Source organism: Zingiber officinale, chromosome 4B (genome assembly GCF_018446385.1).
Source record: "Zingiber officinale cultivar Zhangliang chromosome 4B, Zo_v1.1, whole genome shotgun sequence".
Lineage (NCBI taxonomy): Eukaryota > Viridiplantae > Streptophyta > Magnoliopsida > Zingiberales > Zingiberaceae > Zingiber > Zingiber officinale.
This window is the reverse complement of record NC_055993.1, coordinates 84882539-84954627: the sequence shown is the minus strand read 5'-3', so window position 1 is coordinate 84954627 and position 72089 is coordinate 84882539. Positions and strand designations below refer to the sequence as shown.

At 38.3% G+C, this 72089-nt stretch overlaps 1 protein-coding gene and 1 non-coding gene across 8 annotated transcripts; one reads left to right on the top strand and one right to left on the bottom strand.

Moving 5' to 3' along the window:
* Positions 1 to 30000: 30000 nt before the first annotated feature.
* LOC121975368 (chromatin modification-related protein EAF1 B-like) lies at positions 30001 to 45992 on the bottom strand. Of its 7 annotated transcripts, XM_042526974.1 has the most exons (24): positions 45506 to 45992; positions 42375 to 42568; positions 42240 to 42294; positions 42049 to 42146; positions 40515 to 41940; positions 40315 to 40434; positions 39867 to 40118; positions 39459 to 39611; positions 38517 to 38597; positions 38291 to 38351; positions 37625 to 38211; positions 37484 to 37549; positions 37133 to 37184; positions 36849 to 37042; positions 36481 to 36534; positions 36298 to 36378; positions 35733 to 35870; positions 35535 to 35651; positions 35154 to 35254; positions 34817 to 35035; positions 34324 to 34711; positions 31613 to 33068; positions 30133 to 30293; positions 30001 to 30049 (listed from the first exon to the last, which is right to left on the bottom strand). In XM_042526974.1, exons 2-22 carry the CDS (start codon positions 42461 to 42463, stop codon positions 31680 to 31682), a joined length of 5721 nt encoding a protein of 1906 aa, XP_042382908.1. In that variant the 5' UTR covers positions 42464 to 42568; positions 45506 to 45992; the 3' UTR covers positions 30001 to 30049; positions 30133 to 30293; positions 31613 to 31679. The 7 variants fall into 7 exon arrangements, with proteins under 7 accessions (XP_042382908.1, XP_042382906.1, XP_042382910.1 ...); XM_042526972.1 differs by having other exon boundaries at positions 30001 to 30293; XM_042526976.1 differs by having other exon boundaries at positions 30001 to 30285.
* Positions 45993 to 60047: 14055 nt separating this feature from the next.
* LOC121978829 lies at positions 60048 to 60153 on the top strand. Its single transcript, XR_006111171.1, has one exon. It is a non-coding gene; the product is annotated as a small nucleolar RNA R71 (small nucleolar RNA).
* The last annotated feature ends 11936 nt before the right edge of the window (positions 60154 to 72089 follow it).

The following is a 72089-nucleotide window of genomic DNA, read 5'->3' as shown; positions in this document are numbered from 1 at the left end:
ATAGCCTCTTAAAAACTTAAACACAAATTTCTACAAAGAAACTTGTTAGCACAGCGGAATTAGGAAACTAAAACAAAGAAGAAACAAGCACACTAACACATGAATTTACGAGGTTCAGGGATAACTTGCCCCTACTCCTGGGCGTGTCCGTAAGGTGGACGACCCCTGATCTTCGGTAGATCGCACCCCGGATAAATTACGGCTAAAGATCCTCCTTCTCGGTGGAGTAACCTCTCCACAAAGTCTCAAGAAATATATATGTTAAAGCACAAGACTTACAGATCTCAGTGGCAAAGAAGAATGAACTAACGCTTACAACCACGCGAGGATCAGTGGAAACAGAGAACTCACAGATCGCAGTTTCTCACCCGAGAGCTCAAGAACTTAGCACACCTCAACGATCAACAGAACGTTTTTCTTTTTTTCACTTTCTTGCTTGTTGTTCTTCTTTCCTCTCGCTTTTTACTGCTTCTTAAGCCCCTGTTCTTTGCTGTCACGGATCGTGGTCAAACTGCACAGGATCATCGCTGCAGCCAATCCCTCTTCCTCCTTACCTGGTTCTCTGAACTCACACCAATGAAATCACAGTCTTCACTGGTGTCTTCTGAGCTCGAACCAATCACCAGGAGTCAAGCGGATCGCAGCCAGATCACACCAGTAGCCGTTGATGCTTCAAATGCACCATGCGCCGCGAATCACAGCAGAAAGGCCATTTGTCGTATTCCTCTTATGGACTTAATTTGAAATTAGGCTTGGAATGATATCTGTGATCCTGCAAACTCAAAAGCTAACAGCACAGAGGGTTATATCACATGAATCAGGCAGATCAAATGCAGTGGAGTAATCACAGAAACATCGAACAAATCTGATTGTGTGTGGATCGGTCACCAGACCGATCCATGGACCGATCAGGACCTATCCTGATCGGTCCACAGCTTGTCTGATCGGTCGTGGAGACCGATCAGAGTGCAGGTGGATCGGTCTCCACGACCGATCCCCTGCCTTCTTCTCTTCGCAATACATCTCCTGATCGGTCTCCAAGACCGATCAGATTGCACTCAGTGCGCTACTGAGTGTTTCCTGATCGGTCTACAGACCGATCAGATTACACTCAGTGTGCTACTGAGTGTTTCCTGATCGGTCACCAGACCGATCCATGGAAACTTAGTTTCACTGGATCAGTCTGCCGACCGATCCACTGTCTTATGTATCACTGGATCGGTCTGCCGATCGATCCAATGTACCATGGAATGTCCACTTAGGTCTCTCTCTGACCTAGTCCGGAGAACGAGCTACCGAGCCCTCTCCGACTTCGTCCGGTCCAGAGAACGAGTTACCGAGCCCTCTCTGACCTAGTCCGGAGAACGAGCTACCGAGCCCTCTCCGACTTCGCGTGCCAAGTTTCCAACTTGGACTTTTCCCTTCCACTTGATCAACCTTGATCATTAATCAAACCGAGTTTAATTAACATCTGATACAAACTTAAATCCGTGTCAACATCAAAACAACAGCATGGTCAGACTGTATCAACAATCTTCCCCTTTTTGTTGTTTGACAACACGATTTAAGTTTAGATCAGAAATGTTCTTATTTTCATAATTTTAGGGGAATCAAGATCCTCCCCCTAAGATGAATACACCACGATGTAAGGAAGTCAATAACGGGAATCAAGATCCTCCCCGTTATCTTCTCCCCTAAAATCAAACCTTCATACATCTCTAAACTTAGATATCCTCTCCCCCTTTGTCAAACACCGAAAAGGTGCGAATGGGGTGATAAGACTCAAAAGACTCCCCCTTAACCCATACTGTATTTTTCTTAATGCACCTAGAATTCCCTCTAAGTGTATTATGAGACAGTAATAAAGAAATAAGAGGCAGTCAAGACAAAGCATATGAACAGCATATCAATAGCCAATAGGAAATGACACATAAAGAAAAACAGGAAAGTGAGCAGCATAAATAGATGAAATAAGCAAATATCCAGGTCATACAAAAATATCCAACAAAATAGCATCCAAAACACAGACAGTCAAAGTGACAAACAGAATGTATCAATCAACGTCCTCACAACGAGGAACCTCATCATCATCTGCGGGAGGCACGTAATCCTGAGGCGGCATGCTGGAGCTCGAAGGTGGATGACCCGAGAAATGCTGCGGAGGTGGGTAGTTGGCCATCCATCCCAGAAGCAGCTGCTGCGTCACCAACTGCTGACTACGTAAGTCATCGTAGCGCTGGTCGATCCGAACACACAGTCCATGGAGCTCAGCAGACAGCAGCTCATCGTGCTGATCGAAGCGGCTCTCTAGCTCAGCGATCTGCCAGCGCAGATCAGGATCGACCTCATCAGCAGTAGGAGGAGGAGTAGCAACCTGTCGAGGAAGTGCCCGTGGTAACTCTCCCAGACCTCTCCCATCCTTCCATCGAACAGTCCCATTCTGTCCCAAGATACCGGACTTGGAAAATGCCCGTTTCCCAAGTCTACAATCCTGTTTGACCATCTTCACCATCCTACCCTTAGAGACATCAATCTGAAGGGTCTCGAGCCAATCTGTAATTATATGCCCATAAGGCATATAAACAGTGGAGCTGCTAGGCTGAGTATATGAGATGATCGAAGAATAGATGCTCGACATGATATCAAAATCGAGACGTCGACGCAAGCCATAAAGCATCAGGCAATGGTATGGTCGGATCTCTGCTAGAGGTTTGGATGTGATTGGAAGAAGACAATTTGTGACTATCTTATAAAGAATATAGTCAGGAGGAGATAGTCTCAGAGCTGCAAAAGTAGGAAACTCGACATCCAACTCATCCAGTCCATCCGGTCTAGGGTGTCCAAAGAAATACTCATAGATAGTGTCAGGTGATACATCAAGTGGAGGAGGTAATTGTTCTGGTAAATCAGGATAAATGGGAAAAGGATCTCCTGAACACCTTCGGCAACCTAGATACCCAAAGAATTCTATGATGGAGAAATCGATAGTTCGCTTAGCGACTCTGGTTTTATAAGTACCATCACTGGTCTGATGAAGATTGTTGTAGAATTCAGATACTAGGTCACAGTTGATGTCCCTTTCTAGGTAGACTAATGAGTCAAGTTTATAATATGCCAGGGTTTCGGATACAGAGGGACAAAACTCATCCATGTACTTTCGATCCACAGATCGACATGGGAGTAGCTTGAATGTCCTATGTTGAAACGCTTGTTCAAACTGTCGGTTCGGGAATCTCGAAGAAGAGGAAGGTTGAGGTCGGGAGGGTGCCTGGGACTTGGATTTCTCAGCAGATGACTTAGAAGTACCCTCACCGGCTGATTTCTTCCTACATAGGCCAAAAATGGGACATGATCGGGACAAGTGAGAGTGCACGTGAGCCCTAAACAATCAAGAACCGAGACAAGAGACAATATACAGAGATTCAGTGAGAAATGAAACCAAAATGCCAACAATGAACAGATTTCGGGAAGGAAAAAGGAGTTACCTAGGCGGCATTTGTAGCTTTCGGAGAAGGTGGAGAGAAGAAACGGGACTGAGGAGAGTGCTGAGGAGAATGTCGGCTAGGGTTCTTTGGCGTGAAATGAGAGGAGAAAGGGTTCGGGAAGTTAAAGAGGGTGATCAGATATGATCGGACGGTTGTCCGATCAGGAGAAATCCTGACCGATCAGGGAACGTCCTGATCGGTCAGGAAGTGTCCTGATCGGTCGTGGAGACCGATTAGGGAGCTTCCTGATCGGTCCCTGGACCGATCAGATGTGGATCAGTAAGGTCGATGCGTGCCAGTGTCTCCTGATCGATCCCTGGATCGATCAGTGAACCTTCTGTGGTCATGGAATGTCTTGATCGGTCGTGGAGACCGATCAGGTATCGAACAGAGGTCAAATGAGTCTGGAACTCTCCTGATCGGTCGTGGAGACCGATCAGGCATCATCCTGATCGGTCCCTGGACCGATCAGTGTCTGATAATCAGTGATTTCAGTCTCTGAAATTCATATCGAAAGCTTTGAAACTTGGTTCAACAACTTCCAAGTTCAGAACCTAGGATCTCAAGAGCCCACAGATTATATTCAGTGATACCAATGAATATTTCCTAATGATGAGCTCTAATGATTTGGAATTATTTAGGGCTCGAAAGTTTCAGACACTTCATAACAAATGTGTTGAATCTCAAAGTTTCAAAACCAGAGAAGTTTGTTTTGTTTGTTTGCTGAAACTATGATCTATAGTGAACCAAGGTAATAAATCTGACTCAGGCTATCAGTTCAAAATATATCCTTGCTATGAGTAGTTACAAGTTTGTCAAAATATATCCAAGTTGCTATTATTTCCTTTAACAACCTATCTTATTATCAATCAAAGTCATGAAATGAATCAAACAACAATATCAATCAACACATCAACCATCAACCATAATTAGATAATTTCTAGGCAAAAGTCCAACCAAGATTCCTTGGTTGGAATATATGAGTAAGATCTAGGAACCAAATACACATGAATTATGTAATGGTCTTCCCCATACTCAATTTATGTCCCTTCAACCTAATTATTCAAGGGATGCATGATACATTTTGAATAATTTGGTTGATCCTAGCATCTCACCCCATTTCTAGCAAACAAAAATATTTTGTTAAACCTTATAGTTTGTGTGAGATGTTCCCAAGTTGCCCAAATTAATTTCTCAATTTCTCTTGTCATTTTAATGGTCATTATTGATCATGATGTGGTCAAAATGACTTATTGAGCCAAACACATTCCCAATTCCCTCCTTAAATGACTAAATTCATTTTCCGGAAGGAGTTTGGTGAAAATGTCGGCTAAGTTTGACTTTGACTCAACATATGTGAGTGCAATGTCTCCCCTAGCTATGTGATCTCTAATGAAGTGATGACGCACTTCAATGTGTTTGGTCCTTGAATGATGGACTGGATTTTTCGTTAGGTTTATTGTGCTAATGTTGTCACACAACACTTGCACTCCTTTATACGAAAGTCCATAATCTTCTAGAGTGTGGATCATCCACAACAATTGTGATACACTCTCTCCCATGGCAATATATTCAGCCTCAGTCGTGGAGAGAGCAACACAATGTTGCTTCCGACTTGACCAACTAACCAATGATGATCCTAAGAATTGGCAACCCCCACTAGTGCTTTTCCGATCCAATTTGCACCCAGCATAATCGGAGTCGGTATAACCTATCAAGTCAAAAAACTCAGTACGAGGGTACCAAAGACCTACTCTAATTGTGCCCTTGAGATATCTTAGAATTCTCTTAACTGTAGTTAAATGAGATTCCTTGGCACAAACTTGATATCTAGCGCACATGGCCACAGCAAAAAGTATGTCCGGTCGACTAGCTGTGAGATATAGAAGACTACCGATCATGCTTCTATATTGCGTTAGATCAACTGGTTTCCCACTCTCATCATTGTCAAGACGAGTGTTTGTCGCCATTGGAGTGGATACTTCCTTAGAGTCACTCATGTTGAATTTTTTGAGCATCTCTTGAGTGTATTTCGTCTGATGGACATAAATTCCATCTCGAGTTTGTTTGATTTCAAGTCCAAGGAAGAATGTCAATTCTCCCACCAGACTCATCTCAAACTCACTCTCCATGTGAGTGATAAATTCATTCAAATAGCCCTTGTTATTTGAGCCACAAATTATGTCATCGACATACACTTGGGCTACAAAAATATTTTCACCATCTCTACGCAGAAATAGTGTTGGATCTATTTGACCTCTCACAAAACCCTTTTCTAGTAGGTAAGTTGACAACCTTTCGTACCAAGCTCGAGGTGCTTGTTTAAGCCCATAAAGAGCTTTCTTGAGCTTGTACACGTGGTTTGGAGCTTCGGTATTCACAAACCCTGGTGGTTGTTCAACATAGACCTCTTCTTTGATGAATCCGTTTAAGAAGGCCGATTTAACGTCCATTTGATAGAGCTTGAAACCTCTATGTGCAGCAAAAGCTAGCATTAAACAAATGGACTCTAATCGTGCCACGGGAGCATAAGTCTCATCATAATCGAGGCCTTCGACTTGACTATAGCCCTTGGCTACAAGTCTCGCCTTGTTCCTTACGACTTCTCCCTTTTGGTTTAACTTATTTTTGAAGACCCATTTAGTTCCAATAATGGTGGTCTTCTTAGGTCTAGGAACTAAGTCCCACACTTGGCTCCTTTCAAATTGACCCAACTCATCTTGCATAGCTATGATCCAGTCAGGATCGTGCAATGCCTCATCAACAATTGGTTCAATTTCTGAGATCAAGGCGACCTCATTAGACTCATTTCTAAAGAATGATCTAGTCCTAACCCCTTGTTGGATGTCTCCCACAATCTGGTCTTGGGGATGACTAGAGGCTATCTTAGATTGCCTTGGTGTTGGCGGTGCTTCATGAATGGTCTCACTAGGCAAAGGCAGAGACTCAGTATCAGGCAAATGATCAGTCTGAGCCCTTTGTTGCCTTTGCTCATCGTCATCAGAGTCAACCTCGACTCTTTCTTTATTTTGATCATTCAAACTTAGATTTCTAAGTTCAAGTTGAATTTCTCCTACATCCCTTGATTGATCATTCGATTTAGGGATTTCTTCAAATGCTACATCTGAGGACTCTTCAATCAATTTAGTCCTATTGTTGTAGACTCGATAGGCTTTGCTGAAGAGAGAGTACCCGACCAGTATCCCTTCATCAGCCTTAGCCGTGAACTTTCCAAGATGATCCTTGGTGTTCAAGACAAACACCTTACAACCAAACACCCTAAGATGTTTAATTGTAGGGGGTTTCCCAAACCAAAGTTCATGAGGAGTTTTTCCTAAAAACCTATGTATCAGGACTCGGTTTTGCACATAGCAAGCTGTATTCACAGCTTCAGCCCACAAGTAGCTCGGTAGTGAGTACTCATTGAGCATGCTTCGTGCAGCCTCTTGCAAAACTCGGTTCTTTCTCTCCACAACCCTATTTTGCTGTGGGGTCCTTGGAGTAGAGAACTCATGCCTATATCCTTTTTCTTGACAAAACTCGAAAAATCTATGGTTTTGAAATTCTCCACCATGATCACTTCTAATTGTTTTAATTGTTGTTGATTTTTCATTTTCAGTTCTTCTACAAAAAGAAATAAAAATATCTATGGTTTGATCCTTATTTTTCAAAAAGAAAGTCCATGTATATCTAGTAAAATCATCAATAATCACTAAGCAATATCTACTACCATTCAAAGAAATGACACTACTACAATCAAACAAGTCCATATGCAGTAAATCTAAAACAGTAGAGGTACTTACAGCGCTTTTACCTTTATGAGTTGCTTTTGTTTGCTTACCCTTTTGACATGCATCACATAGTTTTGTCTTTTGGTACTTGATGCTTGGTGCACCTCGCACTAATCCTTTGTTGGCCAGCTTTCTAATATTCTTCATGTTCACATGAGCCAACCTCCTATGCCAAAGCCATGATTCTTCTTCTTTTGACATGAAACACTTAGCAGAGGCATTAGTAGCACTTTTAAAAGAAACTTGATAAATGTTATCTACCCTTGTGCCTACTAGTACCGTGTCAAGTGTGTCAATGTTTTTGACTAGACATTGACTCGAATGAAACTCAATTGTGTAACCCGTATCACACAATTGACTAACACTTAGGAGATTAAAAGTCATCCCCTTGACTAGAAGGACATTCTTGATTTGGAGGCATTCGGATATATGAATGTCTCCAACTCCTATAACCTTAAGACTACCATTATTACCAAATGACACATTACCTCTATTTTTGTTTTGAATGGTAGAAAATAGTGACTTGTCCCCGGTCATGTGCTTGGAGCATCCACTATCAACAAACCAAGTTGATAGACGCTCCCCCTTTACCAATGCCTACAAGACACGAAAGATAGATGTTTTAGGTACCCAAATCTTGGGACCTAATGCATCTACAATGAAAGACTTAGGCACCCATGCCTTTGTTACCTTCTTCCTAGTCTCATGAACCCTAGAAACATGCGATCTATGAAATTGGGTTCTTGACACTAAAGAAATAAAGCTAGACTCCTTAGGTTGGTATCCTAATCCAGCCTTGTTGTAGACCGCCCTTTGGGCATTTAGAATCATGTCTAGGGTCTTAGAGCTAGTTGAGAATTTTTCAAGCATTTTCTTGAGTTTCTCAACCTCACCCTCCAAGGCCTTGTTCTCATCCTCAAGGACCTCTAGATGTAGGTCATCAACCTCATCTTCCCTAAGGGCCCTCAAGTTTTCTACTTATTCTTTTAATGATTTATTTTCTGTTTTTGATTTTTTAAGCAAAGTAGACAAATGTGTAATAGTCTTATAGCATTTTTCTAAGTGAGAAGAGGTTACCTCTTCATCATCCGAAGATGATGAAGCCGCGGCTGAAGTGCTTGAGTCATCACTCTCGGACTCGGACTCCTCCCTTGCCATGAGTGCCAATTGCCGAGTACTCTTCTCCTTCTTCTCTTCCTCCTCCGATGAGCTTGAGGAAGATTCATCCCAAGTGGCCTTGAGAGCTTTCTTCTTCTTGGCTCTTTCCTCCTTCTTTTTGGCCCGTTCCTCCTTCTTGAGTTTTGGACACTCACTTCGGTAGTGGCCTTTCTTGCTACACTCATAACATGTAACATTAGTCTTATCGATATTTTGATCATTAGGTTTACCTTTTCCTTTGTATCTTCGGCTTCTTCTCATAATTCTCCTCACGAAGTTGGCCATCTCTCTTGATGATGATCCGCCTTCATCATCAGACTCGGAGGAGGATGTAGATGAAGAAATCTCTTTCTCTTTCTTCTTTTCCTTCTTTCTTCTTCCATCCTTGTTCTTTGGTCCTGCAACTAAGGCAATACCTTTCTCTCTTTGACCTTTGTTAGCAAGTTCATGAAGTTCCATTTCACAAAAGAATTCGTCTAATTTAACAATGGAAAGATCCTTGGAAACCTTGTAGGCATCTACCATAGATGACCACAAGGCATTCCTTGGAAAGGCTTTAAGAGCGTACCTTACTAGATCGCGATTCTCCAAGCGTTCATCTACGGAATGTAGACCATTGATGATTTCCTTGAACCTCCCATGTAGTTCACTTACCGTTTCGTTTTCCTTCATGGTGAGATTTTGTAGTTGATTCAAGAATAGGTCCCTCTTGGCTATCCGAGAATCTCGAGTTCCTTCTTGGAGCTCGATAAGCTTATTCCATAAATCTTTTGCACTCGAGAATGGACCTACCTTGACGAGTTGGTCCTTGGCAATCCCACATTGTAAGGTGACTACCGCCTTGGCATCGGCTTGCCCTTAACAAGTTTGTTCGGTAGACCACCTTGATGAATCGAGTTCCTTACCTTCTTCGTCCTTCGGTGGTGTGAATCCTTCCTTGACCGAGAACCACATGGAGATATCAGTCTTGAGGTAATACTCCATGCGGCTCTTCCAATACTGGAAATCTGCTCCATCGAAGAAGGGTGGTCTGTTGGTGCTGAATCCTTCCTTCATGGCCATCTTCTTGCTCCTTAGGATGTTAGTCCAGATGAAGAGCACCAGGCTCTGATACCACTTGTTGGGATCTTAGATGGCTAGAGGGGGGTGAATAGCCTCTTAAAAACTTAAACACAAATTTCTACAAAGAAACTTGTTAGCACAGCGGAATTAGGAAACTAAAACAAAGAGGAAACAAGCACACTAACACACGAATTTACGAGATTCGGGGATAACTTGCCCCTACTCCTCGGCGTGTCCGTAAGGTGGACGACCCCTGATCTTCGGTAGATCACACCCCGGATAAATTCCGACTAAAGATCCTCCTTCTCGGTGGAGTAACCTCTCCACAAAGTCTCAAGAAATATATATGTTAAAGCACAAGACTTACATATCTCGGTGGCAAAGAAGAATGAACTAACGCTTACAACCACGCGAGGATCAGTGGAAACAGAGAACTCACAGATCGCAGTTTCTCACCCGAGAGCTCAAGAACTTAGCACACCTCAACGATCAACAGAACGTTTTTCTTTTTTTTCACTTTCTTGCTTGTTGTTCTTCTTTCCTCTCGCTTTTTACTGCTTCTTAAGCCCCTGTTCTCTGCTGTCACGGATCGTGGTCAAACTGCACAGGATCATCGCTGCAGCCAATCCCTCTTCCTCCTTACCTGGTTCTCTGAACTCACACCAATGAAATCACAGTCTTCACTGGTGTCTTCTGAGCTCGAACCAATCACCAGGAGTCAAGCGGATCGCAGCCAGATCACACCAGTAGCCGTTGATGCTTCAAATGCACCATGCGCCGCGAATCACAGCAGAAAGGCCATTTGTCGTATTCCTCTTATGGACTTAATTTGAAATTAGGCTTAGAATGATACCTGTGATCCTGCAAACTCAAAAGCTAATAGCACAGAGGGTTATATCATATGAATCAGGCAGATCAAATGCAGTGGAGGAATCACAGAAACATCGAACAAATCTGATTGTGTGTGGATCGGTCACCAGACCGATCCATGGACCGATCAGGACATATCCTGATCGGTCCACAGCTTGTCTGATCGGTCGTGGAGACCGATCAGAGTGCAGGTGGATCGGTCTCCACGACCGATCCCCTGCCTTCTTCTCTTCGCAATACATCTCCTGATCGGTCTCTAAGACCGATCAGATTGCACTCAGTGCGCTACTGAGTGTTTCCTGATCGGTCTACAGACCGATCAGATTACACTCAGTGTGCTACTGAGTGTTTCCTGATCGGTCACCAGACCGATCCATGGAAACTTAGTTTCACTGGATCGGTCGGCAGACCGATCCACTGTCTTATGTATCACTGGATCGGTCTGCCGACCGATCCAATGTACCATGGAATGTCCACTTAGGTTCCTTTCTGACCTAGTCCGGAGAACGAGCTACCGAGCCCTCTCCGACTTCGTCCGGTCCATAGAACGAGCTACCGAGCCCTCTTTGACCTAGCCCCGAGCTACCGAGCCCTCTCCGACTTCGTCCGGTCTAGAGAACGAGCTACCGAGCCCTCTCTGACCTAGTCCGGAGAACGAGCTACCGAGCCCTCTCCGACTTCGCGTGCCAAGTTTCCAACTTGGACTTTTCCCTTCCACTTGATCAACCTTGATCATTAATCAAACCGAGTTTAATTAACATCTGACACAAACTTAAATCCGTGTCAATATCAAAACAACAGCCAGGTCAGACTGTATCAACAAGGTTCAGGGGGAGGATTAGTTATTTTTTAAATTAATTATTGAAAAATATCTCTTTTTAAATTATTTTAATACAAACTAAGTGCTTTTAAAAATGTTGTTCGGAGTTTCCAAAGTTAATTTTTTAAAAAAGCTAAATCTCTTTAATTGGATTATTTTAAACTTAGGTTTGAAAATTGATTTTATTTTCAAACTCTAAACTTTTCAAATTCAATTTTGAAATTCATATTTTTTAAACTTAGTTTTGGCCTTCCAAACTTAGGTTTAAAAATTGATTTTGAAAAATAAACTTTATTCGGGTGTGTAACTTAATGTTTCATTTTGAAAATTATATTTTACTTGGTTTTAAAAACATATTTTTCTTGGAGATTTATTTTGGAGGTTACAAACTTAGGTTTGAAAACAGATTTCACTTAGTTATAGTTTACAAACTAAGTCTTGAGAAATAAAATCTTATTTAGTCTTGAAAACTTGATTTAAAAATTGGACTTAACCCAAATTTCTTTTTTGCTATATTTGAAAATTAGATTTTCAATTTGCAAAACTTATTTCAAAAAATTAAGTTAGAATTACAAATTTTAAAGATAACTATTTTAAGTCATCTTTCTAAAGTTAATTATTTCTGGTTTAAAACAAAAGTTATCTTTCTATATTTCTGATTTAAGTTATCTTGGTTTAAACTCCCCCAAGATTATCTGACTTATAGTTCTAGATTTCCTTGCATTTTTTATATTTGTGCTATGATAATTTTTGATGAATGCCAAACGGGGAGGGTTAGGTGGTTTAAGTTAATTAAACAATAAAATTTAAAACAAAACTAACTTAACAACCTGATAAATGCTTATTTTTTTCTTGCATATTTTTTCCACTAACTTAATCATGTTGTCATTGCATCAAAAAGAGGGAGATTATTGGTGCGCTTAGCACTAACGGTCTAACTCAAGTTTTGATGAATGACAAAATATGTTAAGTTAGTCTCGTTGTTATCTAACACTCTGATCGAGTGTACAGGAGAAGCACGGACAGGTCAACGAGCTGACTTGATGTCTGGCACGAAGCCTAGCTAGGTTGACGGGCCAACCGGATAACTAGCACAAAGTCCAAATGGGTCGATGGGCTGACCGGATGTTTGGCACGAAGTCCAGCTAGGTCGATGGGTTGACTGGATAGCTAGCACGAAGTCCAGACGGGTCGAAGGGCTGACCGGACGTCTGACAGATAAGTTAAGGTAAGTCACTGGAGGGGAGTGACTATGAGGACGCGTTCCTGGGAAGGGAACATTAGACATTGATCCGACTTATATCCATTTTGGATATCTAAGTCGAGATCGTGACTAGATTCCGGTCTCGAGGAGATGGAGTCTAATTACTATCCTGTTTTATTATAAACTATGCTAACACTCTGTGTTGCAGGAAATATAATTTACATTGCCTCGGACTAACATTTTCTTGCAGGAAGGAGAATGCTGGAAAATAAGGGTCCGGGCACCCGGAGGTAATTTTTATCCACAACGTCGTCTCGCCACGTGGAGATCCCTAGTTGGCTTGGCTACGTCATATTCAGGGCGCTCGAAGGGATCCAAGCGTCCCGAACCTCCTATATAAGGAGGGTAAAGGCTGGAGTCACCACACAACAACGAACGATATGCTCTTCTGTGCTCCTGCGACGCTGCGAAGGCTCTCCGACAAGTTCATTTTATGTCTTACTTTTATTGTCGGGGTTTCTTTTACTAATTAATTTCTATACTGCATTTGTAATATCTTTTCAAATTATTAGTGATTGCCCAACGAAAGCACTCAACGAGTGCAGGGCTTGGAGTAGGAGTCGACATAGGCTCCGAACCAAGTAAAAGATTACTTGTGTTAGCATTGCTCTCTTTTTGCTTTTCTTTTTCCGCTGCGTGCTTACTCTACGATATTTTTAATCACTATTCACCTCCCCTTTAGCGAAATCTCTATCTAACAATAGGAACTTCTCCCATAGCTCTTTGTCAGAGTCGTAGCTACTGATTCGATTGACTTCCTGGGGCAGAAGGACGCTGAGTTTATGGAATTCTGCTTTACCATTCTCCATGAAATCGGCTTACTTCTTCTTCATCCACTGGTATTCTTCTTTATCTTTTGGAACTACAAAATCATATTTTATAATTAACAAAATCTCAAAATTTGATTTAAAGAATACCTCCATTCGGCGTTTCCATTGCGTGAAGTTTCCCTCAAATTTTGGTGGGTGGATGTTTGCACCGACCATCATCTCATTGCTTTAATCGGTGGTTAGTCCTTCTGAGGCGGTCTAGCTCTGATACCACTTGTTGGACCAGTTAGGGCCAGCAAGAGGGGGTTGAGTTTATCTATTAAAAAGTGAAACAAACACCTTTCTCGGTCGTTCAACTCAGATTAGCAACAATAATATAATTAAAATAAATAACAAGAAAATGAAGGAAGAGACGCAGGGTTTACTTTGTTACAACCTAGGTGGTTGTTAATCCAAGGACAATGAAATCTCTAAAAATCTCCTTCGATAAAGGTGGAGAAGCCTCTTACACTCGTTAATTGCTCAAACTATTGCTAGGAAAAAAAATACAAGAATTGATTTCTATTTCCTAGGTCTAGAGGTCTTTTTATAACCCTTGGAAAATCTTATATGTGGCTTGAATGTGCCTTCCATAGGGCTGGAAGGCGCCTCCAGTGAGACGCCAAAGGTTAAAGATTTATCCTTTGGCAACGACTAAAATCAGCCTGGTCGAAGGTGCCTTCCATAGGGTTGGAAGGCACATTCGTACTGTTCATCAAAGGCGTCTTCTAGCCATGGAAGACGCCTTCCACAGTGAAGGTGCAAGGGCACCTTCAATTCACTTTGAAGGAGCCTCCAGCTGCAATTTCATCCTCCTTTCACTCTTCTGCTGCTCCGATCGCTTGGGTGATCGCGACTATCCGAATAGGGCTCACCCGAACCTATTTTTTGGCCTTCTCCGCGAGTAGGCTTCCGCTCCAGCTTCTCGTCCCTCGAAACGTCACGCATATTTTTCTTGTCTACCGGTGTACTCTTCCGTAGCACCTCATCCCTCGGATACACCGAGCCCGTCGGCTCCCTTCCTGTGCCATCCTTCTCGCTAGCTATGTTTTCTGGTCGATTTCTTGTGTTCCTAAGCTCCTGCACACTTAGACATAAAGTTCAAACATAACAGGACCTAACTTAACCTGGTTAATCACATCAAAACTATTACGGGGTTTCAACATACTATGCAAAAGAGATTGGTTTGAAAAACTCTTTTCTTTAAAAACCTTACTTTCAAAACTACTGGACAAAAATTGGTTTGAGATTTTTTTTTTCAAAATGTCTGTTTTGAAAGTAAAAGTATTTTAAAAAATACTTGAAAGTAAAAACTTCTTTGATAGAAAATGTGTTATAAAAATAATTTAAAAAATCTTTTGAAAGGGCATTTTATCCCTTTGAAAATTATTTTTAAAGTACTTTGAAAATTATTTTTGAAGCAATTATGTTGTTTACAAATTACTTTGAAAATATTTTGAAATTTTTTTTGACAAACTCTTTTCAAAAAGGTTTTATTGCAAAATCACACTTTACAAATTGCTTTTGGCAAATGTTTTGAAATATGTATTGAAAAATTTGTTTGCAAACGTATTTCAAACTTATTTTTGCTTGAATGCTATTTTTGAAGATGTTTTCAAACTTATTTTGCTTAGCCAAATTTCTTTGAAAAATCTTTAAATTTGTTAAAATCTTTTGAAAATTTCTTTCAAAATCCTTGACAAATTTTATTATCTCCTCCATCCAATAAACCTGCAGATTTTTGGGATTACTTTGAAAGGTTTATACTTACTAAAAGTTTCCTAATTTGCTACATTTACTTGTATTTTTTTTTATGAATGCCAAAGGAGGAGGATAAGAGTTAAATAAGAAAAAGCCAAATTAAATTTTGAAAATCTTAACCCTAAAATGATCAAGAGAATAAAACAGTAATTGATCTTACTTAAGTTTTTTCTCTTGAATCAATTGTTATTACTATTTTTTTTTACATATCTTTCCCTAATTTTAACCTAGGTTGTCATTTCATCAAAAAAAGGGAGGTTGTTGTGCGATTTGTACTAATTGTATAACTCAGATTTTGGTGAATGACAAGTGAGTTAAGTTAGGTGTTATCATGATCTATCCTTGTTACCGAGTGTGCAGGGTTGACTAACTTCACAGGTCAAGAGGATCTAACACTAGGCAAGAAGTCCAATCAAGATGTGTGATTCCTGAGTGGTGAAATCTGGATGTGTGATTCCGACCGAAGATCGGGATGTGCAATTCCTGAGTGGTGAAGTCCAGATGTGTGATTTCGGAAGGAAGACCCGGTGGGTCAGATTGACGTCAAGGAGGTAACTTGGCACACGGTAAGTGAAGGTAAGTCCCTGGAGGAGAGTGACTAAGTGAGGATGCGCTCCGGTCGAGGAACAATAAGCATCAGACCAATTTAGGTTCATTTTAAAAACTTAAATTAAGACCCTGATTAGATCTTGGTCGGGAGAACAAAGTCTAAGTCATAAGTTAATCTTATTATTGTTGTGCTAACTTTGTTTTGTAGGTTAGATATCGTCGTATTGGACTAACTTAACTTGTAAGGCGAAATGAGCAAAATGGCATCGGGTGAATAGTACTCGAAGCACCTTTAAGTGTTGGAAGGCGCCTTCGGTGCTATGGAAGACACTTTCCAATGGATAAAATTCAGATCTCATCGCAGATAAGGAGCAATAATTTCAAGATAGGATTTTGACTAGAGAAGGCGCATTCAAGGCAATGGAAGGCACCTTCTACACTCTTTATAAGGGTGTCTCAACCAAGCATTCATAATCAACTTCTATACAAGCTTTTACGCATCCGATTGGCTTTTTGACTGCTTCAACTTCCTGCTGCTGCCTTGCAATGACTCTGCTATACCCGACTACTGCCAAGAAGCCATCCAAACACCTAGCTCGAACTAACTATCTAATGAAAGTGTTTGGTAACGAAGTGTTAATTTCTGTTCTTAATTACTTTAAATGGAAAATGTAGCTTGTTACACTCTTCTAATTCTTTTTGTACTCGATCCCCTCTTCTAGTGATTCTGGAAGAAGTTTTTAATAGATTACCCATCGATAGGTCTATAAGACCTGGGTCTTGGAGTAGGAGTCGCCGAAGGCTCTGAATCAAGTAAAACTGAACTGTGTCTTTTACTTTTCTATTTTCTATTCTTATTTCTGCTGCGTTTACTTTATTTTTTAAAAGTAAAAGAAAAGTTTTAAAAAACCACATGATTCACCCCCTTCTCATGTGCGTCTCAATCCAACACTATGTAGGTCAACCACCTGAATTTGAAAATCTAGATATCCTAACCATGTCTTTAAGTTAAAGAAAGTCTTGTATGATCTTAAACAAGCACCTAGGGCCTGGTATAAAAGGTTAACCTCCTATCTAATTTTCAAAGGATTCGACCAAAGTCAAATTGATCTAACCTTATTTGTAAAATCACTTAAACAAAATATTTTCATAACCCAAGTATATGTAGATGACATAATTTTTAGTTTAACAAACTCAGAATTTTTACAAGAATTTGTAACCTTAATGGAACAAGAATTTGAAATGAGTCTAGTAGGTAAACTAACCTATTTCTTAGGATTATAAATTAAAAAATAATAATAGAAATTATGTTTACCAATAAAAATATACAAAAGAATTACTTAAAAAATTTAGAATAAAAATTACCAAAGAAATAAAAACACCAATGATAATCCAATAGAGCTAAAATATTATAGGAGCATCATAGGCAACCTTTTATACTTAACTGCAAGCCGATATGATATTTTATTTATAGTTAGTATGTGTGCTAGATATCAAACTTGTGCTAAGGAGTCCCACCTAACAAATGTTAAAAGAATTTTTAGATATTTAAAAGACACAACAAATGTGAGAATTTGGTATCCTAAAACACCTAATTTTAAACTAATAGGTTACTCTAACTCAAATTATGTCGGTTGTAAACTACATCGTAAAAGTACAAGTGGTGGATGTTAATTACTTAGACCATCACTTATCAGCTGGTTTAGTAGAAAATAACACTATGTTGCTTTATCTACTATTGAAGTCGAATACATAACAATGGGTGAATGTGTTGCACAATTACTATAGATGATGCACACGTAAAAGACTTTAACTTAGAATATAAAAATATAAAAAATTCATATTGATAATATGAGTTCAATCAACTTAACCAAAAATCTAGTGCATCATTTAAAAATCAAACACAATGAAATCAAATATCAGTTCATTAAAGATCATGTCGCCAAAGAAGACATTGAACTCAACTATGTTGAGTCCAAGTTAAATCTGGCTAACATATTCTCTAAACCATTACCAGAATCTGAATTCAATAACCTACAAAGACGACTTGGGATGTGCACGACGTCTAGGACTCCTATTATCAAATAAATTTTCAAGTAATTTTCAAATTCTAGGAAAATTCATTACTTATGTTTTCTAAAAATTTCCCATTTTTCTAGTATTGCAAAATTATTTTGGCCTTAGTCTAGATCGAACCCATAGAAAACATGATCCATAGATCTAGGGAACAAGCATCTCACAAATACACTATGTCTACCTTGATTGTGTATTTAAAAACATAGAATAACATGAGATGCATAGGCATTTTGTCTTGACTTCAAATGCTTATATCAGTACATCGATATAAGTCTGAGTGATAAATATAGCAGTACATTGATCAAGCTAAGTAGTCCTTTTTTTAGTAATTTCTAACTGGGCATTAGTACTTAATTTGACTAACCAAGTGAACACTACTATCTTCTGATAGTTAGTTAGTAACTAACGGTTAGACATTTAAGGATAATTTTTAGATGAATATTTTTTTAAAAATAATATCAGATTTAGGGGAGGATATTTGAAACTTACTTAATTTTTTTTGAATAGATACTTCAAATTTTGATTTGAATAATTTACTTTCAAAAGTTGCATTATAAAACAAACTTTAAAAATTTACTTTCCTTAATCTTTATGAAAAATATTTTACAAAATACTTTTAAAACTTCCTTTCAAAACTTGTTTTGAAAACCCTCTTATAAATATCTATTTTGAAAAATAAAATAAATTTTTTGAAAATTTTTATAAAATTCTTGTGAAATTTATCTTTACAAAATATTTTTGAAAATTTTAATTTTCAAACATTGAAAAACCATTTGTAAAATGTTTTGTTCCATTCAAAATTTCCTTAATTATTTTAAAAATTTATTTGAAAGTTTTTTTTGCACAGTCTTTATGTAAAATGTTTTGGAAACTATGGTATAGATTATTTTAACAAGCTTGCTATAAAAGGTATTTTGAAAAATCCTTTTTAAAAATTATTTGGAAATACTTTACAAAATGTTTTTGCAAAATTTAATTTTCAAAAATTTTGAAAATCTTGAAAAGCTCTTTTCAAATTACTTTGAAAAAAATCATTTACTCCTCCCTATAATAAACCTACATTTTTTTGAAAAAAAACTTTACCTTTGTAAACTTTACTTGAAAATATTACTTGCAAAATTTATTTCAAAAGATAGCACTTTCTATATGAAGTGGTTGGTTTTCAAAAACTCATTTTTAAAATTACTATTTAAAAACTTGAATTCATTATTTGAAAACTTGTTTGAAAAACTTAGAGTGCGTTTGGTTTGCCCCATTTTCATTTTCATTTTCTGAAAAACACGCGTTTTTCGTTTTTTAGAAAATGGCTTTTCCGCGTTTTTCGTTTTCTTAGAAAACGCTCTCTCATTTTCTTAAAAATGAACGTGGAAAATGTTAGGATCTTCGGATGGCTAGAGAGGGGGGGTGTGAATAGCCACCACTAAAACTCACAGAATTTCCTCACAAAACTTGGTTAGCACAGCGGAAATAAACAAAACAAAAACTGATGCAAGGAAAGAAAACCAACCAACACTAACAAAACGATGTACGAGGTTCAGGGATAACTTGCCCCTACTCCTCGGCGTGTCCGTAAGGTGGACGATCCCTTGATCTTTCGGTAGATCACACCCCGGACAAATTCCGGCTAAGTATTTCTCCTTCTCGGTGGAGCAACCTCTCCACAAAAGTCACAGAAAATGATATGAAATGAAGCACAGACTTACAGAGCTTTGTGGCTAAAGGAATGAACAAATGAACTCACAGCCACAATGAAAACAACGCGCAAGGACAGAAGGATTCCTCAGCCAAGAGCTCAACCACACAGCGCCCTTGCTTTGGTCGACAGAGAGTTTTTCCAGAACCTTAGCAAACCTCTCTTCTTCCTCCTTCTTATTCTGCTTTCTCAATATCTCGAATCACTGTCACCTGTGTCGAATCGCTGCAACCAACTCAGGCGTCGCCAATCACTCTTCCTTCTCATCTGATCCTCTGAACTCACACCAATACCATCCATGGTCTTCACTGGTGTCTCTGAGCTCGAACCAATGAGCAAAAGTCCAACTGATCGCGGCCAGTGATCGTTGAAGCCTGAATTGCATCACTTGCAGTGAAATACAGCATAAAGGGCACTTGTTCTTATTCTTTTGATGGAGCTTTATTTGAAATTAGCCAATTGCACGATACCTGCAACCTGTAACTTAAAAATCTCACAGCAGATGATTTTATCAGGTGAATCAGAAGTGAATCAGAAAAATCAGAGAAGCAGCAGAAACAAACGACAAGTTGTGGATCGATCACCAGACCGATCCATAGTTTTCTGGACCGATCAGGACTCATCCTGATCGGTCTGTGGACCGATCAGACTATGGGTGGATCGGTCCACAGACCGATCCCCCTTCTTGCTTTGAGTCCAGCGTCTTCTTTCTGATCGGTCTGTAGACCGATCAGATAACCCACAGAAACTTTCTGTGTGGTTCCTGATCGGTCCACAGACCGATCAGATAACCCACAGAAACTTTCTGTGTTGTCACTGATCGGTCACGAGACCGATCAGGTGACTAATGTATCACTGGATCGGTCTGCCGACCGATCCAGACAACCAGAGTATCGCTGGATCGGTCAACAGATCGATCCAACGTCCTTGTGTTAGTTTTAGAGCCTCTCAGCCCTAAACCCTAACGTCTTTCTGGTCCAGAGAACGAGCTACCAAGCCCTCTCTGACCTAGTCCAGAGAACGAGCTGCCGAGCCCTCTCCAACTTCGTCCGGTCCAGAGAACGAGCTACCGAGCCCTCTCTGACCTAGTCCGGAGAACGAGCTGCCGAGCCCTCTCCGACTTCGTCCGGTCCAGAGAACGAGCTACCGAGCCCTCTCTGACCTAGTCCAGAGAACGAGCTGCCGAGCCCTCTTCGACTTCGTCTGGTCCAGAGAACAAGCTACCGAGCCCTCTCTGACCTAGTCCGGAGAACGAGCTGCCGAGCCCTCTCCGACTTCGTCTGGTCCAGAGAACGAGCTACCGAGCCCTCTCTGACCTTGCGTGCCAAGTATCCGTACTTGGACTTTTCTTCTCCTCATGATCAACCTTGATCATCAATCAGTCTGAGTTTGATTAATGTCTGATACAAACTTAAATCAGTGTCAACATCAAAACAACAGCCAGGTCAGATTGTATCAACAGAAAACGCAAACCAAACGCCCCTCAGTTTGCAAAATTTATTCATTTTGCTAAACCTTTATTTATGTTATTCAAAAATTTCCAAACATTAGTTAAACATTTGGTTGAAATATTTGCAACTTTTGTTTTCAACTTTTATGAACAATTGGAAATATGTGCTTAATGAGTTGTATTAATTTTTGATGTATGCCAAAGGGGAGGATAGTGAGTCAGGTTAGAAAAAATCCAACTCACTTAAATTTTGCATTACATGTTTAATGCTTATGTGCATGTTTTTTTCCTAACTTTAACCAGATTATCATTACATAAAAAAGATGAGATTATTAGTACAGGTTGCACTGATAATCAGGTTTTGATGTATGACAAATAAGTTAAAGGTAGATCTGCTACCTTAGCAATCCCCTGGTGTCAGCCCCACGAATATGAAGGAAGGAACAAATAAGTTAAAGTTAGATGTATTATTTGTCTAACCTTTTTACGAAGTGTGAAGAACTTGATGGGTCTAGAGGGCTGAAACACTAGGTTGAAATCCAACTAGGTTAATAGCTGGCACAAAGTCCAGACTGGTTGAGATATGGCAAAAGGAAGTCTAGCTAGGCTGATACCTGGCACGAAGTCCAGATCAGTTGAGATCTGGTAGGAGGAAGTCTAGATTGGTTGAAATCTGACAAGACGTCCTGGTAGGTCAAGTGATTTGAAGTCTGCAATTAATAAATGGAGGTAAGCAACTGGAAGAGAGAACCAGTGAAGACACATTTTCGGTTAAGGAAACATTAACTGTTGGTCCAGTTTAGGTCCATTTGGGAAACATAAGCTGAGACCTTGACTAGATCCTAGTCTCGGGGAGATATGATCTAATTAATACTGCTACTTTATTGTGCTAACTTTGTTTTGCAGGATAAACATATTATAGTTGCCTGAACTAACTCTTTTTTTTGCATAAAAGAGAAGGGTGAAAAAGGGTTGTCCGAGTGCCTGGAAGGGATGTAGGTGCTCGGACTAGCATTTCCGGGACGAGCCCCTGGCTAAGTACCCAGGCGGTCCAAGCGCCCGGAGTTGGTCCAGGCACCCAAACCAGAAAAGTTAATCTAGAAGTTGAGTTGGAGTGTGTCGACTGGCTGAACCCACGTCAATTGTCCAGGCACTCGAAGGGGGTCCGGGCGCCTGGACATAGATAAACTTAGGGGATGAAGTTTCGACGAGAGCTCGCCATATCAGCATAGTCCAAGCAATCGGAAGGGAATACAAGCCCCTAAACGGGGCTATAAAAGGAGACTTCGACCAACAACTTAAGATCATCAATTGCTAAGACTTTTGTTCCTGTGCGCTACTCCGAAGAAGATCCTAAGACGTTATAACACTCCTTGGACAACCTACGATCAAGGAATTCTATTGATACTATCTTGTTGTCGGTAATCTTTCATTTTACAGTTCGTGTACTCAAAATTTTGTAACTCATTTTCAAAATTATAGTGATTGTCCAATGAAAGCACTCAATGAGTAAGGCCTTGGAGTAGGAGTCGTCGAAGGCTTCGAACCAAGTACAAAAATGCTTATATTAGCGCTTGTTGTTTCTTTTTCTCATTTCTATTCTTTTATTTTATTTCCGCTGCAAACTCAATATTCTTTAAAAGAAAAGAATGTTTTCAAAATCACATAATTCATCTCGCCCCCACTCACATGTTCACGATCCAACGGAATGTGCTATCATACCATAGAGTTCCATATAGTTATGGAACTAACCCTAGGTCTAGGAGCCAAGTAAAGGTTACAAGGGAGGTCATTCCTAGAGTTAACCTTGAAGAGACCAATGCGACTAAGACTTTTAATAAGTCTAGGAAATTCACTAAGAAGGTCACAAGGGAAGTTATCCTTAGAGTTGACCTAGAGGAGTCTAGCATGACCAAGGCTTCTAAGAAGCCTAAGAATGTCATTAGGAAGATAACTAGAGAAGTTATCCCTAGTGAGTACCTAGAGCACCCAAGGAGCACAAATAGATTTTGAATTCCTAAGAGTGTGTTCTCTACACCCTAGATGAGTTTAGAAAGTGTCAACTCTAAATGGAAGGGTAGTTAACACAACCTTGATGAAGTTGACACTTGGAGGCATTTTTAAGGTTTTGATTAACCTTTGAAAATGTAGGTTTAAAGGTTTACTCTTTGGAAGAGTAAAATGTGACCAAAAAAAATTTAAAAAAAACTAGACTCAATTAAAATTGACACAATTAGGATAAAGGAAAAAAAATGTTAAGTTGAGATTTTGGCATTCTATTGGGAGATAAGGGCAAACTTAGACATATTCTTTAAATTTAGAAATTAATTAGGAATACTTAGATAGATAATTTAGGTATATTATTTATACTAAATTGTCATGATTATTTACCCGTCATATGTCATGACATCATATTTTACATTCATATCATCATGAAAAATATCACATGTCATGTCATAGATACATCATAGTATATTTTCTTTTAAAAATTATTTATTTTGATGTTTCCATAAATCATCATGTATTATTTTAATTCTTTGTAATTAAGGACAATGACATTAGCGATCAAATAACATCGTAGGTGAATGATCACAATTTAAATACCTAGATAGATATGCATGAACCCTCAGATTAGGAAAAATCAATATCTATATCTCACAAAGACCATAAATTGACTTGTATGTGTCTTAGTGCATATTAAATACAAGTGAGATGTTAGAAGGATGGACAAAATTCAAAATGTTGATTTAGTGTATCTTTTTTAGTTTTAATTTTACCAAAACACATAGATTATGCGTTATCTAATCATTGGAAAAGCTAATGTACAAGTCATGTGCATTTAGCCAATGCTTTGAAATAATTTCAAAATACTTTTGAAAATCTTTGGTGAAGACTATCTTTTGATAGGAATCACCATTGTATAGTTAGACACAAACTAGAGCAAAACATTAAAGTTTTCAATGGTTTCAAGTTTTGTGTCCATCTTTGAAAATAGAAATTATTTGCTTAGAAAACTATTTTTCCATAATAGTATATGACATAAATAATGTCTACGCAAAATTTTATAATTTTTGAAGAATCATAGAATTATTTAGAAATTTTTGAAATTTGACTGAAATTTGATTTCAGGAAATCAGAAACTCAATCGATCAACCGATCGATTGGCCCCAACTTCAATTGATCGGTTAATTGATTGAAGCAGTTTCTCCATTAACAGAAGCTCGACGAATCGATCAGCTGATCGATCATCACCCTCCAATCGATCAATTTATCGATTGAGAGGTTGTTTTTGTCTGAAATGGTCTGCTTTCAGTCCATTAAGCTATGTTTAGTCGTGTTAACCATCTCTAACCCTAATAAACTCTTTTATGAACATTCAAGGGTAGTTTTCTGGATGAAAACAAGAATGGAATGGTTAAAGAAGACTAAGTTGGAGTTTAAGATGAGGTTTATTTCAAAGTTGAACTTTGAACCTCAAAACTTCAAATTTTATATTTCTTAAAGGTTTAGGAATTCCAAGTAATTACTGGTGCAATGACAAAAGATTAGAGCATGTTTTAAGGGAGAGCTACTCATCAAAGACATAATTCAAATATTTTTTTTTTTCAAGAAAACAAAGAAAGGTGGAAAACCTTTATTGTTGTGAATCCTTTAGGATAAGCATTGGATGATGGAAATATGCTCTAGGATGAGCATTTAGAGATAGTGAAGGGTATGAGAACTTCATTATGATGTTATGAATAATAAGTGAGGTTGTAAACAACACGTGGATAACTTTTCAGGGGGAGAGTTTTTTATGTGTGCTAAAGGAGGAGAATGTAGAGTTTAAGTTAGGAAATCTTCATTTACCTAACGAGGGAGATCACCCAAAGGGGGAGAATGAAGGAAACTCTCATTCATGCTTTGGCATGAAGAAGAAGTTGAGGTTATGGGATTAATCAAATTTAAACGTATTGTCAAACATCAAAAAGGAAAGATTGTTGGTTCAATTTCCTCTAGGTCAAGGTTGACAAGATTGACTAAACTTGAGTTGGCTCAAGTTTAAGTCTTGATATTTGACAATATATGAAAATTATTGGTGCAATTATCCATATGGAGATTGATGGTCAAAGTTTGTCCAGAAGTCAAGTAGGTTAAGGTTGACCGAATACTTGATTGGAAAGTCCTAACTAGATGTTAGGTAAGGGCAAGTCCAACGGGAAGATTGGCAGAAGATGAAAGTTCAAGTGGGTCAGTGTTGACCAAACACTTGGTGTGGAAGTCTTGGTGAGTGAAGCTGAGTAGTGAGAAAGTCTTAGTGAATGAAGTCAGACAGATAAAAAGTCTTAATGAGTAAAGCTAGGTAGATGAAAAGTCTTAATGAGTAAAGCTAGGAAGATGGAAGTCCTGGTAAGTGAAACCAAGCAGTTGGAAAGTCCTAATGAGTGAAACTAGGCAGTGAGAGAAGTCCTGGTGAGTGAAAGCAGGTGAAAAATCCTAGTGAGTGAACATAGACAGAGGAAAATCCTGGTGAGTAAAACCAGGTGGTGAAAAGCCCTAGTGAGTGAAGGTATGCAGAGGGAAATCCTAGTGAGTGAAGTCAGGTGGTAAAAAATCTTGGTGAGTGAAGCCAGACATGTGGAAATCTAGGTGGGTCAAGATTGATCGGACACCTGCTGTTTGAAAGTCCAAGTGGGTCATGGAGGATCAGACACTTAGTACGAAACGGTAAGTCCAAGTGGGTCAAGGTTGACCGGACACTTGGCACGGGGAGAAAAGTTCAAGTGGGTCAAAGGATTGACCAGACACTTTACATGGGGAGAGAAGTCCAAGTGGGTCAAAGGATTAAACAGACACTTGGTGACGAAATCTTAGCAGGTCAAGATTGACCCGATGCTAGGCATGAGAAAGTCGCAACAAGTCACGGTTGATCAGATGTTGGGATTGGGAACACTAGACTTGAGTTAAGTAATTAAGTTTAGGTTGGTCAATCAATCAGGTGATCGATTGAGCTAGCGCCTAATCGATAAGTGGATCGATTGAGCAGTGCTTTTTGACACGAGAAGCTCAATCGATCAGGTGATCGATTGAGAGGAAATCACGTGAGAATAGAAGGCTTCCCAAAAGATTGGGCTACTCCAATCGATCAGTTGATCGATTAGAGCCAGTGTTCTCACGATATCGTGAGGCAGTCGGAATCGATTGGTCAATCGATTCTGGAGTCTTCTGCGAGAGCACAAAAACCTTCTGGATTGATTAGCTGATCAACCCAACTGCCCCCAATCGATTAGCCGATCGATTGAGATATGACCGTTTTGCAGGTTATGAGCTTTGGACTGTTGGGATCACCTGGATCTGACGTGGCAATCGATTAGGAGCAAGTCCAATCGATTAGGAGTCCTAGATCACAAAGAATAAAACCGTTGGCGGGGTTCTTCTCCGTAAGAACTTACCGAGCTCATACGATTCTTCATCGCCGATTCTTGCAAGGTTAGGGTTGAAGTGCTGCAGCATTTCCAAGCTTACAAGAGGCATCTACAAGCAACAAGAGATCAAGCAAGAAAGTTTTCCATTTGTATTTATACATTTACTTCTTGTTCTTGAGTTGCACGAGGTTTCTCTACCTCCGGATTATTCCAAGAAGGAGTGTATTTCTTAGTGAATAGTGTTCTCATGTGTGAATCCTTGGATTAGTTACCTCTTTTAAGATGGATACCAAGTAAATCCTTTGAGTTAGCATTGGAGGAGCTTGCGTCGTATTTTCTGCTACAAATCAACATCGATGAAGCGAGATGAGCTATTCCCCCCCCCCCCCCCCCCTAGCTCCAAAGTGTCCCAACACGACCAACATAACTGAAACCTATTGGATTACACGCGCAACAAGTATGTCTTAAAGACCTAAAAATAATTTAGAGAATAAGATTATCAAAAAGAGAGAAATTAAGTCTGATTAGACTAGGTGAAGGGAAAATATGGAAACTATTTGTCGTGACAGAAACACCAATGGGCCACGCCTCCTATAGGTGAGTTGGGTCTACTCATATGACATGGGTTTGGGTTTTATGTTTACGCTTCTTGCTGATAAATTGGAACAACACATGTGATGTCGGCTTGGGCTTGGGCTTGAACCTCAAGCCTTAATGAAAAGGTATAAAAGACCTCTCCATGGAGCAAGAGGCTAAGGGTTTTAGTTTTTGTTTTCCTCTTGCTTGTGTCACTGCCCAACCAAAGTCGCCACCCATCCTTGTGCTACCGTTCAAGATTGTTGGCCACTCCTTCCATTGTCCACCCTTGTGCCACCCACTAGTTGGTCGGCCAACCTCCTAGTGTTGCCGACCTCTGCTTTGTGCCTCCGATTCTCCTTAAGTGCTGTCAAGTCCCTCTTGGTTGGTGCCACCGGCCCCACTCTTCTCTTGTGTCGCCTCTTCTACTTGGCTAGTACCAAACGAAGACACAACTTGTGACTTGTGAAATAATCTTAAAGATATCTCAGCGTGAATACTAATAGAGGCAAGTCTTGTGAAACTTGCTAAGTGATTTCTTTTATCTGACATCGTCGAAAATGTACAACTTCTAAGCAACCTTTTTGATTTATGATTATGTCTTTTATATATATATATATAATCTTGTTTATTTAGGATATGTAATCTTTTTAAGAAAATCATTTTCACTTCTACTATGTGTTTTTATCGTAAAACATATGTAATTTTTCACATAAACCCTAACATTCTCCCGATAATATAACCTATCTCGGGGAAAACTATTTGTTCCAACTAGAGGTGACAATAGGTAGGATTTGAATCGGATTTCATATCCTCCGTGTATATCCTCATACCTATTAGATATTTAACTTTCATCCGTATCCCCATATCTATCAAAGGATTGAGCATTCATACCCTATCCATCCTCTTATTCATATCTACCATTTTTTTTTAAAAAAAAAAGATACTTCAATGAATTTATGAATATTTATTAAAATTTTAAATTTTTGTACTCATCTGCTCTTCTTCGTCTCGCGCTCCTTCGATCGAGTGAGGATTTCTTGTGGAAAAGAAGATGAGATACGAGTTGGTAACTGGATAAATAGGTAAACTAAAGTTTTTTCTTTCCCAATATATATATATATATATATATATATATAAAAGTAGAATTTTACCACATTGATCTTCGTACCTGAATTCGTAAATACTTATACCCGAATATATAATTATTTAATTGAGTATAAAAATTTCTTTCATACTCCGTTCAGATCAGGTATCAGATTCCCCATTGAATTAGGTGAAACTTACTATTTAAAGAGCAAGGCAGGGGAGAGTAAACAGGTCTAGAGTTTGGATTTGGGATAATTAGAGGTATAACCAGATTTAGATTTGGATTTGTATATTAGAGATGTAAATGAGTAGAAAATCTATTAGACTACGGAAATGCCAATGTTAATATCATTTGAGTGACTTAATATCATTTGAGTGACTAATGTGTCATTCTAATGGCAAACAAATGAACAATAAGGGGTGCTAAATTTAAATTTTAATACAATTTGTGAAGGTTTAACTAAATTTTGAAAAACGAAAGGATATATGATTCTTCTAAAGCTCTATTTCTAATTTTAGATTGGAAATTTTAGTATAGTAAAAAAAATTAAAGATTTTATCAACGATTTTCAAGTTGAATCATATGTTACTGTGGAAGTTTAGTTTTACTGATTAGAATTTTTTTTTTCAATTCCTTAAAAAAACCAACACTCTATTGATTTAGTAAAATTTAAAATTAAATTAAGTTAACATCATTTTTTCTTTTCACATGAAATAATTTTAAATTTTATTAATAATTTCAACTTCTTATCATTCTCAAATTACAAAAGAGGTATATTATTCTCAAATTACAAATGTCGCTTCTTCTCTCAACTCAATTCTCATCGGTTCTTCATCATTCTTTCCTCCTCTCTTTAATTTTTACTAAAAATTTCTCATTCTTATCCTTTTTATATCACAACACATTAATCAATCTGTTTCGACTCTATTACATATCAATACTATCGATACAACCACATCAATTCATCTATATCTCATCGATTCTTTAAAAAAAATCACAACTACATCTATTTATCTTTATATCTCATCAGTTCTTCGAATAATATAAGACATTCTCACTATATAACTTGAGATATGATTAATAACTTAATTTTTACTTTAATTTCGGATTAAGATTTTTATAAAATAAATCATACTAGAATTGAATAATGTTATTTAATTACTTGATAGTAAATATTCATTTTATAAAATTTAAAGTATTCATATATTATTACACAAGTAAGACGTGTAATAAAATACATCACATAGGTTGTAAATTCATACTCAACTATACAGAACTAGAATGTACTCTCCATTTTAATGGATAGAGCGGCAACATGGCGAATTACTTACTGAAGAATAAGAGGCAATGAGGTAAAGAAAAAAAGAGAGGCAACTTGCAGCTCTGATTGTTTGCATGTGAAATGTTCTCGTGTACAGAAACAATTTAATTAGTTAACTGAACTAGTGACGTACTTGCAGATCATCGTGATTGGATCCAAATATGCTTGCTTGATAGATGTGAATATTGTATGCAAGATTCGTGTAAATCGTTGCTGACAAAATATAGATTTAATCAGATTTTGCATACAGATGGGAGATTCCACATTTTCAGAACAGCGTAGATAGTGGCAGAATTCAGTTAAATCATTATTTATGTTGACTCTAGAAATTACGAGTCAGAAAAAGAGGTAGAAGATGATAATGTTGTAAATCTTAAACATAATATTAGTAGGAGAGAATAGAGTCTCCTTGTTTTAGGAGGGAAAATTGCTATTTGAATCAATCAGTTCACAGTTGACGCCAATCTATCACATCTAGCAACGACTTAGTAGTTCCCAAATGAGTGCAATCTACTCAGTTATTTAAGAACTATTAAATGTATGAGGGTATTAAATGAAACCAGAGTTGTATGCACAAGCTAATCCTTCCTACACCCAACAGAGAAATTTATGACTAGCATGTACCTGAAGTGCGCAGAATTAACCACCAGTGTAAATCATTGCCCCGGCTTGACATCTGTACAGTTGAAATCTGAACAATGATGAAAAAAAATAGAAGATTACAGATGTTGTGAACATTCTGTCCTGAACAATTGAGAGGCAGCTTTTATATAAAACCAACTTGAATTACTAGATATTTCAGCAGAAAATGGACAGGCACTTCTATACAAATTTTCATTTGCATTCAGGAAGCAAGTCCACCAACTGAGCTACATGAACAAGAATGTGACGGGCACAAAATTAATTTAAATGCCCAATTACAACTCGTAACTACAAAAGAAATTTGGCTTACAATGACAGCCATTTCTGTCCTGCATGCTAGAGGATTTTCATCAGGTTGGTGCCTGAAGCCTAGGCAAAGAAAGCAAATTGTACCTGTCCCTTGATTAACTGAACACTGAATAAGAATAAAAGAGCATAGGCAGCGTTCCTCGTCTTTCACTACCTGCAAATCTACAAAATAGAAATAAAATAGGCAAAGCAAATAAGGAATTTTTTTTCACATAAGAGCACAAAGTCACAACTCCTAGTCATTCTGAAATCATGATAATTTCAAATATGAATTTCATTAAGCTCTATAATGCCCTACCTTCAAAAATACCAGTCATTTGATTGATTCACGGAGCAGCAACATCTAAGATAAGTCAGTTTAGTTCAGTCATTATTTATGTTAATTTGTAATTAACATGCTTATTAGTCTGCTTAAATTAACTATATATTTTTCTTTTAAAGCTGCCAAAGTAAACTTCATCAGACAATCATGACAAATCTCCAAGTTAGTTAGACAGCATTGATCAGACAATATGCTAAAGCAAATTCTAAAAAATTTGTAGGCACCTAGCAATATGGATGGACCGGTAAAAGTACATCCTATTTCAACTGCATTCAGGTTCCCATGCAAACCACTAGCAATCTTTGAACAACCATAGATCATGCTTAGATGTAGTCATGGATAATAAGGTACAGTATGCATTATACTGCAAATAATCTGATTGTTCTAGTGAAAAGTGTCACCCAAATATGGATTAAACTGTACCCAATAATCCGACTGTTCTAGTGAAAAGTGACACCTAAATATGGATTAAACCGTACCCAATTGTCGACCCAGGTTGGCTGTGACTTCAACAGCTAACATGCAACAACAAAGCCAGAGGGCAATTCTAACCATAATGAAGCGTCTAAAATCAAATGAGAAACTAGAAAGAAAAAAAATCACACGGATGAACAAGCAGAATTTGAAAACAGCAAGAACATAGACAGCGAACATTCTTATCACTGGATCATGAGTTAGCATATAACCCATAATATTTAACAAAAGGATTCTCACTCGCCAAACAAAAAATGCAGCTATATTTGTAATTACTTTCTCCAATTACTTTCTATAATTGGATCAATTAGAGTCAACGAGAAGTCAGGTTTGGAGTATGCATAAATTCTTAACTAGAAAAATTCAAATGCCCCATGGAGAACAAACAATATGGCCTTATATAAAATATCAGCCACAACCAACATAACGGGAGTGTATTATTTGAGTCCTTTGGCTATTAAAAAAAACATATACAAGATGTCCCATAGTATTTGGCTTAATGTTATTCATCTTCTGGTACCAATCTGTTAGAACTAGTCTAAGAGGAAAAAATTGCATGTTATGAGCACAAACTTCATGGATACTTTCCAACAACTCAGCTTTATCCCACTAGGTGGGGTCGGCTAAACTTCATAGATACTTTAATCTACAAAAATGACTATTGAATATCTTCTACAATGTTTACCTGTACACTAGAGCTACACAAGAGTTGGGGACTGTCTTGGAATGGATGATCCAAGTGAAATACTCAATCACCCAGCTCCCAAGTCTGAATGACGAGAAACCAGTTGCTCATGCTGCTGCTGAGGTTGATGTTTTAACTGTTGCTGCTGTAGCTGCTGTTGCTGCTGCCGCTGTCCCCCATTGGTATTACCATGCACTGACATACCTCCTGATAATTGGTGTGGTAGACCCTGGCTTGAAGAAGGCACTAAAGTGTCACTGACCATAACAGTTTCCTGTTTGGAGCTCGCATATCCTGTTGGATTAGGTGCATCCTTATCATATAATGGCTCTGGATTCCACCGAGTTGAAGATGAAACCACAGAAGACGCTGAATCAGTACACTGAACACTTGATGCACTTGTAACCACCTGAACGATTGGACACTGATCAGTTGATGATTGTATCCTATCATCAGAGTTGATGTGACGATTTTGCTGAATTGCTGTTCTCTGAATGCCAGGTTGAGATTGATTCAAATAACGATGCTGAGGTTGTTGATTATGTTTAACTAGAGAAACAGATGGAATAGCAGCTTGCTGAGGCGTTAACATGCTATTGCTGGGTGAATTTTGAGTTGAACCTTGATTGCTTGTATCAGAAATTGGTGATAGTTGCTTTGTAGATTGTGAAAGTGAATGAGGGTAGATATTTGTTTGATTTCCAATTTGGTTCGAAGTTGAGTTCAGAGCTGAGCTAGCAGGAAAAAAGCCTTGGCTTTGTTGCAAAATGTTTTTATCAGAAAGTTGGTTCTTAGAGGCTGATGAAAAACCACTAACTTGAGAGGAATCTGTTGATAAGTTATGATTAATTAACATGCCTCCTCTGCCTAGTCCTTTCATAAGTTTGGCCTGCTGTTGTGAGGATTGCCTTTGTTGCTGTGGTTGCCTTGACTGATTTTGTTGAACCTGTTGCCTTTGTCTTTGGTTTATCTGATTTGACATTCCAGATGGTGGGTTCCTTGATATGTTTTGTTGTTTATGTTGACCTTGTGAAGAAGATACCGGAATCACAGTAGAAGATGACTGTGATTGAGATTGGACTTGTGCATTAGTTTGAGCAGGTGGTACTGCATTTGGTACAGAGATATGGCGTTGCAGTTGAGGCATCATCCGTTGATGTAGTTGCCTTTCTTTCGCAGCTCGCATGGCATATGCCTGCTGTTGAGGGCTCGAATGACTGGTACCTTGGATGTGAGGGTGAGGGTTACCAAGCATGTGACCTTGTTGCAACATTTGATGAGACTGTTGGTGTTGTTGAACTGGAAATGTTTGAGCTGATGCAGGAACTGTTGTTGCATTAGGAAAGGAAGTACTAATACCATTGAAAGGAGATACAGACTGCCCATTTGTCGGCGAGGTTTGCATCTGCATTTCTTGCATCATAATCTGTCTGTGTTCATCTGGATTTTGACCAGGCTACACAACAATAAATTGTGATAGCCAAGCTAATCACCATCAACAATCAAAAAAAAAAACTGTACAAAAAAGGTTAAGGATACTTCTGAACATATTTCTCTGTATATTGAGATGCCAAATTTGGTCATCTGTTTTGAACGTTTAAAATCATTATACAGTAAGAAATTCATTCAAGTTCAAAGTTCTAAGATGAATCGAGTTACAATGACAATTAAGTAAACTATTTTAACTCATTCTTGGGCTAACATATAACCAAGTAATCTCTTATTCACAAGTTAATAGATTGTCCCATGACAAGCATACCTCACATCTAAATTTTAAATTTCTCTACTTAAATGAGTTAAAGGGTCCTGTTTTCTTAACCATATTCCTTTTATGTTTAAAGAAAGTATCAATATGCCAAGGACATTCTGTTCCTTGAATCCTTGTTTCAGTTTGCTTTTCTAGAGATTCCACAAGAATTATCTAATTTGAAAGCTAGAATATAAATCACTACAATTACATGAGCTAAAGTGTCTTCTCATTAGTTTTAATGTATTTCAATGGAACACAGATCATGTCGATTGTATGGCAACCAATGCAAAAATATACCTGATAATTTCCATTAATTTTGTTAAAACGAAGAAAAGCAAAATACACAAGTGATAATCCAATGGTGTTTAATAATATGCATGATTGAAGCATAGAAACTTAACTTTATAACCATGATCACTAATGGAAATAATGGAACAGAAAATAACTTGATGAAGATACACACTCAAATCAACTAGAAAAATGCTTTATGTCCATATTAGTGAAGAATGAGGTCATGGGTTCGAGTCGCGGAAACAACCTCTTGCATTTCTCTTGTAAAATGCAATGTAAAGCTGCATACAATAGACCCAATGTGATCTGATCCTTCTCCAGGATCCTGTATTGGCGGGAGTTTCGTGCACCGGGCTACCTTTTTTTATTAATGAAGAGTAATTGTAAAGTTGGGTAGTTATTTTTCAAGTGTACAAATTATTTCCTGTTTGTCTGTTCAGGATAATAAGTCGTGTCCAATATAAATATGAATTTAAATTGATGAACAGAATAACTATGAAGTTGACACAAAGACATTAATTTTTTCATGGCGATTGCAGCTCACATTGGAAAATTGTTGTTTTGGGCAAATGAGTTATTTCAAAGAGTGTATGTCACACATTGTAGAAACACAAGTTATACTAAAACTGTTTCTGAGATAAATGGTGAAAGCCATAATGGAAAATCTCACCCGTAGCATTTGCAAAGGATCCCGTGGTCGCATCGTTGAGTTTCCTTGGCTAGAAACAACACTTGGATGAACATTGACTGAGTTTTGAACCCCATGTGAACCACTTGCAACCATGTTTCCACTTGTAACCATGTTCAGCATGCCAGGGGAATTTATTCCTTGAAATGTTGGCCTTGACATCGGAATTCCTCTCCCAGACATCAGCCCCATACCACCAGGAACAGGTAACATTCGAACACCACGGTCAACTCCCATTGGTAAAGTCCCAGATAACACATTAGGCTGCTGATGATTCCTTCCTGGAAGCATTTGGCTATACTGCTGCATTCTTTGTGGATCATCAACAGAAACTGTGGATGGTCTTGGCACACCAAACCTCTGGGGTTCCCTATAGCAACAAGTATGAATGCTATAAGCACTAGAGCTACAGATGGCAGCACGTGAGATTCAAAAGAGTTCACCATAAGCACCAAAACAATTCAATTCTCATTACCTAGAAGAAGGATTAGACGGCCCAGATGCCAAGGGTAAGCTGCTACTTAGCACTAGGCCAGTAGATCCTTGTAAAATTGTGTTAGCATTTGATGTAGGGAGGACAGGAGAAACAGGACCTTGATGGCTTGGGACTGTTAAGCTACCAGTGTGAGGCCCCTGATATGCAAGTGGAAAGACATCGGGACTTGAAGAGATTGATTCACAAAAATCAAATGGCCTACACAAACAACAAAGAGGTGTAGGATATAATTAAGCAAGTAAATGTCTAGATAAAACGAATGAATAATAACTGAGCAAAAATGACAAACATAAAGGCAGATAAGAAATTAGCTTACGTTAAGATCCCTCCATTCAAGTTGTTTGGGCATACTTGGGAAAGAGCAACAACGTGAGAACTATGAGCTTGAGTAATTTGTCTTGGTTCCTGATTACCAATCTTCAAACAAAAACATAATATTTAGATAGAATGCTTTTGTAAAGAAGGCAATAGTTCTGTTCAGAAAAAAAAACAAAATTGGTAGATCTGCTAGCAAATTTTGTAAATACCAAAAAAAAAAACACTTTAAATGGCAGCTCATTGCAACTTTTACAATCTGAGTTGCAATAACTTGAGAACACAATAGATATCTGAGAACATAACCAGTTTTAAAAAGCCAACAAATATCAAAGTTACGAATGCAGAAATCAAAATGTGCAAGATGGATCAATATAATGACCTGGCGACTACAGGGAGAAAGCTTCTGTCGATGCAAAATAATCTTTTCAAAATGTGTCTTCAATATATCCTCTTCGATTGGTCCCTGAAGACGCTGAAACAATTGTCGTGCACTTCCCTGATACATTGTAAAAAATCAATAATGTACTAGCTGGGAGAAACAGAAACATAGTAAAGGATAAGCAACCAGAAGCCTTGCCTTTGGAATGCCAGGCAGTGTGGATGGATAAGGTTGTGATGAACCAGAATCTTCTGCAGAATCAGCTCCATCACCTGCACTTTTGTCCATCAAAAATTTGTGCCGTTCTTTGCATTCTTTGGGTTTACGGAATATACACTGATACATAGAAGCATGAGTACCATCAATACAGTGCATAAGGTGGGCAGACTAAATATTCACAATGAAATAAATTTCACTGAATAAAATGAATTAACCAAAGTTAAGAACGGAGATATATCTTAATGAACCAAACATATACTAGATGTACAAGAAGGGCATAAAATAACTTGAGCTAACACAGTGACAGATTGCCAAAACTCATTGAAGTAGGGGAAAATCTATAGATATCATAAAAAGGTAACCATGCAAGCAATAAATAAAACAATGGAAAGATTCAAGGGCAAAATATCAAACAAAATTTTGCTTCTTAATTAGGAAAAACTGAAAGCAATAACAGCAAATAAGCATAGAAATAATAACTGTAGTAGCAAGATTATTGGCCCATGCAAGTTATTATGAGGATGGGATTCAATTAAATATTCACCTTGAACTGGAGGGTACTGTTCATTGCATCACTGACTAGCTCCCAATTTGGACCCATATCATGGACAAGGACAACAAGTGCCTGAAACAAGCACCAACTTATAAATTGTATATATTGTTCACAAAAAAAAGGGCAGAAATGCTACTAGTAGAAATGACAATTCAAAAATATACAAACAGCAACCTGATCCTCAAAATTTGACCATGGACTTCCAGGTCCAGATTGTCCAGCAGCCATCTGCAGCATGAAACAGTTATTTTTCAGTAACCAAAAAGCACAGGTGTCAAGATAAATATGAATAACCATATAATTTCAAGGCATATCTCCAACAATGACTAGCAGATTTCTACATTTATTGTTCCAGAAATAGCTTTGGATTAACAAGTCAGATGCCACAGGAACTAATTTCGGCAAAGCACTGATGAAGCCAATGATAGCTAATGGAGTTCCAAAAGCTATATATGTAATAATACTCACTGTGACCCTCATCTTCTAATTTACTATACTTCAAGCAAAGTTCACCAGAAAGATTAAAAAGGCCAATATTGTACCTTTAGTGCTTTACTTTTTCTTGCACGATCTCGGCTAGCAATAACTTTGATAAGCTTATTTGAGTTGGACATATTACTCATCTGGGAAGCAACTGGTGAAGGCAATGACCCAGCAAAAGGCACAAGTCCATCGGGAGATGCCTCAATCATTTGCCTCAATAATTTAGGCTTCTTAGCAACATGTTGCCCAAAACCTATTGCAATCATGAAATAGAAAATATCTAGTATGGAAACTCACATGCCAAAATTTCAATATTCAATTTAAGGAAATCAAAAAGACTTACCTGTGTTTCCATTTGAATCAAAATTTTGAGATTCCATTCTCCTTTTAGAATTCTGAAATAAAAAATGAAGCATAGATAATTAGTGTGAAAAATGCACTATAACCATGCAATGACTTGATGGAAATCAAGGGGCTTGGTAACAGTGTATAAACACCAGGGAAAATATTGAAGTTCCCATGGACTACATATCTAGACAAAAGAATTTAAAATTTTGGTGGGGAAAAACATGAGGCTCCATAATGGAGTATTATTGGAGAAGATAAAATCCATATGGATCTCATGTGATGATCCTTCCATTTTCATCAGGCAGCATTATTGTAAAGCATACTGCATAACATATTCCAAACATACCTGTTCATGCTGAATTGAAGGATCAGTTTGCAACCTTTGTTCATATGATGATCGAATTGGACCCTGCTATAATACATATAAGTAAGAGCAATTATCTAACAAAAATACATATAAAATGGTCAAGCACAGAAAAAGTTTTACCTTTCCAGGAAGAACCAAAAGACCAGGCTCACCGATATTTAGTGAATTCTTATACCCTAAATGCTTTGGTTTCTTCTTCTTTTTCTTCGATTTGGATGAAATTTCACCATCAAATGACAACTGCCTATCAAAGTCTACAGTATTATCAACTCCAGAATTTTTCCTGGCCATGGATCCACCATGTAATGAACTCTGGTCATCTAGGAAAGAACTTGTGTCTTCACTAGATGCATCAGTTTTACTAGTCATTTGGAATGGTCCAAGAGCTCCAGAAGAATAAGGACTAACAAATCGTTGTCTACTAGCGGTCCTCACACGTTTCGTCGGAAATGAACCCACATTAAAGGTACTTGAATTTCTTTTTCCATTCAATATAAAAGGTTGATTTCCTGATTTGTATTCTGAGCAAGGTTCATAAGAAAAATATGTACCATCTTCATTGTGTCTTGTGGCACTGGATTTTTGCTGCATATGCTTTCTTTTCTTGTGAGCAAGTTTTGATAATAGGCCACCTTCAAAGTTTCCAGGCAGATGATAAGTACCAGTTTCACCTTCCTCTTCTTCATATACATCCTCTCCGTGTCCACCTATATCCAGATACCATGACAGTATGAGCTTCAGCACAATAATATTTAATTACAACGGTTGAAAGTAAAAAATGGTCACCTGCAATTGAATTACAAAGAGAGGCCTCACACTCTTCTTGATGCACAGAATTAGCAAGTTTCTAAGAAAGATAAAGTAAACATTTGTGTTAGTTGAGTATTTTTGAAATTTGATGTAACAGTACCAAAGAATATTGCTAGTGACCTTGTTAGATGAACCTAACAGCATACTTAGGTTAGAACTATGCAACTTAAGAGGATTCCAACATAAAGCAACAAGGACTTACTCTGTGATGCATCAATTGAACTTCCACAGATTCTCTGTATGCCTGCATCGCACCATGAGGAACTTTATAGAAAATATTTTCCTGCAAAAGCAAACCATTGGAAGTATGAGATAAAAATCAAATGCAAGGTTCTCAAATTGAACTATATATTGTGAATCAAAGAATTTTGGAATAGCCAATTGTAAGATTGTGTTAATAAAAATCTAAAATAAGTTTGAATGTTCCTACTAGATAGTATATACATCCTAAAAAATATATAACAATATTATCCAATGTAGTATGCAGATCATCACGCATAACAAAACAATTGAGTTTCAAATGTCACTCTGATAAAAAGTTAGAAATGAGTGTCTCACACTTTATTAAAATTTGAAATCAAATGGCAATGAGACATTTGATCCTCAATAACTTCCAACAATAGCCTAGTCATTCTACACTTCACCTTCATCATCAACTCTGAGCCGATAGCATTGATGCAACCGAAGAGATGAAGAGGAGGAAAAAGTGGCACTATACAAAGAGAGGAAGAAGAAAAGATTTCAATGTAGCAGTACTTCTAAGCAGCCATCAACTACATTCTCACTGAACTCTGAGTCTCATTGTTGCAAGACTTATTTTCCTTTTTCCAACAAGTGTTAAATGCACCTCCACATCAACTTCGAGTTTCTATACCATAAGATTTATTCTACAAAACTTCTATATTTGACTCTCACCTTTAATGTGATACCAGGTAATAGAGGATTCATCTTTCTTTTTTGTATAATGGTTTTAAGATGAATCTTACAACCATTATGACATGTGAAACAACTTGAGGCAGGATGTTTGCAAGAATACTGCCACTCAATCAAACAGTGCCATAGATATGAAGCAATTTCTAAGATCAAACAGCAAAATGCCAAAAGAAAAGATGCTGAATGTGATAGGAAAGATTTTAGTCCATACTTCTATAAGTTTGTCTTCCCGAGGTATTATCAAAATGCCTGGACCATTTGGGCAGTCAGGTGTTGTAGGTGCTTCGACCAAGGTAGAGCAACATGATGTCTCACCATTATGTTTCAGGAACCTAGCTGCATACTGCATGACAGAATGTGGAACCTGCCAAAAAAAGAAGACATCATATATCTATAAGAATAACACCATAATGTTTTAGGCATCAACAAGCATGCATCAGAATGATGCTTAACAGAGAGGATAATCAGTATCATACAGCGCAAGATATTACTTTGGCTAGACAGAATCAGCTTACTTTGAGATAGCATTTTATTTCGACCAATTTACCATGGTATTTCTATAAATGAATTGAAGAACAAGGAAAGTTTGTTAAATAGGATCTAGTACTAAAATTCAAACCTTCCCTTTCTCCACATCAGACTCGTTGACATTTGATGGCCTAATACTATCTGATTTGAACTCTCTTACATTAGGTGTCTTGTCACTACAAATAAGCTCAGCTGTACGCCAGAAATCCATAACAGCCCTAGCCAAACTTCTAGCTGAACTTCTTTGCTTGCACAGTAAATTTTCCTGTTTGAACATAGTTCGACCACAAGAAGCAATCAACCTAGACACTTGAGAAGCAGCTGTAGTTTTCCATAATCGTTCCTGTTTACAATTAATTCAAGAAACATCAAAACCAACCATAAAGACACCAAACTTATCTAAAATATCACAACAAAACAAGTGAAAGAGTAGGAAGAGGTTCAATAAATGCAGATGCAATCACCAATTTATCAACCATAAGATTACAGGATTGAATCCATAACAAAATGATGACAATGCAATCCCACCATATATGTACCTGCATGAAATCATTTGCCATCCATGCCATTTCTTTAAGCACAAAATCCCAATGACATTTTTGATGCTTCTCAAGATGCACACTACTAGTAGGCAGTTCTCCAGCCCTTTTAAGCCTTGCCTGTGGAATCAAATATGTTGGATGTTTCTAGTTCAATAATCACATGAATTTGACATGCACCATAGACATCTGGATTATACCTCTATTAATTGAGCTTCTTTTAATATAGCATCTTCATGTGCCTTTTTTTGATCTGAAGTGGAAGTTTGAAGGCAAGTGGTAGACAAGGAACTTTTGTTATCAAGGATGACCTTTGGAAACCCAGCCGCTGAGGAAAGTAGTAACCCTGTATCTTTCCTTTTTGTGAAACTTGGTTGACTTGAAGAAATATCCATTTTCGTTGCTGATTCGCATATGATTTCATCATTCAGTTTCTCAGGTTCTGAGTTGGCAACAGGTGTGACTTCACTTACAATCTCAGTTTTACTATCAGAATCATTATCTTTCTCCCGAACAACCAAGTCACTGAGGTTTAGTTGAACTGAGCAAGATGCATTATTAGCATTAATGTGGGTATCAGAATTGAATGCCTCGTTATCTTCTTTTAAAGATCTGGCATCTAGCAGAGACTGTTCAGAGACTGTCTGGTCTCCACCTGATCTACCATTTGCTGACCTTAGCAGCAAGGGTTGCTCATCATCAGGACTTTCATTGTTAACAGCACCATTTGCAATAGTATTTCCATCCATAGAATCTGAATGTAAGTTTTTGCTAGTTGGACCTTCAACAAAATTCTTATTTCTTGTATCATCCTCGTCAAAAATGATCTTAGTTTCATCATGAGCACCAAATCCATTGATTTTTCCAACATCACATGTGTTCTTACTTACACTAGACTCCAATGGGGTAGAAAGTAAACCAACTGGTCTAAGACCATCCTCTACAATAAAAGCACCAGACTGAGAGGAGGTATCTTTATTCTCAGGAATAGATGAATGTTGAATATAGGAATCATCTAACTGCATATTTTCAGTTATCTTGACTTCTTTCACTTCCTCAGGCATTTCATCTACAATTATGTTATTGGTCGTGTTATTATTCTGCTCCACATCTAAAGGGATATCTGCTCGATCATCTGCCACCGAAACCTTTAGAATACAATTTTGGTTATCATCTTTTGCATTTGAAATGGATGAGAAAGAACTATCCTGAGCTTTTATATCCTTTGATGCAGGTGCATTTGACGATGCAACAGAAGCTTTGTTGCCATGTCGAGAAGCAGCATCAGTCAAACTTAAATTGGCAGAATCACGAGTTGTTTTCGATCTATTACGCCGCGCATATGCTTGGCCATTAGCCCCAGGCCGGAAGATAATAGAGTCATCTACTTCTTTCATATTATGATTTACACCAACTTGAGATGATTGTTCCAATAGACCAACACTACCTCTTTTACCTCTATGTTTGGCATATCTCTCTCCATGTACTTTGTTGTTTTCCCGTTTAAAAAGCAACAAATTGTCTCCAATATTAGTTTCGCGACTCATGGAACCACCAGGTTTCTCACTGCTTTCAACTGAATCACCATGCGGCGAAGCAGCCAATGTGAAACTACCTTTAGCTTCACTATCAAGCAAAACCAGAAGAGAAAAAAAAAGGAAAAATAGTTCAATAAAACAACTGTGTGATTATTACTATAAACACGTCTTATGCACATGGACTGAGGAACAATACCTGGTAACATATGGCTCAGCACGTTGGTCTGTACATGAAGTAGATTGTACACTGGCAGAAGCTCCATGACCAAATTTAAAATCCAAGGGATTTCCACCCTGCAACAACCAAAAATAGTCAATTAAATAAGAAAACATAAAAAAGATCAGCATGACAATTCAATAAGAATTAAAACATAAATCTGGAAATACTTTCTCAAGAAATTCAAGCTCCCTTCTTCGCTCTTCCCTAATCTCAGATTCGTGCCTGTAGTTAGCACATGAAGAAATTTAATCCGAGGCATTTAAAAACTAAATAAGCCCAAACAACTTTCAGTGAAAACCTACTGTAGCTCAGCCTGAGCCCTCTCAATTTCTGCATGACCTGGTGAGAGTTTGGTGTCTACACCAAATCCACACTCTACAACACCTCCCATGGGCTTGTGCTTTAATCTACTGGAAGAGAATATCCTGGGCTATGCCCATACTTGCATTTGATGCTAATACATCATTAAACCAATATTTCATTTGCTGGTCTACTTCTGAAAAAAAAAATACAGTCAGCAATGATAGTAAATATGGAAGTAAAAGAAACAGAGAGAGAGAGAGAGAGAGAGAACAAACAATATGCATATCCATTTCCACATCCAAAAGGTAAAAAAAAAAGAAAAATATAAAGTTGAGCATCAGTTAAAATTTCTGAGTTTGTTTCATAGTTAACATATACTTGTGACCTCCTGTATAGGTAGAGTGTGGTTAAAGTTAAACATGTGCCTATACTCTATGTCTATCAGAATCATTCCTAAAAAAGCAAGTCAGAAGTTAAAGATACAAGGTCCATCCCTGAACATAAAGAATAGCATTAACTGAGGCATGGTAGATGGAAAATTTGAATTCTTTAAACTAAAACCCTCCTCTGGAGATGTTGCGCAATGCATTTTTCTTATTAATTTACAACATTTGGACACACCAAGAAGTAGCTCTAGTATGCTATTTGGGCATAATCATGATTGTTGTACCTTTACATCAATCCTTGGCTTATCAATCTAACATAAAAGGAATGTGAAGTTTAAGTTCTCAAGACAAACTCATGTCTTTCCAACATAAGCAATAACCCAATAGGAGAGCAATGAATCTGCTTCAAAAATTACTATATCAGCCAAGCTCCAGAAGCAATTTCAAAAAAGCAAACATGATGATAAATTTAAAACTTTGAACAATTAGAATGTACTTTGTTGGACAATAAAATTTTGCTTCAGATGTCTTGCGAAAACGGTGTTTAAACAATTATACAATTATATATTATAGAACTAAATTTTATTTCAGATGTCTTGAAGGGGAGCCTTGGCGCAACGGTAAAATTGTTGCCATATGACCAAAAGGTCACGGGTTCGAATCCTGGAAACAGCCTCTTGCAAAAAGCACAATGGATCCTTCCCCAGAACCCCGCATGGCAGGAACTTTGTGCATCAGGCTGCCCTTTTTTTTTATATATTATAGAACTAATATTCTCATTGTGAAGATGATAAAATATTAAAATGTAATATAAATATACTTGTCCAAAATCAAACTTTTAAATTACTATTTGTTCCTTCTGACACCTGCTATTTTAGTTCCAAAATTATAATGCTATTGCAACTCAGATTGTCAAAGTAAAGTGCAGCAATTGGTCAAAAAGAAAAAAAAAATGATATTTGAATAAAACAGTTAAGTCATTGACAAAAAATGAGATTGAGACAAACTGGGAGACAGAGTTTACAGGATGAGCTTTCGCTCCAAGATAAAAATTGAAGGTAACATTCCCAGAACTTCTCAGAAGATCTACACTACTAAACCATGTGAAAACAGCCATTAACAGTTTATCCCCACACACACAAAAAAATAGTGTTTTTTAAATCTTCTTCAGATTTTTAAAACAAAACCAATGGTAAATAAGGTAATCAAGAAAAATCAATATTCCCTACCTAGCCAGTGGGAATATTTTGGTCACATTTACATATTACAAAACTAAGACATGTTGACACAAACCAGTAATAGAAAATCACTTAGCATACAACCTGTAGGTGATAAAAATCACCTACAGGAAGTATTCTTGTTGTTGACTATTCCTTCTTCTCATATTTGGTTATTGGCTGGTTATGATGATAATTTGATTATCAACAAATGAGGTCACATAAACTGGATCTCATAAATGAGGTCACATCTGCACATGGAGGATATTTCTCGACATGGAGATCGGAATCCAACCTCAAGTGCATCTTGGTTAGACATCTAGAAAGCAAATTATAACAGTGAATCTATCTAAAGCAGTTCTCAGCAGTTTTTTGGCATGAACTGGCAAACAAGTGGTCATTAGGTAATTTGGACCCCTATCTCCTACTCCATTCCTTGAGGATAAGAATTGTTTTGGTCAAATGTTTATGGCCAACCAAATTGGCTACGGGGATCCATCCAATTCAACTCCATGCCAAACAATCATAAGGTTTGTCATCAGAAGCTATGTTGCCACCTTAATTCTATTTGTAGATGGATTAAAAAGACCTCTTACATGAATTGGATGTTTATGGTCCACCTTGCATCATGCCCATATTAGAATAATCTAAACATCAGGAGTCTTTGGAAATGCAAATTTCTCTCTTACCCCAGCTTTTTATAAATTAGGCAATGGACTAGACACCAATAGAACCCACTCTTTATGGGCACTCTTGATTGACAGGTTCATCTTCCCTAGTCCAAGATCAAAATGAGTAACTTTCCATGTTCAGGGTGTTTTCTAGAGGCTGAATCCAATGAAAAATTGACTCCAAGCACTATTGTAAAGAGACAGCCTTCTTTCAATTTCCTTCCTTGTTAAGGTTGTCTTTAGTTGTTTTTATATTCTTTGAAACTTTAATCTTTGTGCAATTCCACTATAGTGGACAAAATTATGTTGAAGTTTAACTAGCTGAATTCCACTAAGTGTGTCCATAGCATACATTTGTTAAGTAAGAATAGCATGTATTTACATAAACAATCATCTCGATTTGTGCACTGAAAGCAGTTATTATCAAATAAAGAAGAAAAAGATAAGGTAATGGATAAATAGCAGGAAACAAATTGAAACGATGGAGAAAGACAACCTGGACAATTTTCCAGAAGCAACAAGCAAGTTAGCATCAATGAACTTATTCCCACCCTAGGCATCCTCTCTTGAATCAATACTCCATAAATAGAATGCATAGATAAACCCATGTCTTATGATTAAGGACACATAAGCAACATTGATATTCCTGGGTAAATTTGCTGACAGCAAATAGAGCACATTGAGAGCTCATCCTAACAAGTGATTACAGGCATGCAGCTAGTAGCAGAAACATTGAATCACACGACAAGGAACTAACCAACTATTAAATCAATGCTGAAGAGAACAATTCAGAGCTTATAACTACAAGACAACGTCATTTGCATCACGAAAAAATGGCAGGACTGAAAAGTAGTACCTTTGCAGGCAAATTCAAGAGCTCGAAGTCACTTTCGCACAAGGATTACAACAATTCAATTAAAAGGGAGGTCCCGAACAAGCGTAGCAGGCGAAGGTCGTCCCCCTATGGTGAGGGGGGAAGAAAACAACGTTCTCTGGCGTTGGTCAGAGCCCGAAACTAAAATAGTAAAATCTAAAAGCATCAGAAAGAGGTAATTGGCGAAGAATGAGCTCGCCTGAGGACCAAGGAGGCGGGTCGTAAGCTAGGCTAGGGTTAGGGCTCGACGCGGCGATGAACGGAAGGAAGCACCAAAAGAGGCCGAGATGAATGCTAAGATTTCGCTCGACCAAAGGAAGAATCCGACGATATTGTCGGGACGGGGACAACAGTTATGGTTCTTGGAATCGAGGCTTATTAGGGTTCGTGATCGAAGTCGAGAGCGAAGGAGGGAGGGGAAGGTCGCGTAGGGGAAGATTGGACAAGGAGATGTAAGAGCGCAGGGGTGGTCCGGTCGAATTCAACCAGGTCGGCTCCATTGACCGAACCGGACGCCGGACTCGAATTGTACTCAAAATGACGGATCCGGATTAGGATCCACTCAATGGATCGGGAATCTGCATGAGTTTGAAACCTCCAATTATAGTAAAAATAAATAATAATAATAATAATAATAATAATAATAAAAATCGTATTATCTCACTCTCTCAAAAAAAACATGCAGACATTTACTTAACACAGCAGCCCTCCAATATCGATAATTAGAATGACGCCTATAAATTTTATTTAGTTCATCTATAAGATTATAAAGGGCAGTTTGGTAGATGAGGTTTTAGATTTAAATCCGTGATTTTTTAATCATAAAGTGATAATTCATCTATAAGACTATAACCATATTAAAACTAATATTTTCAAATTAAATAAGAATATTGTGTTAAAAAAATATAAACAAAATGCCCCCTATATCTATCATCATTGAAAAAACGAATATAAAAGATATCCGATTTTATTTTTTTATATTAATATTAACCAAAACTATTCTAACACTATTACTTTAACATAAAATAATTTCAGTTAAATTTATGGCAAAAATTTATTTTTAACATTCATCAGAACCCCTCGACATGAAGTATTTAGTAGTATTTGTATATAGGTTTGTTGGGGTCCATTTTCAATAAAAATTTTCAAAGGGTGTTTAATTTTTTCGGATAAATGATCCTTGTACTAAGGTAAAATATTTTCATAATTTATTTATTTATATTTTATCACAGGGCAATGATATTAGATCGTTTAAGATAAACAATATCACATTTTACTCTCATTAAAAAAATTATTTATTTATTTCAATTTCATCAACCTAATTAAAACTACTAGAATAATATATGTTGGAATAACTTTGCTTTCTCATGAGTTTTGATGAAGTAATAATGAAGTTGGGTGTCATTTATGAGTCATAATGGGCGAAATATGAAATCTAATTATCGATTTTAAAATTAGTCAGATTACCTAGTAAAAAAAATACACCACACTATAATTTCCATACGAACGCTCGCATTAGGATCCCTCGACCTCGACATGTCGCGACTTGGCACGTGAGCGGCATGAGCAACTCTCTCCTCCCCGTAACCCCATCTCGCAAGTCCTCTTTGGTCGAGTGTAAGAGATGATGATTTTGGTAAATTGGCGTAAAAAGGGAACTACTGCCAACTGGTCCAGCTCCCCAGTAACCTTGTCTATTTATAGTAGCCACCTCCTCCCTGTTTGTTGTGGTTCAAATTCATCGTTCCTTGCTTTGTTTCTTGCTCGTAGAAGAGATCGAGATCAGGAGGTGCTTATTTTTCTAAGAAAATGAGGACGAGCTGCAATGGTCATCATGTGTTATGTGAGGGCTACAGTGAAGGGTGCCCCATCCGCCCTTGCTTGTAGTGGATCAAGAACCCCGATCAAGGGCAGGCCAATGACGCCACCATCTTTATCACCAAGTTCTACGACCGCGCCAACCTCATCGACCTCAACATTAGCCCTGGCCCCAATAGCCTCCATCCTGGTACTTTTTTTTTTCCTCAATTGATCACTTCAATTCTTTTTCTACTACTTTCTTAGTCTTGATAACCATTGGGGATTGAGGGATTTGATGTGATTTGACCGATTTGTATGATTTATATTCTGATACACTTTTGTACGAGGTTTGTGGGCAGATCTTGAACCTGATCTATGGCTTTGTGGGCTTGCTCTAGTCTAGAAACTAGCCTCTATGTCAACCCGTGGTGGATTAAATGCTAAAGGGAGAACCGGTGGCGAAATTATCCCCTGACTCTATAATTTATGTTGGAAGATGAAAGAGCATCTTTTCTCCTTCATCTTCCAACCCTTTCATCTTCCTTCATTAATGAAGGTAGGGGAATAGTCATCTTCCTCTTATAAAAAGGACATCCAAGGCAGTTGGTGAAGTGCGACTGATGCGGCGATGGAGGGTGGTCTATCTAGCACGGGGTCAACTATCAGGGTAGAGATCAAAGTCAAGATGATCAACACCCAAGTGTCAAGGGGCTAAATGGAGGACAATTGCAATGGCAAGTCGGGATAATCAGGGCTCGACCGACGAGAGATGTAAAGCCCGCCCTTCCTCTGTTGCTAACAAGGGCGGCGCTACGCGAACATACATACATGTGTGATCGTTGCATCGGAAGAATTTAAATTTAGAACATACGTAGAGAATAATATAATCATGTAAACATATGAAACATGTGAGCATGCTTAGCATTCATGTGTGTAACTTGATTTAATATTTAGTCACTGAAACATAACCTAGAATTCAAGCATAGTTTAGTTACCTTTTACTTAACATTTATGCATAATAAGAAGGTTCTTAGCAATTCTTTAACTAAACCAAGTGCCTATTAGTTCAAGATTTCATGGAAATAATAAAAAGAGAGAGTATAGTTTCACATTCAGTATAAACCATCAAAAGCATCAAGTAGAAAAGCAAGTAATCATGCAAAACTTAGGACATGCATAAGTTCGAAATATAAAACAAATCTCTTCCACCATGCCACTGCCACACACATCTTTTGCCCCTCCTATTGCTCCCTTTAGTTTAGTCATTCTTTACCCTTTTCTGCAGTACAAGGAAAAGTAAAACTATAAGCACATAGGCTTAGTAAGATCCTTTCCTACTCACAAAAGAAAGCATACATCATGAATTAGTATAGAGTGGTGACATGTTCATCTAACCAACATATAGATTTAACATTTGCATACTAGCATAAAATAGTGTCATACTCATTTGGGCAAATCATAAACCTAACACATGAGAGCATAAACATAAAGTAGTAGCATGTTCATCTAGGCATCATAGACATATCACAAGAGAGCATCTTCCTGAAACATAATAATCATATAGCATGAACTAAGTATATGCAAGATGTTCTTTTGAAAACATATATCATATAGGCTAGCATACGAGAGCATAAGCATAAGGTAGTAGCATGTTCATCTATGCATCATAGACATATCACAAGAGAGCATCTTCCTGAAGCATAATAATCATATAGCATGAACTAAGTATATGCATGATGTTCTTTTGAAAACATATATCATATAAGTAAACATATATCTCAACATGAGGGCCCAGCATTGTACCACATACATGATTTGTGCACATCCCTAAATAAATCTGAGGTAGCTAATCCCGAACCTACTAGGGAATTAGGCCCGTGCTTCGACCTAGGGGCGACGTAGGAGCCCATTCCCTGGACCTTGCTTAGGGTCCGGTACAAGACATACAAAAGTAAAATAACATATCATGTTACTTGTCATATCATAAAGTGTGCTCTTAATCCCAACTTATAGGGAAGTAACTCTTAGGCATTTCATCATACATAAGTCTTGCATAAACATAACATGGTGACATAAAGTTCACATATCACATAGCATATCATAGAGAGTTATTATCATGCATAGTTGGGGTTTTGAACTTTCTACAAACTCTAATTCATGTCTTGGCCGAAACTTCCAAGGGGCATGGTCTTAGGTCTTAATCAACTTTAAAACAAGGAAAGCATCATACTAGCATCACATGGTACTTATCATAACATGGGAGACCTTTCGCAAACATAAAAGGACTTCTAACCCTAGTTTCTTGGTTTGGCCGAAACATACACAAGGCATAGTCTTAGGTCTTAAGCTATTTTAAGCATGGAAAATATTAAACTAATATCTCGTAATTCTTAGTATAACATGTGAGACACTTAGCAACCATAGATGAGCTTCGTAACCCTAACTTCTTATCTTGGCCGAAATATACCAAGGGGTAAATCCTAGGTTTTTTTTTTTGAGTATCATTAAACATGGAGACTTTAAACCAATATCACACAATACATAGCATAACATGTGAGACTTTTAGTAAGCATAGATGAGTTTCCAACCCTAAATTCAAGTCTTGGTCGAACATATAAAGCATGATTCAAGGTTTCTTTTAAGCAACTTTAAGAATGAAACTTTAAACTAATATCACACAATACATGGTATAGCAAGTGAGACTTTTAGCAAACATTGATGAGTTTCTAACCCTAATTTTAAGTCTTGACCGAAACTTATAAAGCATGATTCTAGGTTTCTCTTAAGCAACTTTAAGCATGAAACTTTAGACTAATATCACACAATACTTGGCATAGCAAGTGAGACTTTTAGCAAGCATAGATGAGTTTCTAACCCTAATTTCAAGTCTTGGCTGAAACTTATAAAGCATGATTCTAGGTTCTTTTAAGCAACTTTAAGCATGAAACTTTAAACTAATATCACACAATACATGGTATAGCAAGTGAGACTTTTAGCAAGCATAGATGAGTTTCTAATCCTAATTTTAAGTCTTGGCCGAAACTTATAAAGCATGATTCTAGGTTCTTTTAAGCAACTTTAAGATGAAACTTTAAACTAATATCACACAATATATGGTATAGCAAGTGAGACTTTTAGCAAGCATAAATGAGTTTCTAACCCTAATTTCAAGTCTTGGCCGAAACTTATAAAGCATGATTCTAGGTTCTTTTAAGCAACTTTAAGCATGAAACTTTATCACATAATAGCTTACACATCATGAGAAATCATAAGCAAGCATGATTAATTTTTTTTTTAACTCTCTTCAAATCTTATTTCATGTCTTGGCCGAAACTTACAAAAAAACCAAATCCTAGATTTTAAGCAACATTAAAACATGGACAAAACACTCGTAAACTACTTGTACTGTAGGTGAGGGAGATACTTACTTTCTCTTGCTTGGTTTACTAAGAAAAGTACCCTTGGTGGAGAAGAAGAAGACTTTCACTTCTAGAACTCCCTTTTGCTTATTTTGCTTGTAAGAAGAAGTATGTCTTAGGGACTTCTCTTTGTGAAGTTTTCCTAGGAAGAAACCTTTAGCTTGAATTCGGAAATGGGAGAGAAGGGGCTTAGGATTTCGGTGGAGGGAGAAGAAGGAGGAAGGAGAAAACAATTTCCCCTTGCCCTCTTATTCCTATTTATTCCAAATGAAAGGAAGAAGGAAGAATGAACTTTTCTTTCCCTTACCTTTTTATTCCTATTTATTCTAAATAAAAGGAAGAAGGGGGGAAGAACACAACTTGTCATTCTCTTGCTTTCTCTCTTCATCACTCTCATTTATTCTTGGTGAAAGAAAAAGGTGTCCCGTTACCTTCCCTACCTTTAACCACCAATTCCATTTCCTTTCTAACAACACTTCCTCGTGGGTTATTGGTTATTCCATACTACTTAAAGCTTGCCATTTGTTAAGAGGTTCAAGGTTCAAGCCTTAACCACTCTTTTTTTTTTTTGTGACGTTACAAGGGACAAGTCTGAGGAGATCTCCAGTCTAGGTCAGGATGATACATCAGACAACCAACGCTCAACACGAAGTAGCAAGATGCGGAGGGAGACTGGATAGTTGGTTCGAACGAGGGGAGGATAGGTTGCTACACAGTCACCGCATGGAAGAGCCACTGAGATCGACAGAGCGAAGGGGTCTCGACTAGGCGGCTACCCCACTCGGCCAAGCAACTGTACTGGCCATGGACGGAGCAGAGTCCTGGCCGAGCGGCTACCTCGCTCGGCCAAGCAACGGGACCACTGTAGTATCTCGCTATATCCTTTTGGGATGTAGTGCCGCTAACACGAGGCATGGTCGATAGGGGGATCATACTACGGAAGCTTCTACTGTCTCATCAGGGATATGCATGTCTTGTTAAGGTATGTTGTTAGAAGTACTTTTCTGACAAGTCATTTCATAGGACATATCAAAGAGTGTGCTCATGACTCGAGAAGCGTACACGTTGCCCACCAGGGCTGTATATGAAGAGGGGTCCATCACCCGTAGAGGTACACGTTATTTACTGTTTACACATAGTTCTATAGTTGCTCCACTTTTCTCCACATTCAGGTGACTAACTTGAGCGTCGGAGGGCCAACGTTGGGGACCCCTTCCCTAGCTCGGCACCCTGGCTTGGCACTGACGTTACTTGTTTTGCAGAGCGGAGCGAGGTTTTCAGCCGGTCAGCGAAGCCGCCACATCCCCAATTTTCCACCTTCTTACTTTTGGACAGGATCATTTTGGCGTCATCTGTGGGAACGTAACGTGCATCCGAATGAGAAGATGGAAGATGCTGGACGATTCACAATGGTGATGCTGACACAAGAGGAGCTCGACATGCTGGTACAAGCCCGAGCAGCCAAGATAGTGGAGCAGCAATAACAACAGACGCTGGTTGAACGCCAAGCGCAAGAGCCCGCAGCATCAGCTGCTAGTCGATCGCTGAACACGGTGACCAAGCGGGCCAAGTATCTGCTCGGGGTAATAGCAAGAAGCCGACTAACACATATGGGGAAGCGCCCAATGCACCTATCCCCTTCCACCAAGCACTGTTCAGGACCCCATCGGAGGAACATGGCTGAGCGGGCAAGGACCGGAGGTCTTCTTTAGACGATGCGCCCGTTCGGGACGTAAGGAAAGGGAAGGCACCTAGAGAGGATGATTCACCCGAGCAGATCAATCAACATTTTCCGGAGGGGATTCTGAACGACCTTCTACAAAGGCACTACACTCTGCTGGCGATCGGAGAGTACAACGGAACCACCGACCCAGATGACCACTTGGCCAAATTTGACAATGCAGCCACCCTTCATCAGTACACTGACGGAGTTAAATGTCAAGTCTTATTCGCCAATTTCTCTAGATCAACACAACGCCGGTTCAAGAGGTTGTCTGATGGATCAATCCACAGCTTCAAGGACTTTCGGGCGGCATTCCTTCAACACTTCGCCAACAGCCACCGCCACCAGAAGATGAGTGTAAATTTGTTCTCCCTGAAGCAAGGGCCCAAAGAAACATTGAGGGCCTACATCCAGTGGTTCAATCAGGTGGTCATGGATATCCCAACGGTCTCATCGGACGTGTTGGTGAACGCCTTGACCCAAGGGCTCACTGAAAAGGAGTTCTTCCGATCGCTTATCCGGAAGCCGCCAAGGGACTTCGACCACCTGCAAAATAAGGCCACTGAATACATCAACATGGAAGAAGTCTAGGCGACAAGGTGGAGGGAGACACCCACCGAGCCCGCAGGAGGCGTCTAAACGGCGACAACCGAGTAGCCATCAACCCCCTAAGGGGCCTCGATCGGGAGGAGCCCAGTCACACCAAGAGCCCAGGATGCATGTCGTGCAACATGTGGCAACTGATCACCTAAAGGCTACAAAGGGCAAAATACGGACACCGATGTTTTGTTCCTTCCATCAGTTGGTGACACACAATACCCGGGACTGCTACAACCTGATGCCGATAGTCAGCAAGCCAGCCTCGAAGTGGTATCGCCGTCGGTCACCATCTCCTGATTGGAGACACAAGCGCCGATTAACCAGGCGAAGGGAAGAAGAAAGGACAACGACCGAGTCACGCCATCATCAACCCAACGAGGGAACAACCCAAGTCCTGCCAGAGCACTTGTCAAATGGAGCAGGCTTTCAGCTCGAGAGGAGGAGAATAGGAGCAATGTCGCTTGGGGAGAAATATGAATGATTGTCGAGGGGTCAATCGGTGGTGATTCCAATTGAGTGAGGAAGTCACACACTTGGCGATTGGAAATCCACGCTGTTGGATGCAGCAAGGAGAGGACCAAAGGACCCGAGATCAGCTTCGGCCCGAGGGATCTAGAGGGAGTGGAAATCCCTCATGATGACGCACTGATCATCCGAGCGGTAATTGCTAACTACGTTATTCACCAAACCTTTGTTTACACAGGGAGCTCGATGAATATCATATTCAAGAATACGTTCGATTAGCTACAAATCGATCATAGTGATTTGCTACCCATGACTCCACTCTACGAATTCACAAGCAACGAAGTGTTGTCGATCGACCAAGTTTGCCTGGCTATCTCGCTGGGAAGGAGCCGCTAAAGAGGACAAGGACCACCAATTTCATTGTAGTGGACTCGCCATTGACCTACAATGTCATATTAGGTCGACCAGTACTCAATGAGTTTCGAGCGGTAGTGTCCACTTGTTGCCAGAAGATCAAATTCCTGGTGGACGATAAGGTGGGTGAAGTCAAGGGTGACCAGTTGACCACTCGGCAATGCTACGTTGAGATGGTCAAATCAGAAGCAAGGGCTACTCGGAAAAATCCTCGCTTAGAGGTGAACGCAATCACAGACAGACCTCCTACACTAGTTTATGACAAAAAGGAGGAGGTTCAGATCTACACTAGCAGATCGGAGACAACCACCTTCGTCGCCGCCGACCTGGTATGCGAGAAGAAGGCAGAGTTGGTGGCCTGCCTCAGACAAAATCATGACGTATTCGCCTGGTTGACACATGAGCTCCCAGGGGTTCGCCGAGTGTGGCTCAACACGAGCTTCACGCCCGACTAGACGCTAGGCCCGTGAAATAGAAAAAGAGGGACTTTAGCGCAATGCAGAACCTGATCATCCGAGTAGAGATTGAAAAATTATTGGATGCCAGACACATCTAGGAAGTCCAATTCCTAAGCTGGCTTGCTAATGTTGTACTGGTCTCCAAGTCGGGCAACAAATGGAGGGTTTGCATCGACTTCTGTGACTTGAACAAAGCGTGCCCGAAGGACTTCTACCTGTTGCCCAGGATCAATCAGATGGTAGACTCTACGACAAGCTGGGAGTTTATCTACATGCTCGATGCGTACCAAGGATACCACCAAGTGTTGCTCGCTCGGGAGGATCAAGAGAAAGTCAGCTTCATCACGACCGATAGAATGTATTGCTACAACGTGATACCGTTTGGATTGAAAAACGTTGGCACCACCTACCAGAGGCTGATGAATAAGGTGTTCCATCGGCAGATCGACCGTAACATAGAGGTATATGTCGATAACATATTAATAAAATCCCTCTGAGCTATTGATCTATGTGCAGATATCGAAGAAACATGTCAAACCTTAACGACATATGGGATAAAGTTGAACCCAAGTAAATGTCTATTCAGCATGAAGAATGACCGCTTCCTCGGATATATCATCACCAAACGGGGCATCAAGGGGAATCCGAGCAAGGTGAAGGTGTGTTACGTCACCGCAAGTGTATAGTTACGTCGTCAGTAATATAAAAGATTATTGTATCCACAGAGACTATTGATTAAGCACTAGTTAACTTCGCACGGCGAATTATCTAGACAAACGTGGAAAAAGAGAGTAAGAGAAAGAGAAGAGGGAAGAGAGAGAATGGATCTCGAGAGGGGTTGAGCTAATAGGATGGAGGATAATAGATTCTAGGATTTCGATTTCCTTGTAAAGCTAGGCGATGTTACATAGATTGCTTAGTTCCTATCCTCTATGTTCATACTCTTGTAGGAAGTTAGATTTATTACCGACTCTCCCCTGTAGTGGATAAGCCGGCATGATCTCCTACTCCATGTCCTATGCTACTAAATGGAAGTGATTCCTATGAAGTCCGTTAGTGGGGCAACCCTGTCACGATACCCCTCGGTCATACAACATAGAAACACACTAACACACAATAACATAGAAATAGGAATAGTGATTATGCCCGATCCCCTACTTTCTTGTGGAGATTTGCTTCTCCTTTCAAGGTGATACCCTAGATGTCCGTTAGCGGGGCAGCCCTGTTACGACGGCCCTCAGTCATATGATCTAGGGTATCTCCCCTACAAGATTAACAATTCTACATAACTATTTGATAAAACATGTAAAAGATATATATAAGCATTCACACACACATCATCGAACATGAACAAGACATTAACAAGTCATTGAATAGAAACATGGAAAATCTATATAGTTTTACATCTCCATCACTTCACAAATACTTCCTACATCCTAGATCTGGAGATCTACTTCATTGCAAAGGAAGAAAAACCCTAAAACCTAAAATAAAGCATACTTACAACCCTAGATTCGAGAAGAAGGGGAAGAAGAGATGCTTGTCGATGATTCCGATGTCTTGGGGATGCCTCCTTGCTTCGGAGATGGACGGATCGTGAAGGAATTGAGGAGAATTAAGCTCTAGGATTTCCCCTTAAGGGGAGAACCCTTCCCCAAGGAGAGGGATGAAGCCCCAAACCCAAGATGAGTCAAAGAATGAGGATCTTGACCCTTTTATACCTCCTCCAAGCTGCCCAGGAAAACCAGGATTATAGGGGTCCGGTAAAATGGGGTTGTCACCCATTAAACCAGGTTTTCTCATGATTCACCCTGAACCAAAGTTGTAGCTCTTGAAATTATCTTCAATTTGATACTTGGATTGAGCCATGACTCTAACCGAGCCGAAAGTTATGGCGATTCAAAGTTTGGTCTGCAGTCTAGGCGGAGGTCCAGTTGAACCCATAGTTGGGAAGCACGACCATGCCATTTATCACGGGCAGACAATGCTCTCTCTCTATTATATCTGAAGCAAAGTTATAGATCTTGAAGTCAGCTACGTTTCGGTATAAAGAACAGCTAGAAACTCCAACGGAGAGCAAAGTTATGGCCATTTTACGACCGGACTACAATCTGCCCAGAATTCAGCACAACTCTATTTTGGCGTGGCACGACCCGTGTTCTTCATCACATGACCGTGTGGAATCCACACGGCCTCACACGACCTCCTCTCGGGTTGAGTCACACGGCCGTGTAGCTCACACGACCGTGGCCCTCTTCTTCTCTGCCGAGGTCACACGACCGTGTGGATTCACACGACCGTGGCCTTCTGCATCTCTGGAAACTTAGCATAGTCGTGCCATTTGGCACGACCGTGTGCTGCTTTGACACAGGGAGCTGACATGGCCTCTGGAGAAATGGCATGGTCGTGCCATTTAGCACGACCTTGCCTTGCTCTACCTCTGGATTATTGACACGGTCGTGTGGGTCACACGAGCGTGATCCTCCTTGCCTCTGGAACATTGGCACGGTCATGCCATTTGGCACGACCAAAGCATGATAATGGCCACACGGCCGTGTGACCTACACGACCCAAGCTCCTGTGTGCATTTTAGCTCTATTTTTGCTCCAAATCGTGTCCTATCAATCAAAACAAGCAAAGAGCATATCTCCGAACAAAATATAATGGAAGTATGACATTATAAAGAAATATGGTGCAATAAACATAGATTATGCTAATTAAATACAAGTAGATGTGCATCTAAACATGTATAAAAGTGTATATAATCTACGTACATCACACCTCCAGACTTAAACCTTTGCTTGTCCTCAAGCAAAAACTGCATCTAAACTCATGTGGTTAAATAGTGCATCATAATCTCTAGCAAGTCAATCTAATCCCATCAAATGATTTCATTGGTGAGCAAGATACAAAAGTAGTTTGAGTATGACCTAAGTAATAGTTCTTCATGCTCAATGCAATAGTGCCCTAAATTTATCAAGTATCAATCCCTAAACCTAGTCAAATCGTCATAAAATTATGTTCCTTATGCTTCCGGCGATAGGCACTTACCTGCCATACGCTTGGTTCATATCTCTAAAACTACACAAGGTCTCAAAGGACTACTTGGAATCAAGAGCAACATAACATTTATTTCCCCAGTAACCTAACTCGATTTCAAAAGGGTAAATTGTTAGTTTCCACTCACGATAACTGTTTTTATCCCTTATTCAAATGATGATTTCCTTCTTTTTTTTTGGTGCTTTAGAAGGTGAAGCACTAATCACATATGCAAACATATGTGCAAATGCAGGGATTTTGATTTTTCCAAGTGAGTTGCCATGATCCAAGGTTATCTAGTAATCAAAATGTAATTAAGAGATTACCTTAGAAACACAAGTACTAGTCCAATTCAATGATTCATGACTATTTTCAAAGTTATCAACAATCAAAACTAGATATAGTGTATAGAGATCCTAGAATAAGGTCAATACTTAAACTCTTACAGATCATAGAACAAGGTCAATACTTAAACTCTTACAGTAAAACATTGCTCATTTCATGCTATCATAGATAGAAAAAGATAGATCACTAAACATACTAGCATCATAAGTAATACATAAACCACATAAAATCTAGAATAAACGTGTTAGTATTTTACATTAAGGAACAAACAATCATGATGTGATGAATGATGCAACTAGCAAAAAAAATTTATTATGCAAAAAGAAATAAGCAAAAACTAAACTAAACCAAATGCATCTAATGCATCCCCCCAGACTTAAACTTTTCATTGTCCCAATGAAAACTAAAAACAATGTGGAGGAGATTTAAAGTAAGAGAAGTTACCAAATGATGCGTGCCAAATGCCCATGTCATTAACCTCTCCATCCTGTAGTTGCACTCCTCCTAATCTTTGAATCTTATAAAAGAAGATTGACAACAAAAATTAAGTAGAGGATACATGTTTATTAAAAAGAAAGAAATGAAACTAGATAGAACTAAAGACATAAAGGAAAATAAGGAAAATGAACTTGGGTTGCCTCCCAAGAAGTGCTTGTTTAAAGTCATTAGTTCGACCACCTCATTAGATTCATCTAAATCTCACTCTTAGAGGGGTAAGATATTTTAGAACCCTTCTACCAGGGGCTCTTATTATGGAGGGAGCTTTCAATATTGGAGTTAAAAAATGAAGTATTGCTCTCTCCATCTTCGTCTTCTTTGAAGTTTTTTCAAGTGGTCGAAGATGATTCAGATTGAGTTTCCAAATATTGGCCTCATGAAAATCTGCACATTCGGAAGAAATACAAATCTCCCACATACATGTTAAATAAGATAGAACTAAAACCATATTAAGATAAGCAGAACAAGAAACAAAAACTGAATCACATCCAACAAAGTCAAATATAGGCACCTCTATAAAATTTTCTAAAAGATCATAAGAAGTACTAACCTTACTTTGCTGAGAGATACCTGAAGGTTCTAAACATGTGGATGTGACTTCCTCTGAATCAAATGATGGTTCTGGCTCTGGCTCAGGTGTTGGTCCTACCAAAGGTGGTGATTCTTGAAACTCTGCCAACTCTGCATAAGCCCCTACACATTGGTCCACAACATGTTCAATCTTTGCAACTCTCATAATCTCTAAGGGTTGTGTGAACAAAGGAGGTGATTCTTGAGATGTTACTTCCACAACACAGCTCTATACACTTCCTTCCATATCATCATCATCAACAACACATACATCAAAAAATAAACCAACATCTATATTTTTAGCAGGAGAATCAACTATAGGAGGATAAATAACTTCACTTGCAGTTTTAAGTTGATCTACCACATCACATTCATCATCTGAAAATTCAATTTCACTATAACATCCTGTAAAATTTGGAGGTAGATCTGAAAACTTGTTCTCCACTACATTATCAATAAAATCCTCATCTGAAGAGTCTTCATCTTTATACATATCATGAAATCTGCACTCAACCCTATCAGTGTCACAAAATTTACCAAAGTCTTTGTTTTCATTGGCCCTCACTAGCCTTTGTAGAAAAGGAACCCTTAGTGAAGGTCTTGGACATGGTTGAGCTTGTGGTTGAGGTTCAAATTGCTTGTCTAGTGATGGTGTGATTAACCTTTGAGGGAAAGGTACTTGTGACCTTTAGGAACCTCCTAGAGTAATGGAACTGAGTTCTTGTGGTCTTCTATTATTCTTCTCCTCAATTTTTAACATATCCTTCTTCAGAAGTTCTTCATGATTCTTACCACTTCTCAACTTAATATCATTACCATTTTCACTAGATCTTATTTGTGTAGGAGGAAGGTCTTCTTTGAATCATTTTGAAACTATGCTATCAATATTTTCCCCCAAATGTTTGAACTCCTCATTCTGTGACTTGTGAATTTCAACATTCTTGGTTGGTTGAATTACAATTTGTTTGATAGGCTCTCTTATATTTATGGCTTGCACTTCTAGAATTTTTGAAGGAGATTCCATCCAACTTTTGTTCGACCATTCATGGAGGTTTAATGCCACTTCATCAATTAATGTATATGCTTCGTCCACACTCTTGTTCATAAAAGAACCTCCAGCTGATGAATCCAAATAACATTTATCTGATAAAGAAATCCCCCTATAGAATATGTGCAAGGTGAACCATTTTTCCAAACCATGATGAGGGCATTGTCTTTGTAGACTCTTAAATCGGTCCCATGTTTCAAATAATGATTCTCCATCTACTTGAGCAAAATTTGTGATGCAATTCCTCATATAAATTGTTCTACTTGGAGGAAAAAAATGATTTAGAAATTGCTTCTCCAATTGTTTCCAACTTGTGATGCTTTGAGGATGGAGAGAATGTTAGTATTAGCCCTAATACCAATTATAAGATGATTGTAAAGGGCTCATTTTGTATCATATATCATTATTAATAAAAGGCAAAGTTGGTTGTTATATTTATTTCAGTTTAGTACCAATTGAATAAGTATAATAATGTCCTTGGGTAGTAGGTTCTTGTCTACAGTATATCAATTGGTTGAATTGATAGTGAGATATTGTAGAGAACACTACTCTTAACCGTTCCTAGTAAAACATTAATATACAAGGGCAATATTAATGCGTTGAGACTAGCATGTAGGTCAACGGATGACTTGATCTCACAAGTTATTGATGTGCGTAGATTGTATATACTTGTTTAACATGTTTTGACGCACATTCACATATTTTGCGTATGCTTTATCTATGCATTTTCATACTTCCAGCTTTGCTTTTAGCATATTTACTCTTTTTGTTTGGAGATATGCTTTTGTGCATTTTCTGTACGCAGGAGTCGTATTTGGAGAAGAATTTATGATCGAGGCAAAATCTGCAAGCTAACGAAAGGAGGAAGACACCACCTTGGAGTGTCACACGGCCATGTCTGGGAGAGTGACCTAGGTCGTGTGGTGATGCTCACCCATGCAGCATTGGCAGAGCAGGGCAATGTCTAGGCCGTGTGGTGATGATCACCCGTGTAGCTTCTGCAGAAAAGGAGAAGGTCACAGTTGTGTGCGCATCACACGGTCGTGTGCGCATCACACGACCGTGCCAATTTTGAAGCCAAGAGAGTCATGGCCGTGTATATCTACACGACCATATTATACAATTTATTTAGAATCAAATCTCTTTTACTTACCTTAGTATCGGAGGTCTCTTTATGTAGTTCGATTAGCTTCTCCCATAAGTCTTTGGCGCTTATAAATAGGCTGACTCAGTTCAGCTCTTCTTTGGTTAGTCAACATTGTAGGGCTCGAGTCACCTTGGCATCAGCCTCAACCTTTTTCATCGTGTGTGTACTAGTTTTCGCGTGACACAAGTGCTCCGGTGGCATCAACTGGTAGGGAGAGGCCCGTTTGGATGATGATTCACATTTCTACCTCAATCTTTATATAGTACTCCATTCGACCCTTCCAGTAGCCGAAATCTTCACCGGAGAATAGTGGTGGGTGAGCAATGTTGTAGCCTTCTTGGTATGCCATTTGAGGGAATCATGCACACAAAAATGAAAGAGTAAAGAGTACTAAGACTTGATTTTGGATTAGTAGTGCAGTATGAAAAGAGATTGTACAACTCAAGTGGTATTTCCACAAACTTCAAGACATAAAAAACTCAATTGCAAAAAAGGAATCTAATCAGAAGGGATGATGATACCAATTTCAAGGAAAAAATAAAATAATAATAAGTTATAACATCAAATTTTGTCAAATGTAATATTTCACAAATTCTTACTAATGGTGAAAAAAAATAAAAGTAATTTTTAAAAAAAAAAGAATTGGAGGGAAAAAAATGAAAGGCGTAAGAATATTTTTTAAACAAAAATAATACACAATTTCCTTTTTCAAAAAGGAACCCCCTGCTTGATTGGTGGTTTCACCAATTCAGAGTGACCTCGCTCTGATACCAATTATAGAATCGTTGCGCTAGAGGGGGTGAATAGCGCTTGTAGCTTTCACATTCATTTAAAAATAATCGGCAAGAGTAAAGGCAGCGGAAATAAAGACACAACAAACAATCGCAAATACCAAGATTTACTTTGTTCGGAGCATGTGGCGACTCCTACTCCAAGGCCCACATGTGAGAGTGCTTTCGTTGGGAATCACTATCGGTTCAAAATAATAGAAAAAGATTTACAACTTTTTGAAGAACTGAAATAAAATATATCGACGAGCTACAGATTTGAAGAATTAAGCTTTCAGTCGTTGGAGCAGCATTTGGGCATCCTGGAAGCATTTTTTGATTAGTGCACAAGAGTGGAAGATGATTGGAATGTTATTTGTTAGGTGCTAGTCGAATGCTGCTTTTATAAACTATTTCGGGTGCCTGGATCCCTTTCGGGCACCTAGATCATGACGTAAGCCCATCCAATCAGCGTGCTCCAACGTGGCGACTAGATAAGCTTCAGTGTTTCGGGCACCCAGACTCCTTTCGAGCGCCCAGATCAACTCCTGCAGCTCGGACAACCTTATTCTACTACCTTCTTTTCCTTTTGCTAGATCGGTCCTCCAGACCATCTATACTTTTGCTTAGTGTCCGAGATTCTAGAACTTCATACTGAACGTCCGCTCCATGACCCATCCAGACTTCCACCTGGTCCGCGACCACCAGGATTTTCACTTAGAGTCCTCAACTTTAGGATTTCACCCAAAGTCCTCAACCCGCCAAGACTTAGCCCAATCTCTCGAACCAGGACTTCGTTGCCTAATCGTAGTTAGGACTTTTCATAACCTAGGGATACCTCCCCCTAGGACCTAGGGTTACCTCCCCCTAGGGTTACCTCCCCTTAGGTTTCCACCTGCCTAGAATCTAATAGGATTTTTTTCTTAAGAACACTTAGAACTTTCCTGTAGGCTCAATCACATTTGTTAGATAATAAGTAACCTTAACTTTAAACCCTTTACCATTATCAAAACATAGGTTCGATCGTATAGTGCTCCCTACGCCAATAATCTCCTCTTTCGACAGTTCCAGAAGAGGTTATTAGTGGATTACCCATCGATAGATCCACGAGACTTGGGTCTTCGAGTAGAAGTCGTCAAAGGCTCCAAAATAAGTAAAACCGAACTTGTTCTTTTACTTTCTTTTTGCTTTTGTATTTTTCTGCTATGTTTACTTTCCTTTTAAAATTGAAAAGAAAAGTTTTAGAAAACCAGGTTATTCACCCTCCCCCCTCTCATGTACGTCTAAATCCAACAAAGGATATTTAAACTCCTTAGTTGTGGAAAGGATTCAGATGATTGGCGCTCCATGGTCTGTCTAGCTCCTTTATTTCAGGGCTTTGCAGGTAGTAGGCTCCCGACCTCATCTTGCGAATAACCCGATATGGCCCTACCCATTGGGGCTCTAGCTTGTCGACATCTTCGATGGGCTTAACCTTCTCAGGCCAAGTCCTTCACTTGGAAAGTAGGGGGGATGACTTTCTTGTTGTAGGTTTGGTGCACTTGTTGCTATTAGGCCATGAGTTGGTCAGTTGCTCTTTCTTTGGTTACAATTATCAAATCCAAATCAAGATGTCATCGATCAGAATTATCTTGGTCGTAGGTACTTCACCGAGAAGATTCTTCATTGACTTCAATAAGGATGACTGCCTCTCCGCCAAATACAAAATGGAAGGGATTCATACTAGCACTTTCCCGGGGAGTGGTTCGATAAGCTCAAAGAATGCTCGGTAATTCCTCCACCTTGCCTTTCACATGGTCCAGTTTGATCTTGAGCCTTGGATGATCTCCCGATTGACAACTTCAACCTAACCGTTGCTTTGGGCATAAGCAACTAAAGTCAAGGACTACTAAATACCAAAGCTTTTGCACCATTATTTAAGTCAGTGGCCCTGAAACTGACCGCTGTTATCAAAAACCAGCTTATGAGGTAGACGGTATCGACATATAATGCTTTTCCATAAAAATCATATGATAGAATCCTCCGTTATCTGAGCTAAGGCCTCTTCTTCTACACCCATTTAGAGAAGTAATCAACTATCACCGGGAAGAATTTCTTCTAGCTGAGTGATATCAGGATGATGGGAGAGATGTTGGTGCTTCTAACAATGGATATAGATAGCAACGAGTTGGGTGGTGTCAGCCTACATAGTTGGCCAAAAATAACTGACTAATAATATTTTTTGAGTGACTGCCCAACCCCCAATGTGATTTTTGTAAATGTCTTCTCAAATTTCCTGCATGAAATAGTTGATGTCTTCGAGACCAAGACATTTGAGGAGAGGGCTTGAGAATGCTCGCTAATATAAATTATCTACAATCAAAGTGAACTAAGTTACTCTTCTTTTGAGTAGTCAACCTACTCCGGGTCGACGAGCAAAGTTCCATTCTAGAGGAAAGAAATGAGTGGAATCCTCCAGTCAGCTTTTCACTTGGACTCGGTTCTTGATCCACTTGATCTATTAGTAGATTTTGAGTCACGGAGTCCCCTAAAGTCCATTTTGCCAGTGAACTAGCCAGTTTGATCAACTCAACTACCTTTTGATTATCAGCTCGTGGAATCGTTTGGAGGATAACCTCCTAGAAGTCAACCTTCAATTTTTTGAAGACCTCAGTATATTATCACAGTCGATCATTAATAATCTCAAAAACCCCTTCCAACTGCCAAGCAACTAAATGAGAATCCAAGTGTATGATAACTCAAAAATCCTTGACTCACTTTGTTGTTTGAAGGCTGACTAGTAGTGCTTCATACTCAATTTTATTATTGGATGCTCGAAAGTTCAATTGAATGGAGAGCTGGAGCACATCTTCTTGAGGCAAGATTAGCAATTTCCCCATGTCGCTACCATGTTGAGTTGATGACCCGTCTCCATAGATTCTACATGTATCTTCTGATTCTTGTTAGGGAGTCTCCGGTAAGAAATCTGCCAAGACTTGAGTTTTGATAGCTGACCGGGGCTGATACTGAATATCATACTCACTTAATTCTATGATCCATTTGATCAATCTTCCTAAGGCTTCTGATTTGTTAATACCTACCCAAAGGTGCTATTGGTGAGAACAATAATTGAATGGGACAGAAAGTAATGCTCAATCGGTGAGCCATGAGGATAAATCCCAAAATCAATTTCTTCAACATAGTGAATCTACTTTCTGTATCCTTTAATAAATGTCTTAAAAAATAAACAAGGTGTTATACACTACCTTCTTATTGTATCAAGACTGATTTGATTGCTCTCTCAGCCACGAACAGGTAAACCCATAGCATTTCTCCCACCACCGACTTGGTAAGGAGTGGTAGGAAGGATAGGTATTCCTTCAGCTCAATAAATGCTTGATTGTATTTTCCATCCCATTTGAACTTGGAGGCTTTCTAAAGGATCTTGAAGAAGGGAAAGATTTGGTTGACCGATCGAGAAATGAATAAGGAAAGAACAGTGATGCAGTCAACCAGTCTTTGAGTCTCTCTAAGGTTGTGAGGAGGGGATATGTTTTGGAGTGCTTCTATTTTCTCAGGATTGACCTTGATTCCCTGCTTAGTCACTATGTACCCGAGGAACTGACCACACTTGACTCCAAATAGGCATTTGTTGGGGTTTATCTTGAGCCCATATTGCCTCAGGTTACTATAAGTTTATTCGACATCTGAGATCAGATTCTCAACTCAGGTAGTTTTGATGAGGATGTTATTCACATATACTTTGATATTTCTCCCGACTTGATGTTTGAAGACCTGATCCATGAGTCATTGGTAAGTTGTGCCTATATTTTTTAATCCAAACTATTAGGGAGCTCGATGAGTGCATGCATGGATATGTTTCATAAACGCACAGTGGAAGACAAAAAATAATAAATTAATTTATTATATCACACGCACTGCACGCATACAAGATACAATATGATAGACATAATCACACAATTAAAATTTTACGATAATAAATTATACCTGTCGAATGAGTGGAAAGGGCATCAACTATGAAGATGTCAAGCCTCACTTTTATCTGTATCCATGCTGAACAATCGTTGAGATAGCTTCACAAAGCTAAGAGTCTCGATTCCATCTTCGATACTAGAAGATGAATGAAGACAATCCAAGAGAGATCTCACCAATGGTTCAGTATCTGACGACGTTAGCAACTCGACGATATCAAACATGGAGGTAATCAACTCGCTTCAATGCCCAATGACTTACGCAACCCGATGACACGAAGCAAGATGAATGACAATCAAAGATGCAGCTGTTTAGGACTATTCCTTGCTACTACCAATGATGTGGCTGGTGGAAGAGGGTTCAGAATTAGCAGGTGACCGCTGGACGAAGGGCAGCTGATAGTAAGGGGTTCTAACGGTGCTAGGAGGCGTACAACACATGGCTAGAGGCGACGACTATTGTCCAACAACTTCTAAAGTTGTTGGGAAATGGCAGTAGTCACCAGAGGCCAGAGGCTCATTGAAGGAGGAAGACAGGGAGGTCAACGACAGCTAGGGCACCGACAATGATTCCTCCTTGGGTGGCGACGATGATAAGGAGAAGACAGAAGAGGGGGAAGAGTTTTTGATTAAAACCTAACCTTTAGGTTTTTGATCAAATTCTACTTTTTTTTCTCTCCAATCTATATCATTATATAGATCTCCTAATGGGTTAGAGGAGCAAGTCTAAAATCCATATTCGTTAACTTACAACTCATACCATTAGTCTTAAGTTGGGTTCAAAGCCAAATCAACTTGGTTTAATAACCAAACCTCTTTTAATTAAAATCAAACCAATTTAGTTCATTAATTAAATTAAAGAGGGCCTAACTCGTATTCAAAAGACATGGTTCATTTGTGCTTTAGTTCTGATAAAATATCTCCATATTTTCCCTTTGTCTGGTCTAACCAGATTCAGTCTCTCTCAATCTGAAAATCTAATTCTCAAACTCATTTTAAGTCTTCCTAATTAAACTCATAGTGAGTATGACCCAATATATTCCTGATTATGTTGATGATTCATAATTAACCATTAATTATAAACAGATCATGAGTGACATTTAATAGTACATCATGACCCCAATTCATCAGAAAAATCAATGGTTGATTCTATAACCACTTCTAAATCTTTTAGCAACTATAGTGAGGTGTGTCTCATTCCTTTCACTCATCTTATACCCACTTGATTCAGGATATCGTTTATGTGTCAGTCTCGACTAGGTTGACTATGTCATACATAGCCCAAGTTATATTTCTTCATCATGTAGATTCAAATTACTTAGACATGTGTCCAAGAGTATTATACTCTTGGCATGTAACGCTTTAGCCAAATACTTTGAATAACAATCCAGATAAGTGGTCATAGGATACATATTTCCTATGTAAGAGCAGTGAATCATCTGTGGATTATTCAAATACCTTTAGGCACTTTGATTTATATCCAATCATCCTGGGTCCACACCTCCAAAGAGATAGTTGCTTAAGATATCAAAGTATAAGTCTCCATGACCAAAATGACTTGAATACTGCAAGTCGAAGGAAACTAGCACTTAAGTTGCAATGAGATCTTCATTGATATATATATATATATATATATATATATATATATATATATATATATATATAAAACCATAACCATATGAATTCTTAAGGTAGGTCACTTTAATAAACTAGTTACCCTTAACTAGTATCTACGTTTAACTCTCGATATCCCAATGTCTCTAGCCAATGAGGAGTAGCTGCTTAGATAAACTAAAGAGTATAATATGCGCTAGTCTCACAGAATTGATGATGTCCAAACTCATCAATTCATCGACTAGGGAATATTTCAATACATTCATAATCATACATGTAGAGATGCTCACTAATTATGATACAATAACAAGTTCTCTCATGTTATGAATTATATTTCGGATATTCAGTAAATGAGTTTAAAATTTAATCATATACATAAAGTATGTACACTCAAATAGTAAATTTTTATTTATCTAATAAATAGTGCATTTTATAAGGTGATTGTCTTAGGACATCTCTCAAATATAACACGAATGATATAACATTGTAACAAAAGATTCCACTGAAGGTGATGAAATTGACCTTTTCCTGGTCTTCTAGGTCTAGAGTGTTGGGGTTGCAAGGTTGTAAATATAGTCCCATATTGAAAATACACGGCAAAGATCATGAGTTTATAAGAAAAAGATATCTCTATTGGAATGAGACCTTTTGGGTAGAGCCTAAAAATAAAACCATGAAAGCTTAGGCCAAAAGTGGACAATATCATGTCATTGTGGAGATATATAAATTCCTTTCGATCCTTCATAGAAGAATTTAATGATAACCTTAGTAGACATCCAGCATATAAATGAGCTCATAGCTGGCAGTAGAGTCTACCAACTGCATTATGCGGGGTAGAGAATAACAATCCTTCGAGCACCCCTTGTTGAGGTCCCAAAAGTATATGCATAATTGTTACTTGCTTCCTGACTTAGATACCAAGTCCACATTGGTGCGCTAGGTTAGGAATTGAACTTCTTGGATGTGCCCAACCTCTAGTAACTTGTCAATTTCTACTTGGATTATCTTATTCTTATCGGGCCTAAAGTTTCTTTTCTTCTGCTTGACCGACCCAGCATCCGGAAGAGTGTTGAGCCAATGCACCATCACGGTCGGGGAAACTCCTGTGATGTCTTTAGCAAACCAAGCAAAGATGTCATGATTTTGTGAAAGGCAAGCAATCAACTCTTGTTTGAGCTCTGAGTGGAAGTCTGCTGCTACTCGGGTAATTCCATTGGATCAGTCAGGGTGGACTTTTACTTCTTCTTGCCCTTTTATTGGCCAGGACACTAGTATTTCTTGGACGGCTTAAACTTCATCTTTCCTGATCCTACGGGCTTTACGTGAGTTAGTTTTAACTATATCAATATAACATCTTCTTATCGTCGATTGATCTCCTTTAACTTTGCCAACTTTGTCTTTTATGGGGAACTTCATCTTCTGGTGGAAAGTATAGACCACTGTCTAAAAGGTGCTCATAGTCAGCCTTCCCAAGACAACATTATAAGTGGAGGTAGTTATAGGATCGAAAAGATGCTAGAAGGGGTGAATACCGTTTATCGAAAATTGCGACTAAAAATAAGTTATGCAGTGGAAATAAGAAGGAAATGAAGCAGAGAAACCAAGCACTAACACAAGTCATTTTTTACTTGGTTTAGAGCCTTCAACAACTCTTACTCTAAGGCCTGCACTCGTCGAGTGCTTTCGTTGGCAATCACTATCAGTTCGTAAAAGTATTACAAAAGTTGAGTACAATAACTGAAAATAACAAAGTTACCAACAAACAGAAAGGAACATGAAGTCTCTCGTTCCTCGAATTTCAAAGCAGCCTTTTGGTGTCATGCTCCAACTAAGCTTTGGGATAACATTTCAAGTTCGGGCACCTGGACCAATTCCGGGCACCGGCACCGCACGGGTGACACTGGTCCGGGGCGCCTAGACCAGCTCCGGGTGCTCAAACTTCAAGCGCCTGGATTCCTTCTGGGGGCTCGGACTCCTCTTTTTCCAGCCTTCTTCCCTACAAAAAGGAGTTAGTCCTGGGCAATAAAAATATGTATATCCTACAAAATAAAGTTAGCCTAATTTAGTAAATAGTAGTAATTAGATTCTGTCTCCTCGAGACTAAGATCTAGTCAAGGTCTCAACTTAGGTTTTCTAAATAGATCTAAGTTAGATCGATGCCTACAGTTCACTCAATCGGGAATGTTCTCTCATTGATCTCTCCTCCAGTTGCTTACCTCCACTTACCAACTATAGTCGGTTGACTTGCCTTTGATACACCAAGTTTTCCCGTCAGTTGTCAGGCTCGTAGACCTAATTGGACTTCGGCCTGTTGTCAGGTCCCGCAGACCCAACCAGACTTTCTGCCAGATATTGGGTCTCACGGATCTATCTAGACTTCGCACCAGCTATCGAGCCCCACTGACCTACCTGAATTTTAGCTTGGTGTCATGTCCTTTAGACTAGTCAACTCCTATAGAATTGGTAGAAATGTTAAACAAACAACACATCTAACTTTAACTTATTTGTTATACATCAAAATCAAATTATTAATACAACCTACACCAACAATCTCTCTCTTTTTGATGTAATGACAATCTGGATTAAAATTAGAAAAATAATATTGAGGGACAATATGTAAAAAGGCAAATAAATGATCTTATTTTGTTTTGTATTTGTTTTACGTGATGTGTTTTTCTACATTAACCCTTACCCTCCTCCTTTGACATTCATCAAAAAAAAAAAGATAAAGGAAATATAAGTATACAAATAATGTTAGACAGGAATGTAGAAAATAACTGAAAGCAAATGCTTTGTATATCTCAGACTTATGGAGAAGTTTGAATAAAAAGCTCCAAGTTAAATTCGAAGGAAACTGAATACATTTGAGTATACTTTTTCAAAAATTTTGTAAGTAAAGTCCGAGAAAACTTCAAAAATTTCTAAGTAAAGTTTTTTAAACATTACTAAAAAAACTTTTGTCAAAGATTTCTCAGTAAACTTTTTCAAGAAGTTCTAAGTAAACTTAAAAAAATCCTAAATAGACTTTTTCAAAAATTTCTAAGAAAATTTTCAAAAATCTCAGAATAAATTTCTAAGTAAATATTTACAAAGTAATTTCAAATAAAATAAAGTTTTTAAGTAAATATTTTCCAACCATTTTATAGTAAAGATTTTCAAAATAATTTTAAGTAAATCTTTTCTAAGGAAAGTTTTCAAATAGAAATTCTCTAAGTAATATTTTCAAAGGAACTTTTCAAAAGAAAAAAATATTCTAAGGAATAATTTTTAAATAAATTTTTAGATAAAAATTTTCTAATGAATATTAAAAAAATTAAGGAAAACAAGAAAAAAAAAATTAAGAAAAAAATCTCAAGTGATCCTCCCCTGAATTTGATATCTTTATTTAAAAAATAATCATTTAATTACCAATATCTTTAGTACATATCTAATCGTTAGTTATTAACTAACTATATAGAGGATAGCAGTGTTCACTTGGTTAGTCAAGTTAAGCAAAATTTAATCCAACTTATTGTTTGGTAAGAAGGATTGCTTAGCTTGATCACTGTATTTTAGTATTTTACGCTCAGACTTATGTTGATGCACTAATATAAGCATCTGAAGTCCAAGCAGGAGGTCTACATATCTCACGTCATTTTATGTTTTTGAATACACAATTAAGGTAGACCTAGTGTATTTATGAGATGCTCGTTTTCTAGATCTATAGGATCATACTTTCTATGGTTTGATCTAGATTAAGGCTAAAATAATTTTGCAACACTAGAAAAATGAAAAATTACACAAGTAAATGATTTGTCTAGAATTTACAAATCTCTTAAAAATTTGTTTGATAATAAAAGTCCTAGTCTATTATGCACATTTCCAATCGTCTTCATAAATTATTGAATTCAGATTCTAGTAGTGGTTTAGTAAAAATATCAGCCAAATTTGACTTAGACTCAACATAATTGAGTTCAATGTCTCCTTTAGCAACATGATCTCTAATAAAGTGATGTTTTATTTCAATATATTTAGTTCTTGAATGATGCATTGGATTTTTTGTTAAGTTAATTAAACTAATGTTATCAATATAGATTTTTATATTTTTATATTCTAAGTTAAAGTCTTTTAATTTGTGCATCATCCATAACAGTTGTACTACACACTCGCTCATTGCTATGTACTCGGTTTCAGTTGTAGATAAAACAACATAATGTTATTTTCTACTAATCCATCTAACACGTGATGGTCCAAGTAATTGGCATCTACCACTTGTACTTTTTTGATCTAGTTTGCAGCCGACATAATCTGAGTCAGAGTAATCTATTAGTTCAAAATTAGGTGTTCTAGGATACCAAATTCCTACATTTGGTGTGCCTTTCAAATATCTAAAAGTTCTCTTTACATTAGTTAAGTAGGATTCCTTAACACAGGTTTGGTATCTAGCACACATACTAATTACAAATAAAATATCAGATTGACTTACAATTAAGTATAAAAGACTACCTATGGCACTCCTATAGTATTTTAGGTCTATGAGTTTTCCATTTGGGTTACTATCTAAAGTTGTGTTAGTTGTCATTAGTGTTTTTATTTCTTTAGTATTTTCCATTCTAGATTTTTTAAGTAATTCTTTAATGTATTTTTGTTAGTAAACATAATTTCCTTCATTTGTTTATTTAATTTGTAATCCTAAGAAATAAATTAGT

What these genes read in the sequence shown, in the direction of transcription:
- LOC121975368 (XM_042526972.1), bottom strand. Translation starts at nt 42,463, where the DNA reads ATGGGAGGTGTTGTAGAGTGTGGATTTGGTGTAGACACCAAACTCTCA. An exon ending in GGTCAAATTTTGAGGATCAG is followed by an intron (nt 36,379 to 36,480) that starts GTTGCTGTTTGT and finishes TGCTTGTTTCAG; the next exon opens with GCACTTGTTGTCCTTGTCCA. An exon ending in CCGTCTAATCCTTCTTCTAG is followed by an intron (nt 34,712 to 34,816) that starts GTAATGAGAATT and finishes TTGTTGCTATAG; the next exon opens with GGAACCCCAGAGGTTTGGTG.